Below are 72,089 nucleotides of genomic sequence, written 5' to 3' on the forward strand. Positions count from 1 at the left end.
CTCTTGACCCTCGCCAACACAACCAAACCACGACTCAATGTTGTCAACCTTGGATCAGCTTTAGTTTGTCTGTCTATGCTAACATGCTAGATTGACCTACTTCGGCTTAGTGTAATTATATCCGTTTACGCTACCATGTTGGACGAACTTTAGTTTATCTTAGTGTAATTCTATCTATTTATGCTACCAAAATCGATCGACTTTTTAGTTTAGTTTTAGTGTAATTCCCTTCATTTACACCACAATCCTTAGACGAGGGAAGATTGTAGTTTTAGGACCTTACCATCTACATCGCAGCTGCTAGATCGCATAGGATTTTCTTTTATTTTGTAAGTGATTATCTTTGCAAATATTTATAAATGTAATTTTGTTTCTTTTGATTGCTCTCACGTTGTGTTATTGTTGATTAACTGTTGATATCACGATGAAAAAAATCCTTTTAGTTGAAAGGTAAAAGAACTCGTTAGAAAGACAAACCCTCTAAACAAACATGTCGCTAAATAGACGATTAATTTCCAAGGTTCTCGATCTCTTGATCTATCTCATTGTATGGGTCAAAGGTGTTCAGTTTGGATTGAGTTGCATTAGGCTATGGCATACTCAACTTAACACACATATATTACACAACCGAGTTCAAACCAAACACTTTTCTCACATATTTCATTCATTTTATTTTATTTAATCGATCCAGATTTCATTATCAGTCCTCTAGAATGAGAACTCATTGAAGTTACGCTGAAATCCTACAAAGTAGTCTTCTATGCATACCTAAACCCATACATCTTCTCACTACTAATTAAATGGCACGTGACATAAATGTGGAGAGAATAGCCACAGAGGTATGGTGATTTGGTGGCCAAGGGTGGCAATAGGCCGGGTTTGGGTCAGTCGAACCTGGCCCATTTACTACATATTTCAAGAATTTTGAATCAAACCCAACAGGCGACCCATTACCTTATGGCTCGATGCCACATATCTATGAATTGAAAGGGCCAAATGATCAACACTGTAGTAAGTTGTCAGAAACAATAGGTGTTCAAATTGTCCATTTAAAAAAATTGAAACCTTATTGGATGCATGTTGAATATTGACCATTGGTACACTTTTGGCTTGATGGAACGTTTTTATCTTACATGTCTGATGTGATGAGTCGACTGACATGAATTTTGGGCCATGGCAAGTTCACGGTGGGCCCCACATGATAAATGGTCTGGATGTTGCACTGTGTGCCGCATTAACACTATTAGCTACGAAGATCCTCGGTCCTTTCCCCGCAGATTTCATTCATTTTATTTTAATTTATTTTATCGATCCAGAATTCATTAGCATTCCTCTCATACTGAAGCTCTTCCGTTACCAATGTTGTGTAGTTTGATTATGGGTCATACACAAAAATTAGTTGGGCCCACTCATCAGGGCAGACCACACATGTAAGTAGAATGTTGGTATGCTTTTAGACCATATACTCTTTTCACGTGTGGGTATCCCTCCACCAGCTTGATTTTTGCTTATGGTCTGTACTCGAGAATATGTACAGTTTGCTCGGGTTTTCAATTAGTACAATTTGGGGCAGATGTTTCGGTAATCTAGATCATTGATATGATGGGTCCCACCATGGATTCCCCATTTCCACAGTGGAAGGTCCTGGCCATCAAATCTTTGGCATCAGATGAGTGAGGACTGTTGACAACTTCTAATCTCAACCATCTTTGGGTTTGGATCTTCCTGCATGGGAAACTTTTGGTGCGTGGGCTATCTTTAGATGAAAACTCGATCAGACTCTGCATGTAGCACATCCAAGCAGCCAAATCAGGCAGATCTTACTTAGATGCCTTTCTCAAGAATCAGGCTGATCTGATCATCAGGTGGGCCACAATATAATTGATACTCTGCCAGAGTGTGATGGATGATACACAGGCACTTAGAAATTACTTAGAAATTACATGTGTCACATAGAAGTCCGGTTAAACTGTTCAAATCATGTTTCGATTTTTAGGCATATCATAAACTTAAATTTGGGCTTATAGTTGATCATCTGACAAATGGATTGGGGGACATTTATTGGATGGTTAAAAATGAAAAAGATAAGTTTACCAGTGTGCACCAAAAACCGATGGTAACACATGTTTCACAAAATTGTAGATGAGAACAATTCAAAATGGACATTTTAAAAATTCAAATTTCTGACCAACTTTAAATGGCGGGAATGGTGGAGTCCAAAAAAACACAACAATGGTAGCTGGGTCCCACACCAGTCTGGCCCAGCTTATCACTGGTCAGCTGGAGGCAGGCAGCTCTAACAGCAATGTCAAAATAATTTGCTTATTCAATTCAAAAACCCCAACAATAGATTGATATAGTCAGTGAAGGATCATCAAAGGCTCTCTTGGGGAAAGGAAGAAGAAGAAGAAGAAGAAGAGCATTTCTTATCTTTTTTGGAAGTTGAAGGTCCTAATCGAAATGGCAAAGATGAGCGCGAACACGACACTGAAGATGATGTGCATGGCGGCAACGGCTCCCAGGAAATCACGCTTGAATCCAAAGTAACTCCTCACGAATGCTTTTATCGTCTCACCTGTATCAAGAACATCATCTACGCTGCCGTACTGTGACACAACCAGTCCATACAATGTCCAGGCGATGGGGTCCAACCAGTAATTCCATCTCCACCATATAGGAATCCTCTGCAATAGATGCGAAGAACCTTTTTAGCATCTAAACTCTCTTACAAAGCTAGCAATGTACTGATGAGTAGAATTTACAACTTACCGTTCTCGGAATCAGAAAGCCTGTGAAGATATTCCATATCATGTAGAATGTAACTGAAATGATGGCTGCGATGTTGTGATTGGGGGTGATGCCAACCGTCATCATACCGAAGTAAGTGAAGGTTAGAAGTGTGAAGTACATGAAGAACAGGTACCAGAAAAACTTGGTAGCCTTCCATTCGTATCCGGTCATTGCATACACAATAGTCCCATACACCACGGCCTGCAGCAAGACATATGGAAGCTCGACTGTGACCTGCAAATTCAGTGAAAACATTAAAAAGAAATCCGATGAAAGATTACTGCATCAATTTGCGTGTTAGACAATGTAGAAAGAAGTTACCTGCCCGAATGCATACGGCAAAGCAGAATACATTCCGGCAGCTCTCTCTCTGTAAAAGACTGTCCGTTCGACGGCCACGACCGGCTGCGCAGATGATGCGTTTTGTACCCCGAGGAAGAGACCGGCACTATACATGGAAGCCATTGAATTAAGCAGATCCACTTGCCTTTTCCTGAAAATTTTCAACATCAAAATCATATTATCTTCAATTTCCATCTTAAAAGGGATTCGATGAATCTAGATATCCCAAGTGGCTTACGTTTTGGAGCCGAGATCCCAGAATATTGACCCGAATGACAAGCCTACGAAGATTGCGAACCAAAACCTCACTGCCGTGTACTGCGTGTTGCGCCAGTATGACCAGTGTTGTTTCCAGAGGCAGGCCATGCATTGTGTGAAGAAGGGCTGTGAGTACTTGGTTGGAAAGTGGAGATCTCTCGACCCAGAAGGAGGTTTACTCAGTTCCTTAATCAGAGCTTTGTTTCTCCTGCAACAATTGCCAAAGTAGGTAATAACTGGAGATACTCATGGTGTTCAGGTCCTGGACGCATTCGAAAGATGGTTTATTGCCTGACCTACCTATACAGTTCTGAGTTCTTGTATATCTCGGCGAAGTTAACCCCAAGAGCCTCTTCTTGTACTGATGAGGTCACATCCAACATCCACGTTGCAGGATTATAACCATCTTTTATCTTGTTAATTCCATCGATTCCCTTGATAAAACAAATCTTGAATCCATTAGCATTGAAACCAGGAGATCTAAGACTAGAGAGTAGAATTCATTACCTCAAAGTACTTTATCAGGTGGAAAGAATTGTGCCCAAGCGGACCCACGTATATTTCTTCACCCCCTCGCTTTAATAGGAGAAGCTACAGTTGGGCAAGAAGCAGATCTCCAGTGTATTAGCAGATCCAAAAAAAGAAAAGAAAACAAGAAAAAAAAAAGACAAGACAAAATCACCACTTGTTTCATTTCAATTGCCTCTTACCTCATCGAAAGCTTCGAATATATCGATGCTCGGCTGGTGAATTGTGCACACCACTGTCCTTCCCGTGTCGACTGTGTTCCTCACTGTTCTCATTACAATAGCTGCAGCCCTTGCATCAAGTCCGGACGTCGGTTCGTCCATGAATATTATGGAGGGGTTTGCGACAAGCTCGACAGCAATGGTCATCCTCTTACGCTGCTCGGTTGATAGCCCATTGATGCCGGGCAGCCCCACTAGCGAACCCTTCAAGGATGTCAGCTCTACAAGCTCCATGACTTCCTCTATGAACATCTGGGCCCACCAGTTTACCAGTTAGCTAACCACCCAAACAGACACCCAAAAAGAGATCATTAAGAAACAGATGAGTATTAACAACACTGACCATTCTTGTTGCGGAGTCGACTTCAGTGGGCAATCGAAGCCATGCAGAGTAGGTGAGAGATTCATGGACTGTGACATGAGGAGAGTGAATGTCATTCTGTTCACAGTATCCAGATATACGGGCAAATGTTTCCTGCTTCTTGGGATAGCCAGATATTGTGATGTTTCCCTCTATATATCCACTGGTCTTCCTTCCAGCCAACACATCCATTAGAGTAGTCTTACCGGCACCACTAACACCCATAAGAGCTGTAAGAACTCCTGGTCTGAAAGCTCCACTCACACCTTTTAGGAGCTCCAACTGATCTTCTGGAAAACCTTGAGATTTCATTTCCTGCGAATTCATGTTTAAAGAGAAAATTCACATGTTTATGTTGAAGACACAGAATTTAGCAGTTATATGAAGCTACCTCTGGCATGTCTACGGAGTATTGGATATTATCGAAGGTGATTGAAAGAGGTGTAAATGGAAGAACCATTCCCTTCTTTGTGTTCTGACTAGCACTGGAAATGGCTTCTGCTTGCGAAGAAAAAGACCCTTCCGAGAGAGTGTTGTTCCTTGTTTCATTGCGCCTTGCTGCAGTTACATGATCATGATGCATAAACTATAGCAGACAATAGACACAAGTTGAATCCTACCCGTCAACTCCTCAGATTTTTAATCTGTACAAGTGCGGCCAATGGGTCAATTATTCAGATTGATGATATGATGGGTCTCCTTTGCGAGAGGCCCATGCTCCAATGGTCTCCCAAGTTGGAATATCTTTGGCCTTTTCCAGTTGAATGTGATAGAACATTGGTATATTACTTTTCCTATATGCCGGTCAGCCAACAAATTGAAAGATTGGGATTGCCATTTGAGGAGATTTTTGGGGCATCAAAGGTTAGAAAGGTGTCTTCAAACTTATAAAAAGGTTGAGTCCATCCTTGATCTGAATCACTGACCCATGGGCCTCACTTGTAAAAACTAAAAATGTGAGGAGACTGTATTTGGGTTGAGAATCATATAATTCTTCATTGATAAATTTACTGAGTTTACATTCTGGTCTGATGTGGTCCACAGAGCTCTCTCTTCCGGTTGTTGGCCCCATAAATTCTCCTGTTCTGTTGGCATGTTTCTCCCTCAAGGCTTCTTCAGATAGAACTGTTTGCGCTCTCCCATATGCTGCAGCCATTTGAAACAAACAAGTTTAAGAAGCTGTGGAAATCTTTAAGGATCTTCTAGATAGGAGTGGTGCACACATGAGGGTAAAGCATACTCACGGTTAAGATAATGAAGAGCCAAGGGACAAATGGCATTGAATAATAATACATAACCAACCATTGCACCTACACCGAGCCAATACCAATATGCATGAACAAAGATTCGACGGGACGTTAGGACTTCCACTCCCAATGGTACCGTAGATCCTGGACGAAACTGTAAAATAGTGCAAAATACGAAATTTAAGCTGGTTTCCTGCTAAAATGAAATTCTTTCTAACTATGTAAAAAAGCACCTTACATGGTTCCAACTTTTCCCAAGGAATTCATTGACAGAGATCGCATTCTGCGCGTACATCAAGGGTGAGACCCAATAACCCCATTTCCACCATTTCTTCACATTATCTGTATACCCAAACAGAGAATGTTTAATAACATGTTGGGAAGTATGTCGGAGGCATATTTAGCACGACACATTGCAAGAAAAATGGTACAGTAAATGTTCAAATTTAATTTAGTCCTGAACATTAGAATTTCTCTGTCTGAAGAATAATGTATATAGATAGTCCAGTGATGTTCTTTGCCTCTCTCAAATCCTTCCTTTTCAAGTAATCCACTTATAAATCAGTTCATCTCTACAAAAAATTGTCACTTTCTTCTTAATTTTGGGTGATGACCACCAATCTCTATTTTTAAATCACCCCAAAAGTTTTTTTTTATTTTTTTTTTAAATTTTTATAGAATGTGTTTGATTGAAGAAAATTTTGCTTAATTCAGTTTGACAAAAAAGCGAGTTTTCCGCGTATTTTATGTAATATATGAAGTTTCAAATGTTTAATCAATTATACGATTTTTTTTTTTTTGCAAGCTAACATATAGTCATTTGAGGTAGTACTCGGAACAAATGAAATGCCTATTTTTGGTGTGGAATGGTAAAAAATGGATAGTCAAAACGATGTGGGTAAATTCAACATGAGCCACCCCACTAAAATATTCAATTGAAAATGTAGTTGGGATACTCCCTAATGATATATAAGCAAGATGTAGTTGGGCATTTCATAAGTTTTCAGGAAAGCAATTTTTATTTGTGCATCTTACCTCGAGACAAGAGGAACCCACCCAACGCTGCCACCAAAAGAAGTGTATAAGATCCGGATGTATTTGCAACGATCATGCTCCTCCCACAAGCAGCAACGACTCGAAAGAGTCCAGAGGCCATCTGGCTCGTGGCTAGAAGTATCAAACATTGTTTAAAAAATCTGCACCCAGCGTTTGCTATGATAGCTTAGTAGTGATGCAATCGTGGGAATTTGAAATCAATCTCTTTCTTTGATCTTACCTCTCGGCATTTGGATCAAAGCCAATCACATAATAAGTGAGGCTCACGTAGATAGCAACTTCCACAATCGATATAGGAATCCTGAGGATCCAGATAGGTAGGGAGTAGGCCCATGCAGGAAAGAAAAGGAGGTCTCTTTGCTTGTAGAAAACAGGAAGCTTATGAACGGCCATGGCAAGCTCTGCAAACCCGTTGAACATAGATACGAAAAGTGTAAAAAATAGAGCACCCATAAAGATCCCACCATCGTTTACTGTATCACGGTGCATCTTAGAACGCAGGAAGATAGTCATTGTGATAATCGAGATGAAGATGAGCTGAGATAGGAAAGAAAGCATGATTTAAGGTTGTCGCACCTGGAGAGAGAGAGAGAGAGAGAGAGAGAGAGAGAGAGAGAGAGAGAGAGAGAGAGAGAGCTGAATTCAACTAGTGAAGTTACTTGCGATATCCTGAAGATGAAGACGAACGAGTTCCTCTTCATTAGCAAATATTCTCTTGAGGTGCAGGCCTTCAGTAGTTCCTTCTTGCTAGCGCCGAATCTGGAAGTTGTTAGAGCAGCAGGATGGCTCTTGTTCTTATCAAACGGGATGGCAAGTTCGTCTCCTAATCTCTTGCCGACATGGAATGACCGGAACGCCTCTGCGAATGCCTTGACAGGAATGTAACTGTAAGGCTCATCTTGCTTTACCCAATACTGTTGCTGATCTTTCCTTGACGTAACCTGTTTACTCAAAGTAGGAGTCAGTATTTGGTACTCGATGTTATAACATTTTAGGTGCATTTGAAAGTAAGCCAGGACTCAATATTCGGTTTGATATTTGGGGTTGGGAAACTTACTTCTTGCAAAAAATCTGCAACTCCTTTTCTCTCAGGGCATTTGAAGCCCATGGATTCAAAGAACTCGAGCACATTCTCACGGGGCCCCTGATACACAATCTGCCCCTCTGATAGAAGAATAACGTCATCGAAGAGGTCATAAGTCTCTGGTGCTGGCTGGAGCAAAGAAATAATGGCCGTTAAATTGAGAATGTGAATGGATTGCCTCAGTGCATTCATAATCTGAAAAGTAGTGGAGCTATCTAGACCAGTGGATATCTCATCCATGAACAACGCCCTTGCAGGTCCAACAAGCATCTCCCCTTCACAGTAGAAAAGAAACAGTGTGTGCATAAGATGCTGAGGAAGAAAAAATTACACCCATTTTCATATTACAATCTCAACTATTCTTATGGTGTCTGTTCTACCTGTCGTTACACGCTTCCTTTGTCCCCCGGAGATTCCCCTCAACATTTCATCTCCTACCAGGGTATCAGCGCAAACTTCTAGTCCTAGAATCTGCAGTTTCGAGAGGAACAGGAAAGAGAGAGAATTCATCTCTAGGCTTCCGAAATCCTCCAAATGTTAGAGTTTTGTGAAAAAATGATGCTTTTCTTTATTCATAGTACATACCTTAATAATGTAATCTGTAACAACACTAGCCTCTTCTCCTGGTAGTGCTGCTGCCTACAGAAATAGGTAGAAAATGTAGAATGAAAATGGGGCATACAAAATCAGGACTCTATAATTATTGGAATTACATGGACTGGTCAGAAGCTACACAGAGCCTAGAAAAACAATTTCCCAAGGGTTATACCTTGTGCTTGGATCTGTTTAATTATATCTATAGCTCATTTAGAACAAGCTACTTACCTTGGATGAAGTGATGATGAAATGAACAGGGGATGTGGTAAAGACCATGAGATGCATTCATAATGTGGCCTAAAAGGCACTCGATAGATGCATTGGTGCTATCAAAATCGTTATTGTATTGCAAATCGTAATAGTGGTTGAATCATATCAAATCACAAATCTATCGTAAATCATAAGAATTTTTTTTAATAATTTTCTAAAAAATATGAAAAATATAAATAAATCAAAAAAATTTAAAACTTTACCACTATCATAGCGTGGTCTTACTTAAAAATTGAATGATTCTAATCTCTCCATTTTTTGTCTTTCAAAAAATTTTCCTTAAAAAAAATACAATTTACTTTAATAATTTATGTTCTTGTTAACCTTCTTGAAAGTAGAATCGCATTGGAAAAGTGGCATTTGATTCCGTAGACCAATGAAAAAAGATATTTGGATTTCCGACTATCATTCCACAATACATAAGTCAACATGATTGTAATCATCCATAAAAGATATTTGGCTTCTTCACGTCTCTTTCTTCCTCTTCAATATGGTATCAGAGGCAAAGTTTTCCTAGCCTAGTTTGTACCTTCCCTCTCTTCCCTCTTTTGTTCCTCATCTTTGTTGAGCGCAGCAGCCACTGGCGACACCAATAGAAGAATTGCCAAGAGGCACCAGTCGCTGCCAATAGTAACAGTGGTGACATTAGTGGTGGTACCCTTTGAGCCTCTTGTGGGTATGGTAGATATAGCCAAACCTCCTTGGAAGCCTCCTGTCACATCTCTTCTTTGTTGTGACATCCAACAATGAATCTTAAATCCGTATTTCACTAAGATCGAAATACATGTCACCTATGAGATCGTGGCTCCATTAGATGCTTGTATGTTGTGATTTGGTTTCCTTCCAGTATGTTGTGATTTGGTTTCCTTCCAGTTGTTTGTGGTTCAACCCTATTCACAGTATTCTTCTTGGTTATACATATGGGAGATAATATTGGAATGGTAATTAAAAAAGAACTAGAGTCACGGGGCTAGTTATCCAGATCAACACCTGGGATTTGTAATTACCACAATGAGGCATGATGGAGTCAACAGTTTGAACTGGTCGTAGTCGGCCAAGATGTTAATTGGTGGTTGGAAGAAAACGGGGTATATCATTGACAGCAAGAAGATGATCCATCCCATGAAGAATAAAAAAGCGAAAATCTTATTGTGATGTTCTAGTTGCTCCCCTCTATCCAACCTAGAATTAGTTGGAGGATTGATGCTATGTGCGATGACCAAAGAAATTTGAGACACTGTTGTGGACATTGTTATGATCTTCACCCTCAGCTTCTCCCAAAGCTCAAGAGTGGAGCTAACAATGTTAAGCCTGAGGTGGATCATGCTTTTGTTGGCTCAATGCCTAAAACTATTACAGAACTTCGACAAGAGGTGTCAATCTTCGTGTTTCACTTTCTGCTGCTAGTACATAAAGTGATCAATCAGGTATATTTGCAAACCACATGGCAAGATCCATATCTCGTCCTTCTACATTTTGGATCAGTAATTCCGATTGCATTGATCACACAACATGTTAAGAAGGTGACTTCTACTCGTGCTCACATTTTTCCCATCGTATTAAATTAGTTGATGGATCTCATTCTACAGTTTTTGAAAAAGAATCTCATCTAGTTCAGTTGTTCATTGTTGTTGCCTTCGGTTCTTCATGTTTCATAATTTTCTACTTTATTTTCTGTAAGTGCTCTTATAAAGCAATTGAATTATTGTGTTATATTTTTCCTTTCCATTTTGTTGTTTAGGATTTGCAAATCTAGAAGAGAATTAGTGGTCGATTTGAAGTTCAGGAGTTGTATCCACTTGATGTTGGTGAGTCTCCTATTGCTTGCATCTCTAAATCTAGTCTCAACAATAACATGATGTACAACATTGGCATATACATGTGGCTCATATGTCAGTTTGGTACCTTATGATTTTATTTCCAAGTAAATTTCATTAGAATGTTAGATTTCATGGTACGTGTCAAACTACATGTCAGGTTAGTGAAAATAAAAGTGTTGCTCCTTTTTACTTAGTTTCACTCTAATGTGTGGGGCCTGCCCCTGTTGTTTCCGCTTCTAGATTTAAATATTTTATCCCGTTTGTTGATGATTATTCTTGTTTTAGTATATCTTAAGAAAAATAGAAGCGTAGTGCTATTAATTGCAAAATTGTTTGATAAAATAGTCTATACTCACCTTGGCACCTGGATTAGAATCTCTAGTCTGACAATGCTACAGAATATACATGTCATAATCTGCAGAACTATTTCTTTAATCATGGCATTATATTTCAAACATCTTGTATATCCATACACACCTTAGTAGAATGGAATTGCTGAATGAAAGCACTGGCATCTTCTTGAGACAAATAAAAACCATGTTGATAGGAATGATACTTCTAAAGGTCTGTTAGGATGAGGCAGTTTTCACTTCTACCTATATGACTGACAAGATGCCTTCACTTTCACTTGGGAACAGTTACTGATTCAATTTTTAAAACCCAATTTGTTGTTTAATAAATTCCCCCAAGGTGTTTTGATATGTGTTTTATTCATGTTTTGGGCATTTTTGAGATAAGTCGGACGCCTAATTTGTTACATGAGGTTTTTAGGATATTTATCAACATAGAAAATGTATTAGTTTTATTGCTCCACAACTAGGAATAAATATATTTTGAGGAAAATCACATTCTCCAATAATATTCCCTACTTCCTCTATAAGGCAACTAATACTAACTTTTCATGTGCAGATGCACTTCCTCTTCTGGTTGTAATTGATAGTCTTGCTCAATTCTCTCCTATGCTCATTAAAAAACCTCTTTAGCTATACACTAACAAAAAGAAGAGGGAACAACCTTCTGAGATATGATCGACCGCCATCTCTCCCTTGACTCTGTTTCAACGCCTGACATTCACCAATCACCTGTTCAGAACCAATATCTCCATCCGTTCTTTCCTATTTCACTTCGTAAAGCTACATACATGCCTGTTGGTCTTGAAAGATACAAATTGAGTACCTTTCATCCTATAAGCAATTTTTTTCATATAGGAGATTTTTTATTTTTTTTTCTTCTTTCAAAGCTTTTCTTTCCTCTATTTCTACTGTGTATGTTACATCTAGAGTTAACAATGCTCTAACAAATCCTTGTTAGAAAGCAATTTTGATGGAAGAGATGGCAACTCTCAATAAATAGGGAACTTGGGTTCTCATTGACTTACTGGAAGGAAAACACGTTGTTGAGCGTAAATGGGTGTGCACATTGAAATATAACCCTGATGGTTATATTACTTCACACAAAATCCATCTTGTTGCCAAGGGGTTTAGAAAACAATTTGGCTTTGATTACCACAAGACATTTGCCATCACCACCAAGTTGAACTTGATGTGAGTTTTTTTTTTTTTTTTGCTATTGCTGCTCATCATTACTGGGCACTTCACCAGTTAGATGTAAAGAATGCATTTCTTTATAGTGGCTTATTGATTTGAAATGTTAAATTAGTTAATTAGACAAAGGATTTTTAAGTGGTCCTATTCACCCCCTTAGGATTTAGACATAATTCTGAGCTTTGCCAAGCTTCTGCGTGTTGTGATAGACAATCCACGCAATTTCAATTAGTATTAGAGCGGTTTGCTTGTCAAGGACTTAAACTGTATAGAATTAGATCTGTAGGAGCTTTAGAATTATGTATACCCACGAGGGGAATGTCATCACATGACTATCGTATTTTGATGGGTCTAACTACACCTATTGGAAGGTTTGAATGAGAGTATTCTTGAGATATCTTGACTTTATAGTTTGGGCTATTGTCGAACAAGAATGAACTTTGCCCGTAGAAGAAGTCATGGTTGATGGTAGAACCATTGGTACTCCCAAAGATCAATCCAAATAGGGTGCAAATGAGAGAGCTTGATATAACTATGATGCTAAAGCTCTCAATGCGATTTACTGTACGGTTTCTCTCGATAAATTTAAATGCATATATACATGTGAAATGGGCAAGGAAGCATGAGACATATTGAAAACTACCCACGAGGGAACTAGTAGAATAAAGCGATCGAAACTTCAGATATTGATCACACAATTTGAAAATATTAAAATGGAAGAGTGAAACTTTCATGGAGCTCTTTTCTAAATTGAACGATATTTATAACTCAAATGTGAGGTTTAGGAGAAAAGATTTCGGAAGACTGAATATGTAGAAAAATTCTTAAATCCCCTCCGGATAGGTTTACTCTCAAGATAACCTTAATAGAAGAATGTAAAAATATAGATGAAATGAAAGTAGAAGAACTTATAAGTTCCCTACAAATATATGAACTACATTTTATGACACCCTCTAGCAAAAAGAAACTCACTATTTTGAAAACTTCACATATGCACTCACATAGAAAAATTGAGTCAGAAGATGATAATGATGAGAATGATGAAGATGAGAAAGAAATGAAGATAATGACTAAAAACTTCATGAAAATCTTCAAAAAGAATAGAGTGAAAGATTATGACAAAAAGGAGGAATCTCTTGAACATAAGCGCTTAAGAAAACCCTTTAAAATGTCGAGAGAAATCCAATGTCACAAATATGAGGGTTATGAACATATTGCTTCCGAATGCACTAGTAAGGTAAGATACGAAGGCAAAACTATGCTGGCAACGTGAAATGATACGGAGGAGCCCAGATCCGATTTAGGAGACTCCCCTAACGATGAAGATCTTGGACACTTACATGTTCTAAGGGCCTCCACCACTACTTCCCTCTTCAGAGACTTGGGAGACCATAACACCTTGAATAGGTGGTGACCTTAGAAGATCCATGTGGGCTTAATAGGAAAAATTGAGTATTTAAGTCTCATGTGTGAGCTTGTAGGAAAACCTAAAGATTCTAGCCTCATTGAATGAGCTTATAGGTAAATCCGAGGATTAAGCTACTTTCTTTTAGATAGTTTAGCTTTAAAGTTGTTTAATTTTAATATTATATATTTATTGCTAGACTGTCATTGGTCATTGCTATTTAATAAGTATATATTTTAAATGACCATATATGTATGCTCCATGTTTTTCATATTTATCTGCACTCTGCATTCTCTAGCCAGTATGTGCTAATAGGAAAATGTATGACTTATATACCCTTCCATTTTCTGTACTTATAGTATAGTTATGAAATTAACTCTTTGTCAAATACTAACAAAAAGGAGGAGAAAGATTAAGTCTCACCAAAACAAGTTGAATTATGTTTTGCAGATTCTGTTTGTTGTTGCAGGAAATTAATGGAGATAGGGGAGCAATGCAAGAGTTTACATGTCTTCTTGTATCGAGTTGTAAATCATTTATAATTTGACATATAATAATTTTATTTGTTTTGGTTTATCATTGTTATGGACCATAACAATGTCTAGGTTAATTTTTTCGTCATGTAATTGACAAGGGGGGGGGGGGGGGGATGATTATTAATGCACTTATTTGTGCATCTATTTGCCAATTACGTAGGTCCATGTGTCAGTGAGTTGATTGAGCACTTGGAAGCTGAAGATCGAAGACATAAGAGGACATGAAGTATCAAGGAGTGAAGAATATGTAAAACATGAGGTACCTTTGTGACACTAACCTTAGACCCCAAACAACCTAACGTTTATATGATCCATTCTTAAATAGGTAAATGTTATTTTAATCATCACATGGCTTAAGATCTTAATTTGATCATGACTAGAAAAGGCTTTAGGTGTGAAAAGCCGTTGATAATCATTCAACACAAATTAGCAGCTTTGATCATGATTAGATAAGGCTTTAGGTGTGAAAAGCCGTTGATAATCATTCAACACAAATTAGCAGCTTTGATCATGATTAGATAAGGCTTTAGGTGTGCAAACCTTCGATCAGTCTTGATCGATCGAAGGGTTAGATGGAAAGTTGTCAGAATAATCTAGCAACCAAATTGCACATCTCTAAATTTTCTGAATCGAGTGATTGAACTTCGATTGGTCTTGATCGAATAGATGATTGATCGACAGAACTAGTTGATCGATCGAAGGTGCCATTTTCTACCCATTTTTTTACCGTTGCAAATCTGTTTCTCTATAAAGGGCATTTGAGCATTGGGCAATAGGATGGATTTTTGGTGCAAGTAGAGCTTAGGCGATTCCCCACTCATATCCCTCATCTTACACTCCAAATCAAAGAGATTCATTACATCCTTCTTATCATTAACAACTCTAATGAGCATTTTAAGCTCGATTATGAATGTGTTCATATTCTCTCCATTGTTATAGAGATTAGATGTAAATATATAGTAAATCTTTGTTTAAATCCTCTAGAACACCCATTAAGGTGAATCCCCCTTGGAAAATAACTATCTCTTTAGTTGTAGGAGATTCTCCAATCCTCCCACCATCTTGGTCACCTCATTAAAGAATTGCATGTAAGGTGTTTGATCATGGAGGCATTAATGAACGTAGGAGTAATTGAGAAGTTAATTCAAGTACGAGAGAGCTTTAAATAAAAATTTTAATCAAGGTGCTACAAATGAGCTCAATCTAACAAGTAAGGTTTTTATTTGTTAGAGTCCATTTCACACTCCTTTCTTGTGTGAGATTGAGTGTAGATTTTGTGACCCAAACTCAAATATGTTTTTGCATAGGATGTAGGCTCTTGTGTATGACCGAATTCACAGGAAACGGGTGTGTATGTGTTAGTCTTCATTAGAAGCCTTTGACGGGAGTGTACGTAGGCCCTTGGATTAGGACCTCATTCACCAGACATAGATGCGTACATGTTAGTATCCACAGGGAGCCTCTGACGGGAGTGTATATAGGGCCTTGGATTAGGACCATTAGTGGTTGGTTAGCTAATAAAAAATCAAGTTTCTGCGGGAGCCATCGATACGAGAGTGTACATGCATCAAGTCCTTATGCAGGCCTCCGGTGGGAGTGTACGCTTGTAAAGTTTAGAGGTAAATTTAAAACCTTCGATAGTGAAATTCTGGTACACTCGAGGAGAGTTTGTTCGTCGGGAGTGGAGTATGTAAGTAGTTGAACCACTATATATGCGTTTGTTTGTAATTGTCATTTGAGCACAATTCTATTCATACTTATGTGTTTGATTAATTACATTATATGAATGCTAGAATTGGATTATATGCTAGGCACTTGTAAGCACACACAAGCTCACTATCTCTATAGAATAGTTGTTTATTGTTGCATCATTTGTAATCTATGTGATTAGACCCACTTGGCTTAGAAGCCTAAGTGTTAATCGGTTTATTGATTTGAATTGATAAATTAGTTAATTAAGCAAATAATTTTTAATCGTCCTAATTATCCCCCTTTAGGACTTAGTCGTAATTTTAAGCTTTGTCAAGCTTCCGCTTGCCATGGTAGACAATTCACACAATTTCATATTCATGTCCCGCGGATACTTCAATAAATGTGAATCACCACCTACATTCTAAAGAGTAAGAAGGTTTTACAGACCGATGAATGTATCATTAATTTGTGGAAAAAGTCATTTATTTATCCATGATCCACCCATATTGTTAGTGTTGTGAGTCAATTTATACATGCTCGTGTTGAGGGTCGAATATTGCATATCAAACCCCAGTTGTTGCCAGGATTTACAAACATAGAACTGTTTAACGGCCTGATTTAATCATGTTTGTGATGCAGGGCGTATTCACGAGCTTGGACTGGAAAAGGGTACTAAAAGCATGGATTTAACAGTCTAAAGTCACCAAGGCAAGCGACGGACCCTAGGAGACCAAGATCGACAGATTTGCACGCCAGGGATTCAAGAAAATCGAGGAATTGAAGCTCAAGTGGCCTGAAAAGTGTCCAGAATGCAAGATCATAGGGTTCCCACCATCTGATCAGTTCGAAACTCCATACGCGGCCTGAGGACCAAAAAAATAACCGTACACGTCAAATTTTAGCCATTGGATCCCTCTGCAAGAGGCCCAACGCTCAGAGCAGCCCATAAACCATTGATTTTGGGCCCACCTGAGATCTGGATTTCTTCAAAATTGGTCTCGACATATTAAATAAGATGAAAAAAGGATGGACGGATCAGATCTCTCACAAGCAGTACAGTGAACTCCACCTAGTGTAGGATGTGCATAGTGCACGTGCACTAGTCGTGCATCGTAATTTCAAAGGCAGTTTGACTGGCAAGAATTCGAAAATAAAAACAAAAATAGAAACTTCTTTCTTTCGCCAGCATCCGCACCAACAAGTTCTCTGGCCCACCACCTTCGATCATGTGCTTAATCCGGACCATCCATTCGTTCTAGAAGGTCAAACCGACCGTACACAGGAAGTTTTTTTTCAAACTCATGCTAGCACACACTGGAAAATACCGTGCAAACGCAGGTTGGATGGTAAAATGGAAAATCAAGTGGGCCACATCAGCAGCAATCCAAAACCGACAATCTTAGAACGGTTTTCTGAGAATAAGTTGATGGACGGCGTGGATTTCTCAAATATTAGGGAGTGTGGGCCCCACGGGTTATGAACAGTGAATTTCCGCTGCGAACACAAAAACAGAGGTTGCGGACGGATGGCAGTGGGTCATCAAGATCAATTCAAACGAGAGATCCCGACCATCCAAGGGATTCGTGTGATGAAATGGGTCAAACCTATGTCAATTATGTGGACCCGTGCACATGTACGAACTCACGTTAGCAAAAGATGCGGCACCGGGTCTGTTCACGGCCGACACATGACAAGTCGATGTGGCCCACCATTTCTGATCGGACGGTCGACCTGGACCGTCCAGATGAAGCCCAAGTTGGGGCCGACCATCACCAAGGAGGGAGATCAGGTTGTGAGTTCTCCCACAGCCACTAACGCAGCTGTCTATTGCGCTTTCGCTGTGCGAGCTGTGATTGGAATGCGTAAGCTTCAGCCGGCTCCGCTGCGCACGGGATTTTCTTCACCGACTGTGCTGCGTAAGGAAGACTTCTGCATGAAGTTTCCCGACTCCAACCAACTACAGTTCTATAAAGAGAGAGAGAGAGAGAGAGAGAGAGAGAGAGAGAAAGTGTAGGGATATCATGAACAGGGGGAGAAACGTTTGCAAAGGAAAGAGGAAAACAGTGGAAGGGAGAGCGCTGGGGCAGGAGGGCTCGGTTTTGGCTGCTGTCAATGGGTGGCTTGGGCTGGACGTCTGGGTTGGCTTTAAAGAAAGGAAGAAACGTGAAGACGTGGCTGGAGAGAGAGCTGCTGGCATGTGAGGCTGGATCTTTCTTCTTTCCTTCTTGTGCTTTTCTGTTCCCTTTTATTTTTCTATTTGCTTTAGGTTTAGGCCAATCATGTGTGGCTAAACCTCTTAGCTAGGGCTAAGAGGTAAAGCCTGTAGCGAGATGGGAGATACTGTTTCATGCGTTTAAGTTAAAATTTCTGAATTGAACTTGGTTTTAAGTTGATTATTAAAGAATATTCTTTTCAGTCTTTAATGGTCTGTTGTGACTGAAATTACAATGGGTTTGCAATGGCTTTTGAATATTTCTTTTTCCTCTTTTTTTTGTGTTTATGAAGTCAGGAAGCTCTGTTGTTCATCATTGTTCCATGGGCATGGTAGGATGACAGTACCCTTCCTGATCTTCATACATTGTTGGTTGGTTGGTAATTAGTTTAATTCTGTTGTTTACTTTATCTCCTGGGCATGGTTTGGTGATGGAATCCATTCTAATTCATATACCTTTCATCTCTTGAAAACCAGATCAAGTAAGTTCAGTTTGAATTCCATAATCCTTGATGCAGGCATAAGATCTCCCTGATCTCTACAAGTGGATCCTCCGAAACCCTAGTTTCCTTCCTCTGAATTCCTTAAAGTTTTAAATAATTGTTCCACAATTATTTCTTAAATTCTACTTGGTTTAGATCACATCTTAGTCTAGTTCTAGTTCTACTTGGTTTCAGATAATGTACAGGTATCAGTCCCTGTGGATTCGACCTCGGTCTTACCGAGTTTATTACTACATCACAACCCTGCACTTGGGGTGTGAACACGCTGTACACATCATCTTAAGGTTGTCTATAAATACTTTGTTACTTGAAGCTTTCACCTACAAAGGGTCTTTTATAATTAGATCTGGGGGGGTGGGGTCGCTGCTGCTTGCTCATAAGTTGAAGAGTACTAGTCCATGGGTGATGCTGTATGTGAGGTCATTTGACTTTAGTTCGCTTGCTCATAAGTTGAAGAGTACTAGTCCATGGGTGATGCTGTATGTGAGGTCATTTGGCTTTAGTCTCTTCTTAGATATCTTGGAGTTAAGGCTTTTATGCCCATTTCATTCTATTGTGATAACCAAGTTGCGCTTCATATTGCGTCTAATACAAGAAAGCATATCAAGATGGATTGTTATTTCATCCGCGGAAAGATATCATCTAAGTTGATCTCTATGTTCCATGTTTATTTTAAGGATCAAATTGCTGGTATTCTTACCAAGGCTGTTCACTCTTCTCACCTTCTAGATCTTATGGGTAAGTTTGGCATGTTTGATATCTATGCTCCAGCTTGAAGGAGAGTGTTTATACTTTTACTTCGATGGCTCCTCAAGACACCATTTCATTTATATAATTATGCTAATTAAGTTAGGGAGATCATTTTTCTTCCCAACACATGATTTGCCCCAAATCTCCTCTCGCTTCTCTTCAATAGAAGTGAATGTTTGAAGAAGACACCTCACAAGAGCACCATGCTTCTAAATCGAGGTGAGGTTCCGCTGGGAAAAGATTGTTGTTAGTAGAATGTGGTAGTCATACAAGAGTAATGCTCTGGGATCATCATGACTGAAATAAACTAGTGGAAAGCTATAGTGAATTCCAAAGGTATAACATCATGTTCTAGTGGTGATGGAATGAATTATAATTCACACAACGGTTTTAAGGCCTAGTGGATCTAATTGTGTGCGTGTGTGTGTGTGCGTGCGTGCGTGCGTGCGTGCGTGTGTGTGTGTGTGTGTGTGTGTGTGTGTGTGTGATGAATATATTCATTTCGTAAATAAAAGGTACATGTTTCTCACCTTCATGAAGACGTCAATATCAGGATCTGGTTTAATACTTGCTTCCTTCTCTCTTCTCGACAGCTCTTGTAACATTTCTGTAGTTTGTTGTGAAAAAGGAAATAAATAATTAAAATTCTGTGAAATTATATTGACATGGTTTTGGGAAAAAAATCATGTTTCTCTTACCATAACTAGTTCCAACTCCTTGACACCTTGCAGAGAAAGCCAAGGTTTCTCTCACAGTCATTTCACCTATATGGATATCATATTGACTGATGTAGGTAGCAGTCCTCTCAGGTACAAACTCTCTCAGTTCATGACCATTGTAAGTCACACTCCCAGAAACCTAATATTTCAAAAAAGGAAGAACAAAAACGCCTCATATGTGCACATGAAATGATTCTCAAGAACTATCGAAAGCGAGGGATATTTGATAAGTAGGAGTCCATGGTGAAGGCAAGAATTTGTAATACGAGCAATTCATATAATTCCAACATGCGAGGTGTGATTGATTCACATGTGGAAATCCTAAATTCAATAGATAATTGTTATCTTGTATCTTATGCCTGCCAATTGCCATTGATGCTAAGCACTATGATTTTTGTTTGGGATCCAGGATGTTCCTTGTATATCAAACAACACAAAACATCCCATCAAGGGAAAATATTTTCTTTTCTCATAGATTCCTCTTAATCAAACAGGCCCATGAGAAATGCAATATTTCTACCTTTAAATCTGGATCAAGCTTCCCAGCCAAAGCTAACAACAATGTGGTCTTCCCTGCGCCCGGAGGGCCTAAAAGCAAAGTCAGTCTGTAAAATTACAACAACAAAACTGTCAATTGTTTGAGCACAAAATCTTTACATTATACCAAAACCAAAATCAATCAAAACCCAGTTTGTTATTTGGTGTATGTATGTGTGTGTACATTTTTTTTTAACGCACACACCCTCACACCCACACACACCATAATGGGTACTCGAACCCATGACCTTAGTGTTGTAACTCTTGTGAGTCAATCACTAAGCCATGAGCAAGGACACGTGTGTGTGGGTGTGTGCGTTTACAAAAAATGACATGTAATGTTGAATTTTTATAGGGCCCACCATGATGATTATATGAAATCCACGTGAACCATTATATGTTGACCCATGATTCAAGTGGGAAACACCAAGGGAAATAGTTAGAAGAATGACATATAATGTTGAGTTTTTTACAGGGCCCACCGTATGGATTATATGAAATCCACGTGAACCATTAGATGTAACACACTAATTTAGGCCTGAAGCAAAAATCAAGCCCATTTGTGGTTTAGGAGGGCCACAAAAAGGAACAAAAAAAAAATGGAGGGTGGGCATCATCCTATACATTGTTTCTAATCATGACATCCATGTAAATCATGGATATCACTGGTTTTTCTGCCCTATGCCTAAAATTAGGCTACTCCTCTTATGGCCGAGTGGATGTTTGAAATTCATGATGATGGGGTCCACCTGAGCCAGACCACCCCTCCACATAAATTGCTTTTACATCAGGGACGAGGATTGCATGCAGACCCTATTAGTAGGTGGGTGCTGGAAAAGTTATGTGGGCCTATCATGATGTATATGTTTTATCTATGCCCTCCATCCATTTTGCTAGCTTATTTTAGGGCATGAGTCCAAAAATGGGGGTAGGTCTATGTTGTCGGATGCCTTCAATCTGTACATGAAACAGGGGTCTTAATCGACCAACCAGCTGGTCGATTGAGTGAGCCCAGAATTATATAGATTAGTCTCTAGACAGTTTTGGATAAGTTCAGTTGATCGACGATATACAAGAACACTTGAAAAATCCTTGAACACTTCTGAGCATGTTCGAGCGATCTAATATGTGGGGCTCGATCGATCGATGTTGATCGATTGATGCTTAGATTGATGACACGCACAATTTTATGTAATTGCGCGATTAGTTTCCTATTCCAATATATATGGGTGTAATTGTGGGATTATGGTATGATTAAGAGACCCTACACGTTTCTAAAGGGATTTTGAAAGGAGGCTAGGGTTTTCTAAAAGGTTTCACATCTGTAAGTTTTTCATCTCTTGTAATTTGTTTATCATAATGGATTTTGTTGTTTCTTTATGACGTGGTTTTTTCCTGCTAAGGTTTTTCACGTAAAATCCGTTTGTTCATCTGCATGCTTTGTTGTATTTATCTTTTACTTATTTGATTTAAATTCAGGGTTTACTTCCACGGTCCCCCAATAAGTGGTATTAAAGATAACATTGAGATTCGAGTTTAAATATGAAACATGTCGAAGAAAGGTTCGAGTATTAAGTATGAAACTAAAAAGTTTACCAAAAAAAACAACTTCGAACTATAGAAGGTGAAGATGAGAGGCCTTCTAATTTAATAAGGATTGCAACATGCAGTCCTTTGTGTAGCGAGGAGTCTTGTGTCTATAAACAACGAAGAGTGGGAAGAACTATATGAAAGAACGAAAACCTCGATTCAATTGTGCCTATCAGACGAGGTCCTTTATAATGTCCTTGATCAAAAGACCACTTCAGGACTTTGGACAAAGTTAAAAAGCTTGTACATGACGAAATCACTGTCAAATCGTATAGATCTGAAGAAGCAATTCTATAATCTGCAAATGGCGGAGGGGTATGATCTTAATAATCACATCAGTGTATTTAATTAGATACTTTGCAAATTAATGAGTATGGGATAAAGATTGATGAGGAAGACCAATTTCTAATTATCTTGAACTCTCTTCCAGAATCTTATGATAACTTCGTGGATACTATGTACTAGGGTAAAGAGACCATAGACGTCGAAACTGTCATTTCATCTCTTCATTTAAAGCAATTGAGAAAGAAAGATAGTGGTGGTGGTTCCTCTACAAATGCGTTAGTAGCTAAGGAAAGAAATTCTTAGTGGGAGAAGGCGAATTTGTGTTTATGATCCAAGTCCAAGGGTAAGGGGAAGATTAGGTGCTGAATTATGGGAGATAGGGGCATTTGAAGAATGATTGTCAGAATTTTAAAGCCCAAAATGGATCAAAATAATATGAAACATCGAAGGAGGCCAATATGGTAAAATCTAATGAGGATGTGGATGGTGGTGAGATTCTGACCGCATGCAAATCTGGGTATTTCAACGATGAGTGGATTTTGGATTCGGGAGAATTATACCACATGGCTTTTCAGCGAGATTGATTCACAAGTTACCGCAAGTGTGATGGTGGACATGTATTTATGAGCAATGACATTGCATGTAATCAATGTGTGGAATGCGATGATAGAAAAATACATAATCAAGCACCCCTTTATACTCCATAAAGTAAACTACTTTATGAACGTGTAGGTTTACTTTATGGAGTATAAATTCGATGCTTTCATCACCTTCAACGTGTGGAATGCGATGATAGAAAAATAATTAGGGTGAAAATTGAAAGTGTTAATGACAGACAATGGTGGAGAATTCAATTCGAAGGAATTTAACAAGTTTTATAAAGATGAGGGGATCTACAACTTAACATAGTCAGACACACACCAAAGCAAAATGGTGTAACGAAATGAATGAATCAGATTCTCTTGGAGAGAGATTGAAGTATGTTGAGCAATGTTGGGTTAGGCAAGGAGTTATGGACTAATGTCGTTAACACGGCTTGTTACTTAGTGAATTGGTCTCCATCTATGCTGATTGATTGTAAAATTTCAAAAGAAGTGTGGAGTGGTCATGAAGTTTACTTAAGGTTACGAGTATTTGGTTGTGATGCTTGCTCTCATGTACCATCAATTAAGAGAGATAAGTTATATCAAAGGATAAAAACGTGTACTTTTGTTGGCTTTGGTGATGTTGTGAAGGGATACATGCTATATAACTAGGTCATACAGAAGATCACGATCAGCCATGACATTAGGTTTGATGAGGATTTCTTGTTCCATAAGGAAGAACACAAGGAAATGAAAAAAATCAGTGGTTATTGATATTAAAATAAAAAAAGGTGATACACAAGAAGAAGTTAAGTCACATGAAGAGGTGCAGGAGTAGGGGGAGCATCCACCTCTTAGGAAAATTCACTGAGAGATCGTAGATTATTAGCAAGATATATAGATGACTTGAACATGGCATTTGCCCTCATTATAGATGAGGGGGATTCGTCTACATTTTAAGAAGCACTAGATGATCCAGATATTGAGAAGTGGGTGACGGTAATGCAAGACGAGATAGACTATTTGTACAAGAATGAGATGCTGAAATTGGTGAAGTTTTCCATTGGCCGTAAAGTAATCGGGTCTAAGTGAATTTATAGGAAGAAACATGATAGATATAAGGCCAGATTGGTAGTGGAGGGATATGCTTAGAAAGAAAGTGTTGAATTTTATGAGATATTTGTGTCGGTTTTGTTAGTGATGGTTGCCCAATATAATCTAGAACTGGAATAAATTGATGTAAAGATTGCTTTCTTACATAGGGAATTAGAATGAGGCGACCAGATGGGTTTGAAATTCAAGGGGTAGAGAATAAGGTTTGCAGGTTGAGGAGTTCGTTGTATGGTCTGAAATAGTTACCTAGACAATGGTATATGAAGTTTGATACTTTCATGATGAGTCATTGATTTACTATGAGTGAATATGATCATTGTACTTACTTCAAGACAATGAGTAATGAAAAATTCATCTTAGTATTCTATGTTGATGACATGCTTATCACCAGCCGTAGTATATCTAAAATTAATATACTGAAAGACTTAATTATCAAGGATATTTGAAATGAAGATCTATGGGCTGCAAAGAAGATTCTTGGCATAGACATACACAAACATAGGGAGATGAATAGTTTGCAGTTGTCTCAGGCTGAATTCTTTGAGAATGTATTAGTGAAGTTTGGGATGGATAAGGCTAAACTAGTTAGCACATCGCATGCTGCTCACTTTAGGCTTTCTTCATAACAATGTCACATTACAGATGAAGAAAAACGGGTTATGTCTTCTGTGCTCTATTCTAACACAGATAGCAGTTTGATATATGCCATAGTCTCTATAAGACCGGATATTTCACATGTAGTCAATGTTGTGAGCAAATATATGTCAAACCCCAACAACCAACATTGAGAGGCAGTGAAATGAGTACTTTGTTATGTACGAGGTACAATAGACTATATCTTGACATTTGAAAAATCAGATGAAAAAATTGTAGGCTATGTGGATTCAGATTGCGCAGGGAATATGGATAGCAGAAGTCAAGTTAGAAGAACATTTATGATGCCTTGAGGTTGTCTGGTGAAACAGAACCAACCAGCTCGTCAACAACGAAGGATCAGAAATTTTGGGAGGGACCTGAGATGCCGAGAGTGTGGTCCCGCAGAGAAGGAGATAAAAGGAGAAGAAGCAGAGCATCGTCCCGTGGCTGGGACCTTCCTCGTTATGTCGATGTGTGCAGGGGCAGAGGATGCTCGCCAGCCCGAAGAGAGCCGAACCCCCAAATCCGAACAAGCAATCGAGGCATCTCTACCTTTTTTTGTGGGGAACCTCCCCTTCTCATGTTCCTCAGAGGACCTATTCAAGATCTTTCAGAGGTATGGTAGAGTAGTTGATGTTTTCATTCCTTATTTCCCTGGGATGATTCGACCCAGAGGTTTTGCGTTTGTGCGTTATCAGTATGAGGATGATGCCCGAAAGGCTATCGACGTTCTCTATGGCAAGAGGATTGACGGTAGAGTGGTGAATATCTAAGCTGCGAACCAGGACACCCGCCACCCTTGTTCAATCATTCCAAATCCGCCAGATGCCTGGAACTTTCCCAACCCTCCCGCTAACCCGCCTGAAAAATCGAGCATCCGCCAACCTTACTTAACCATTCCAACTCCACCTGATGCCCGGACCATTCCCGATCCTCCTGCGAATTCCCCTAATAGACCTCATATCCCCGTCCCTGGAAGATCTTCGTCTCACGATTTGGGCGCTCCAGCCCTAGTCATGCCCCCAACCCAGCGCCTGCCCTCCATCCAGGATGAGGGGTTTGTGCAGGTTGCCCCCCATTTGCTGGCCAAGAAAATGGCAGAGCTCAATCTGAGCCTGATTGGCAAAGTTGCAGATCCTACCACGTCTATCCACCAGCTTATGGAATTTATTAGGGATTCTCGATTTCAACCTCTAGTTGTTGATGTCACAAGGCTATCTGGTGACATTTTGCTCTTTGGTTTTAAATCGAAGGAGGATGCGGCGGAGTTTGCTAAAGACTCCCAAATCCACCAGAAGATGGGCCTAAGTTATGTAAATAAATGGACGCCAGATGCCTCCCTGACTTATGATGCCCCTTGGATTCGCCTCTTCAGAATACCAGTGCACGCATGGATAAAGCAGGTCCTTAGGGACCTTGGTAGTAGATATGGCAGGGTTACTCAGATTGACCCTAACAGCAAGTATGGTCTGTTTCAAGCATTTGCTAGGGTGAAGGTAATTTTGGAACCAGGAATACAAGTAAGATGGTCACAAAAGCTGTTGGTAGATGGCAAGGTATACTTTGTGGGAGTAGAACTGGAACCACTAAACACCATTCAGAGATCGATCCATTCAAGGAATGGCAATCCCTGGTCAGCTGAGAGAATAAGGAATGAGGCGGGCAGTCCCAGGGCTACAGATCGAGTCATGGACAAGCCTGCCAGAAGTCGCAGCCCGGCCCCATAACACAGATGTTTGTACTAATGCCCAGGTGAAGGAACTTGATCTTTCCATTGAGGAACAGGCGGGGCTCAAGATTTCGGAGGCTATCAGGGATGAGGGCGCATTGACTTCCTTTGTAGGTGACTGGGGAGCACAACACACTAATACTGGGGGAGGAGCTCCAACATCCCTTTGCCAACCAGTGTGATGACCCCAAATCGTCCCAACCTCCTATGGAGTTAGTGAATGACGTGCAGGAAGATAAAGTAGCCCAACCAAATGCTAGGTGCGCAACCGTCCCGCCGCCCCGCCCCCCCCCCCCCTGCCCTGAGGTCGAATGCAGTTATCCTTTGATGCCTTCTGCATATCTGCTACCCAAGGCACGTTCGAGGGGCAGGGCTAAATCAGTTGGTTGCTCCCCAACATCCTCTCTATATGACAGTGATGATGAGGTAACTAAACGTTTTTGGGAGTCTGATTCCCTTGTCCCTCAGTCTGTGGAGAACTGGGAGCCCCCATCCCCTGAACCTCCCCTTAAACAGGGTAGTGAGATCAACCTCATGGTCGACCTCTCCCTGTTTGCGGCCTCACTTTAGCAGGAAGGGGCGCAAATAGTTGTGAATCCGCAGCCCCCCACTCTCCAGTCTGGGAACCTGTCTCCTCAGACCAACCTGGGTGTTGATGAAGACATTTCAGATTTCCCCAATGCAGGGGAGATAGGCTACTTAAAGCACCAGCGTGATGCAGATGAAGCGGCCACCTGTGCAGAAGACATTACCACCAAAGCTCCAGTGTCCACAGACTGTGTAGAAGACAAACTGACCTTAACAAATGCTGTAGCTCCTGTTAATACAGGCCAGACCAAAAGAAAACACAAGTCCAGAGTTCTTCCTGCTAGAGATCCCTGCTAAGTGGAGTGGAAAGGAAGATTATGGAGATTGAGGAGACGGGCTGTATATTCAGGATGTATTGCTGATGGATAGCTGCCTTGTATGGAATGCCCGTGGTATTGGGAACGCCCCCACCATCAGAACTACGAGAAGAATTATCTCAGACCACAAGCCCCGGATATTTGCCATTCTTGAGCCGATGCTCCGAGAAGAGAGAAGAACTGCTACAGGTCTCAAACTTGGTTTTCATGTATCCGTATCTAATGGAGAGGCAGGAGGGAAAGTCTGGGTTTTCTTTCACTCCTCTATTAATGCTATGATGGAATTTTGTTCTGACCAAATGATCTCTATGCGAATATCTTTGCAAAACATGCAGGATCCTGTCTTGCTTTCTATTGTCTATGCGAAATGCTCTAGGAGTCGAAGGTGAAATCTTTAGGAGGAGATGGCTGTCCTCAGTAGGTCTGTCAGTGGCCCATGGGCTGTGTGCAGGGACTTCAACATTGTGGCTCTTAGATTAGAAAGACTGGGTAGCAGATCGCAGTTTAATGCAGGAGATGAGGATTTTGCTGCGACAATTGATAATGCAGGGCTTATCGACGCTGGTTTCTCTGGTAATAAATTCACGTGGAGTAATAACCAAGAAGGAAATGCCAGAGTATGGGCGAGATAGGATAGGGTTATTTGTAATAGTGATTGGATTAGGTTCTTTCCGTGTTTCCAGGTGCGTCACCTTCCTCTAGCTAGCTCGAATCATGCCCCGCTGATTTTGATCTTCCCTCCCGCGGCCCCGTTTACTGCGAGGCCTTTCCGTTTCCAATGGATGTGGTTCCTTCATGAAGGTTTCATGCGAATTGTTAAGGAGGCGTGGTGTAGTGAGTCTGCTAGCTCACTTATGATCGCTATTTTACTGAAGCTTAGAAAAGTGAAACAGTCAGTCAAAGCTTGGAACAGACAAGTCTTTGGTGATGTTTTCTCTAATCGCAAGCAGGCGGAGCGCTATCTGGATCAGATTGAAAACAATTTGCAAGATTCTACCGACTCTTACTCGGTGGAGGATCTGTTGGTTGCCAAGAAAAATCTTGCTCAGTGGGAGTTGGCAGAGGAGATATTCTGGAAATAGTAAGCGCGTAACAGTTGGCTGACAGAAGGGGACCGTAATACTAAGTTCTTTCACCTATCAGCCATGGAATGTGCAAGAAGAGCAGACATCAACGAAATCAGGATTAATGTAGACTCCATGATATTTGACCCTACATTGATCAAAGATGAGGCTGTCTGTTTCTTTTCTAACCTCCTATTAGGTAACTAGATTTCTAACGGCGGGTCTTTCATCAGCTCCACCATCCCTTCTTTGCTTTTGACTGAAGATAACGAGGCGCTGTTGCGCAGTCCATCCATGGAGGAGGTCAGGCAGGCGGTATTCTCTCTGCCTCCTGACGCTGCCCCTGGCCTAGACGATTTTGGGGGTTCCTTCTTCAGGGGCTGCTAGCAGATTGTTGCATCCAATATTCATGAAGCTGCGATTTTTCTGTTTAAAGGGGGAGATATCCCGAGAGCTTTTACTTCCACTCTGATTTGCCTCATCCCCAAGTCAGCTGCTCCTGCGTCCTTCGATCACTTCAGGCCAATAAGTCTTTGTAATTACATCTACAAAATTTTCTCTAAGGTTATCCGTAACGTCTCGGAAAAATCCGTACAAGGACCCGAGTACCACCTCAGGCAGAAATCCCCCAGGACCAAAACCTTTAGAAATTAGGTTAATATTAGCAAGTGTTAAACTAGAGTACTTGTGAAATTAGCACTAATCACTTTAAATATGATCTGCAAGACCCAAACCGTGTAGTATCATTGACGTTACATTACCCTGAAATCTAGAATCCATCCCTAAACCCGGTTGCTCTCGGGAGCACACCGAAACTCCGTATCGGACCTGGACCGCACGTCGAAAGTCCGATGACTGCAAAACTATACAGTTATGACCGCATTATTGGACTTGACAACCCTCTCGAAAATCAAGTTTTAATTATGTCTACAAATGCACAACTTGAGCTCGGAGCAAAGTGTGTGAGAAACGTGAATATCTTTAGAAATGAAATCCGAATTTAAGTAATTTGAGTCATGTCGCTTGCGGGCCAAATATAAGGATTCAGACCATCAGAATCTGACCCAAATACACCCTCGGATCAGGGGAAATGTCCCATATATGGCCATGTACTTGTGGCCCTGATCGAGTGACCGTGACCGTTGAACTGAAACTGGTCCACCACGGTCGATCTGCAAACCCGATGGGAGTGAAAACTCAGCCTGACCTAGATCCAATGTCAGGGAGCTTAAGTCCGACCGCACGTGGAAAAGGGGCCACCAGAAGTACTCCGATGGGCTGAAATAGACACCCTTTGATATAACCTAAGTATATGTTGGCCCTGGGGCCATTTCCATCAGTTCTGGGCTTATATAAGGGCCTTAAATTCTCTCTCTCTCTCTCTCATATTCCATATGAATTCTAAAATCCTAAGAAAGAGAGTAGAGGAAAGGGAAAGGAAAGAGAGAGAAAGTGAGAGAGTGAGTTGGAGATTCCTCCTGGGATTTGATCCCATTGCTCCTCGGGCTTAACTACTGCTTCCACATCACTATTCCGGCGATTCCGACTCCATACTTGGGTAAGAAAACTTAACCCTAACTTGTCTTAGGGTTTTCGACTAGCGTAATAGATGAATTAGCTAACCTATTCCTGTTATAGGTTATTGTGGTGCCGTAGACAAAGACTTAGCTTTTAAAACTGAGTTCGTTACGAGTCTACCGGCGAAAGTTGCGGACTATAAACATATAGGTTATGGTTTTCAAGGCTTTCAATGTCGGTTAATGGTTTATTACTGATGTGGGTGCTATTTCACATGCCAAATGAGATGTTTGTTTTGCATTTCAGATATATATGAACTATATAGAGTTTAGTGTATTCCATGTATTTGTAGAAAGGATCGTATATGTATGGAATTTGAAAGTATGTTTGTCATGATTAATTGTCGTATGTTTATACTAGTTGTATGTGTAACAACTCCTTGGCGAAAGGATTTGCCCCAGTATATGTTATGGCCAACGTACATTGTGTATGTTAAAAAGGTGTAGTCTAAGTGTTCGTAAAAATATCTGAATGAGCAAGTACTTGGCATCAGGTACTTTATATGAGTGTTGAGATAAGATTCTCAACTACCTTGACTATGTGTATGATTTCCTCCATACAACTTATATTATATTGTCTGTTTTACTTATGAAATGCGCATATGTGAAATCCTATGTATGTTGTACTTCATAACATGCTCAAATGGTTATAGGATTGGAATTATGTGTCTATTACTGCTTTGACTATTTCATACGAATACTTGTTGGAATTGGATATGTTTGGGGACTACGATATAGTCCAGGCAATAGGTAATAGGCTATGATTTGGTGGCTGAGGTCGTTTTCGCCCCACAGGACGTGTTTGATGAGTCCAAGCCGTACTTCTGTTGTCGACAGTGGTTAGGCCACACGGAGTGCTCATGCATTCCATGTCAGTCAATTCGATGTATGCTCATACCGGTTGAGCTCGTCAAGTAACCCGATTGACCCGATGTATGTTCACCATGTATGGATGCTATTACTTGAATCTAAGGTACCAAACTCACCAGTGAAAACCCCTTTAACGTTGGTACCTCGATCTGCTAAGACTCATGAACCGGGCATGGTGGTATGGGACACTGTGGTTGAGCTGTCGGCCTACGCTGGGGTGACGAGCCTCCCCTTAGTGTCCGGTGAGCAACAGAGCCTCTTGAGCTAAATACGGTGGTATGGGACACTGTATTTGAGCTATCGGCCTACACTAATAAGGTGACGAGCCCTTTGTAGTGACCTCAAGCGTACGCTAAGACTGCATAGAGGCGACGAGCCTTTCCGTAGTAACAAGAGTATAAACTAGGCCTACACTGATAAGGTGATGAGCCTTTTGTAGCGACATAGAACCGTAACATCGTATGAGATTTACTAGGATTGACGACCCTAGAATGGATCATCGTTTGAGAATTGATATAAGGGACGTACCTTAGCTCCCCAATCCTACTGTATGAGAAGGACTAATAAGAACTTGGTAATCACATTCATGCACCACACTGCATGTGCCGTTTGGCATTGGGTAGAGCACTGAGGAAGTGACTGACATGCGTGACCGTTAGATGAAGATTGCAGAGGGAGTGCAGGCGAGGGCATGCATCATTTATACATACCATTCTTGCATTAATCAGAGTACTTAGGGATGCTTGATTATATTGTTTTATCATTACTGTTTGACTGAATTAAGAACATGTTAACCTTTGCTTTATTCTTCCACTAAGTTGATCACTCACTCCCACATTACGGGACGGTGTTTTAAGCACCAACCAGACTTTCTTAGTTGTAGATGGAGACCCGACTGATGAGGCAGAGACGGACTTCGCAGACGATGAGAATGCTTTTTCATATATGCAGTATTCAGGCGGGTTTATATAGACCGCTCTGATCGGCGGGGCTTCAGGGTCATACTTGTGGACTATCACATTTTTAAAAAAAATTTATATTTTGAAACAGTACTTGTAATTATTGACCTGGCAACGCATACATACTTTCGGGACCTATACTGGTTTATAAAGTTATACATATTCATTTCAGTCTTCCGCTTGCATACTACAATTGTCGCTGGATTATGTTTTGTTATTTTGGCTTAATCTCATTCATGTTTTATACACTAATACAGACAACATACAACCATCATTAAATATGTTGCATAAGTGATGTGTTGGAACTCGGGAGTTGGGTTTCTACTCGACCCCCGATTTTCAGGGCGTTACAAGTTGGTATCAAAGCATGATTTGGATTAAATTGGACCTGGGTTATGGTCACATGACGTACGTTGATGCAAATTCAACGTAGGAGGGTGCGAGGAAACATAGAAACAGACTTAGGATTTTCCATTTCACCTAACAGAAAAATCGACCGAAACGGACTATAGTAATCGGACCCGTAGGCTTTCCCGACCGTGTGAAATTATCCCAACACCATTCTAAACCGTCAATGGACTGGTTTAGATGAAACTTTCGTAGGTCCCGCACTTAACAAATTGAAATTACGTGAATATACGCGAGTGGGAACCCGAGATGACTCAAAACAGAGTCAGGGCTAAATCGGCGCAATTCGGGGGGACCCACAGTGGACCCTGTACACCATCGGCACCCCAGGAGGGGGGTGGCCACCACCCCACCACAGCGACACCGCGCCTACCGCGATGGACCGCGGTTGGGTTCAGTCGGGCCTGTCGGGCCACTGCGGGCCGGCGTCGGGTCGACCCCTAGACATGTGTGGGGCCCACCAAATCACGTGGGAACCCCCATTTCCTGCCCATTTACCCCCCTTTTTCCTCACACACCCTTCCAAGCTCTCCTTTTCTCTCCAAAGACTCCATTTCTTCTCTCAAACTCCACTCCATTCTCTCATTTTCTCCCATTCCTTCAAGGCTTACACCCCTCCACCGTTTTCAGCAAACCCCATCTTATATCCCTCTCATTTCCTACAATTTGAGTGCACAAAACCTATTTTTCGTGGCTCAACATCTCACGACTCAACAATCCGCCTTAATCCCACACTTTACTCCACTCCAATGGCCCTTTTCGAACTTGTGGCAGCCATCTTCTCCATTTTCACCTTTCTTTCTCTCATGGGAAGGAAGCGGGCTCCTACAGATGAAGCCGGGCCTAGTCGCCCAACCCGTCCAAGGAGGAGAGCAGGCGCAGAGGTAAGCACAAGCGCCGCTTGTGAGCACAAGTCGAAGCATGACCTAGATCCCCAAACCCCAATCGAGAGAGCGCTACCGATAGGCTTCGAATACGGTCGGTTTGGTGGCCGTAGGGTTGTACTTGAAGTTCACGTAAATGAGAGGTTGTTTGGGCTACACCTGATCATGGACCGCTTGGTGGACGTTGAGTGGGGTCCCATGTTTGAAGGTAAGTCTCACGCATGTGAGAATACGGTTCGTGCTTTCTACGCCCATATCCGAGACCTATCACTGGAGCCTCTCCAGTTCACTGTTTATATAGGGAGGCGGGAGCACACAATCAATGTGGATCTGGTAGCCCGGATTATGGGGATTCCACGGTGTGAGGTACACGCCAATGGGAATTGTTTTAAGAGTGCGCGAGAAAGAGATCACTGGACGCCATACCTTTGTGGTTGACTGGCTCCCTGGACGCGAGGAAATTGCCTCCCATCGACGAGATTGACAGATGACTTTCGTTTGCTTCACCACATTTTCACGTACAATGTATATCCACGGTGGGGCAACCGCATTGAATGTACTCGTTTGATGGTAGACTTCTTATACAGGGTTGGACATGGGGACAAGTTGTGCCTGCCCATGTTCGCCCTACTCCAGATAATTCAGACCGTATGCTCTGTCAGGAACGACATCTCACTCCCGTTTGGCTGGCTGGTATGTAAGATTGCTCGAGAGGTCGGCTATAGACTTAACATGGATGCTATTGCGCTGATTCGGTTCATAAACGACGCTATGCTTAACAACATAGGGATCGGCCCCCGACAACGTCAAGCCCAACTCAACGAGTATGGGGAGGAATTCGATAGTGAGGGGGAGGAAAGTATTGATCTAAAGGAAGAAAGTGAGGGAGGAAGTGGTGAAGAGATAGAGGAAGAACAAGAAAAAGAAGAGGAGGCTCAGGACACGGAGGAGAGCTCCCCTCCTACGGCATCGGGGCATAACACTGATCGGGTTGCTAGGGAAGCCCGCTTAGCTCGACTTAAGGAGGGCTAGGCTGCCCTACGACAGGAGATTATCGATATCCGGGCCATTGTGAAGCACAAGTTTAAGAAGGTGACCCACACCTTGAAAACTATCCTGTATTGCCTGCAGGATAAGGGCGCCCCTCCTCCGTCGCCAAACTCGGATGTTTAGTCATCCATGCCATTGCCCAGTAGATTATTTTGTTGCTGTCTTAGAATGTCTATGTTTTAATGTTGGTGAGCTTAGGAGTATTGTAGGTGGAAAGTATGTTGTGCTTGCTAGCTTGTTTAACGTTTGTAGTCTTGCTTGTAATAGCTCATATGCATTTCCTATCATGATTCATGTAATGTCGTATCTTATGTAATTGTGACAATTTTGGTAAGTGAAATGCATGAAGTTTCTTTAAACTATGTGTGTATGCTGTGTGGTTGAGTAGTGGGCATGCTGAATCTGACCTGGATTGCACCCTATGTTGTATATAGGGAATGCCACCTAAGGCCGCATGGAGTACAGCGCGTCTCACTATTGGCGAGTCGTTTGATGGGGCACTTCCCCTGAGCGATAGCCATACAGACCCCAGTTAGGGCCCATCTCCCTCTGACACCATGTCAGACTCTCAGCCGGCCACTGGCCCCACCAATGGGCCTACACCTGTTGTGTCACCGGTTACTAGAGCAGAACCGTGCATCCTCTTCGACGCCATATGTACCTCAGTCGGCTCCCCCCTACTGATAGGTTAGAGCAGATGATGTTGTTGATGCAGCAGTAGCAGGTACAACAGCAGTAACATCAGACTCAGCAGCAGCAGCAGCAGTTTTTGACCACCATGGCAGAGATTTTTACCTAGAGCATGGGTGTGGCTCCGCCTACTCCATTTACACCCCCTGCTGGGAATGCAGGTGCCAGCGGCCACTTTGAGCGATTCTAGGGCTTACGGCCCCCTACCTTTGTGGGTACTCACAAACCCGAGGAGGCCGAGTATTGGCTTGATCGCATCTCTAAGATGCTAAAGCCGTTGCACTGCATATAGCCCGAGCAGGTGGAGTTGGTCACCTTCATGTTCGAGAAGGAGGCCAGCTTATGGTGGGATGGTGTCCTCTGTACTATTGCGGTCGGACACATATGGATGTGGACAGATTTTGAGACCCATTTTCACAAGAAATACTATCCCATCACCTATCGCCACGAGAAGGAGAGTGAGTTCCTTTGCCTCCGACAAGGAGGGATGACAGTGGCAGAGTATGAGAACAGATTTACGGAATTGGGCAGGTACGCCCCGTTGATTCTGGCAGATGAGCCGATGCGTATGCGGCGTTTTTCTAAGGGCCTGTGACCAGATATTCGCTCGAAGATGTGCTGCGCTAGTATACCTAGCTATACTGAGCTAATGAGCATGAGAGCTGAGCAGGACGGGGACAGGCAGTCCCGTATGTGAGCACTGATGGCTCCTAGGCCGCCACTAGAGATTCTGAGCAGACCATTCCTCGGGAAGAGGCTGCGGGCAGATTCACCGCCGAGGCCGATGGCTTCACCTGCCCCTGTGAGGCGACTTGATGTGTGGTGTACCTACTGTAAGAGGCCAGGCCACACGGAGGTGAACTGCTTCACCAGGATGAGGGATAACGGCTTCTCACCGCCCCAAAGGGTCAACTGCCAACTTCCCTAGGTTATATCGGCACCACCTCTACGCTCGGCACCAGCTCATTCATCATTCCGGCCACCCGTACCTCGATCTAGGCCTCCTCAACGGCCTATGGTACCTCAGCCCAACCATTTTCGGCAGGCTCGAGTGCACTCACTTACAGCTGAAGCGTCAGAGGCAGCACCTACGCCACCTATGGCTTTTAATGTTACGACACATATCCAAGGTACTCTAGTCTTTTTATTAATGGACATCGGGTCCACTGTCTCTATCATATCATGCGCAGTAGTCAAGTAACTGGGGTTGGAAACTATCCCTATGGTTGAGGTGAGAATCCTTACTGCCACAGGGACTTTCTCGGACGCTACCAAGATCTGTAAGGGGTGTTCGATAGATGTAGGGAGTGGGACAGCGCTCCTCAACTTGATTGTCACCCCATTACATCATTATGATGTCATTCTCAGTATGGATTGACTCACAGAGATGAAGGCAGAGATCGACTGCGATACTAGAGTGGTGACAGCCTATGGACTAGAGGGTATGACCTTTACATTCCCAGTGCAGGTCAGTTGGCCCTATCGCATTGATTGTTATGCTTCTATGCTGGAGGACGCTCATGGTCCAGCGCTTAAGGACACTCTTGTGGTCCAAGAGTTCTTAGACGTGTTCAGGAAGATACTTGGACTACCCCCTCAGCGCAAAATCAATTTTACAATCGATCTAGTGCCTGGTATGACACCTGTGTCTCTTCCGACCTATCGCATGGCTCTGTGTGAGATGGAGGAGCTGAGGAAATAAATCGATGATCTGTTGGATGCAGGCTTTATACGACCCAGCGTGTCCCCATGGGGAGTACCCGTGTTGTTCGTAAAGAAGAATGATGGATCACTACGATTATGTATTGATTTCGCAGATTGAACCAAGTGACGGTAAAGAACAAGTATCCTTTGCCCAGGATAGATGACCTGTTTCATCAGTTGAAGGGGGCAAAGTATTTCTCGAAGATTGACTTGCAGTCGGGGTATCACCAGTTGCACGTCAGGGATGAGGACGTGCAGAAGACGGCCTTCAGGACCAGTTTTAGACACTATGAGTTTCTCATAATATTGTTCGGCCTTCCGAACGCACCGGTTATGTTCATGGACCTGATGAATAGGGTATTTCAGCCATTTCTATTCCGATTCATCATCGTGTTTATTGATGATATCTTGATATACTTTAAGAGTCGGGAAGAGCACGAGGAACACCTGAGAGCAGTCTTGAATACTCTGAGGAAGAACTAGTTGTTCGCCCAGTACAAGAAGTGCGACTTCTGGAAAGAGGAAGTCAAGTTCCTGGGACATGTGGTGTCCAAGGAAGGGATAGCTGTGGACCTTGCCAAGGTAGTGTTGAGGGTCAAATATTGCATATCAGACCCAGTTGCTGCATAGTTTTACAAGCATGATACCGTTTAATGGCCTGATTTAATTGTGTTTGTGATGCAGAGTGTATTTACGAGCATGGACTGAAAAAGGGTGGTAAATGCATGGATTTGACGCTCCAGGAGCACCAAGGCAAGGAACGGACTCTAGAAGACCAAGAGCGACGGAAATATACACCAGGGATCCGCGAAAATTGAGGAATTGAAGCTCAAGTGGCCTAAAAAGTGTTCAGAATGCAAGATCATAGGGTTCCCACCATTTGATCAATTCGAAACTTCATACGTGGCTTGAGGACCATAAATAAACCGTACACGTAAAATTTCAGCCCCTGGATCACTGTGAAAGTGGCCCAACGGACAGATCAGCCCCTTAAATCCCTAAGTGGGGCCCACCTGATATCTGGATATTCTCCATTTTTGGTCTCAACAGTTTAAATGAGCTGACAAAACTGATGGACGGAACGGATTTCTCATTAACATCTCTGTGGGGCCCCGCCGGTGATGAATGTGCATAGCAATCAAGTGCACCAGCCGTGCACCCGTGCATTCAAAGTCGGTCAGCAGGCGCTGACCGACTCAAACTCAGATTTTTTTTTAAATTACGCAGCAACGTAACGCTGCCGACCGTCGGTTCTGCTTGTGGGCCCCACACATCATGTATAGCACCAATCGGGACCGTCCATTGTGTGCGTAGGTGGGGTATTTACCTCACCAAGGCGGCCTTTTGAGACCATGTAAAATGTTACAGAATCCTAACCGTTAAAGACATGATGAACGGCGGAGTAGAAGGTATTGTGGGCCACATGGAATTTGGTCCAAAAGTAGTGCTTCCTACCTGATTTTTCGAGTAGAACGCAGTAGACGGCTCAGATTTTCCAAAAAGACCGTGAAGTGGGGCCCACTATCGTCACAGCGTCAATGACGCTACCCTGTTTTCGCGTCCGGGAAATCCAGAATTTTCGGCCGATTGTGGGCCACTGCCGGTGATCGGATTGGTGATCCAAACCGTCCAGATGATGACCAAGCCAGGAATGACCCTAGCCATGAAGTCGGTTTTGAGATTACTGGACGGAGAGACACCCAACCTGAGGCCAAACGCAACTCCTCTTGCGTTGCTACGCACGCTGCTGCATCGCTGGCTGCGAAGCTTTCCGCAGCCGAATCCCTTCAGGACTCCACATCAGCAAACGTGAGGAGTTTTCTTGGGCTCCGACGAGAGTGCTATAAAAAGGAGAGAGGGAGAAAGAGTAAGGACCAGAAAACGAAGGAAGAAAGGAGAGAAGAAAGGAGCTGGGCTGGGTTGCTGCTGCACGTCTGGAAGCTCGTCTTTAGTGGAGGATTGAAGAAAAAAGAGGAAGGTTTTGGAGGGCTGGCACGTGAGGAGGCTGGGTTTTCTTCTCTTTCCTTCTTGTTCTTTTCTACTTTTTTTCTGTTTATTTACTTTGTCTAAGGGGTTCTAGCATGATCATGCTAGGCTAAACCTCTTAGCTAGGGCTAAGAGGTGAAGCTTGTAGTGAGATGGGGGATTTTATTCATTGCCTTTAATTGGATTTCAATTCATGAACTGAATTTGATTTTCGTTTAATTAAAGAAATACTTTCAGTTTTTTTTTATGGTGTGTTGTGACTGAAATTACAATAAATCTGCAATGGCTTTGAGTATTTCCTCCCCTTTTTATGTTTATGAAGTCAGGAAGCCCTGTTGTTCACCATCGTCTCCTGGGCATGGTTGGATGATCGTACCCTTCCTAACTTTCATGATTGGTTGGTAATTAGTTTAATCCTGTTATTTGCTTTGTCTCCTGGGCATGGTTAGATGATGGAATCCATTCTAATTCATATACCTTTCATCTCTTGAAAACCAGATCAAGTAAGTTCAGTTTGAATTCCATAATCCTTGATGCAGGCATAAGATCTCCCTGATCTCTACAAGTGGATCCTCTGAATCCCTAGTTTCCCTTCCTCTGAATTCCTTAAAGTTTTAGATAATTACTCCACAATTATTCCTTAAAATTCTATTTGGTTAGATCGCATCTTAGTCTAGTTCTAGTTCTACTTAGTTTCAGACAACGTACAGGTATCAGTCCCTGTGGATTCGACCTCGGTCTTACCGAGTTTATTACTACATCACAACCCTACACTTGGGGAGTGAACAGGTAGCCACAGTTCAAGACTGAGAGTAGCTCGGTTCGGTTACTGAGGTGAGGAGTTTTCTTGGGCTGGTAGGTTATTATCGATGATTCATTCAGGACTTCTCCAAGATAACCAGACCTTTGTCTCAGTTGACTCGGAAAGTTCTTAAGTTCGCCTGGAATGAAAAGGTAGAGGCAGCTTTTCAGGAGTTGAAAGACAAGTTGACGTCCGCCCCTGTGCTAGTATTACTAGAGCAAGGGGTCAAGTATACGATATACACGAACGGGTCTCGCGTCAGTTTAAGCGGTGTTTTGATGCAGAAGGACAGGGTTATTGCCTACCTATCTCGACAGTTGAGGAAACATGAGGAAAACTACCCTACACACGACCTGGAGTTAGCTGCCGTCATCTTTGCTTTGAAGATCTGGAGACATTATCTCTCTGGAGAGGAGTTCGAGCTCTTTTGCGACCACAAGAACCTCAGATACATATTCACTCAGCGGGACCTGAATATGAGGCAGCGGCGATGGATGGAAACCTTGAAGGACTTCAAGTTCGAGGTTTCTTTCCATCCTGGTAAGGCCAACCTTGTGGCTGACGCGTTGAGCCGCAAGAAGACCATAGCGTTTACAGTTCCGCTAATGGTGGCAGAGTAGGACATGGTAGAGTTTTTGCGAGACTTTGAGCAAAAACTCATGGTGGAGGAGCCATATGAGGGTATCGCACATATTAGGGTACGACCCCTCATTGGTGATAGGATTATCGTGGCTCAGGCAGACGATGAGCTATTGGCGAAGATGAGAGAACAGACTGTAGCGATGAGGACGCCGAATGGAGAGTTGGTACAGATCGAGGCTTACGTTACCATGGCCGTCTATGCGTCCCGAACCTCCCTGACTTGAGAAAGGAAGTTCTTAAAGCTGCTCATAATTCAAGGATGACAATGCATCCAAGTAGTACGAAGATGTATCGCGATGTAAAAAGGTCGTACTGGTGGGACAACATGAAGGCCCACATAGCAGATTATGTATCACGTTGCCTCACGTGCCAGCAGGTCAAGGCAGAACATCGCTGACCTCCCGATTTGCTTCAGCCCATGCCCATAGCTGAATGAAGTGGGACTTCATCTCTATGGATTTCATCTCGGAGCTACCGAAGACGAGGAAGGGTTATGACTCTATTTGGGCGATCATGGACCGGTTGACGAAATCAGCCCATTTCCTCCCGATTAAAGTCTCGAACTCCACAGATGAGTTGGCTAGGCTGTACATCAAGGAGATCATACGCCTGCGTGGGGTTCCTTTGGAGATCATATCGGACCTGGACACGCGATTTACATCCATTTTTTGGACTCGCATCTAGGAAGTGATGGGTGTAAAGTTGAAGTTCAGTACCGCGTTCCACCCACAAACTGACGGGCAGACGGAACGGGTGAATCAGATTCTGGAAGATATGTTGCGAGCTTGTGTGCTAGATTTCAAGGATAGTTGGGATGACTGTCTTCCTTATGCAGAGTTTACCTATAATAACAGCTTCCAGGCAAGCATTAGCATGGCTCCCTATGAGGCACTGTATGGGCGCCCGTGTAGAGCGCCACATTGCTGGGCAAATGTTGGCGAGAAGAGCTTGATTGGCCCAGAGTTAGTTCAGGCGACTTCAGAGAAGATCGACATTATCAGGCGCCGACTTTTGACAGCGCAGAGCAAACAGAAGAGCTACGCCGATACGAGGCGGCGACCGCTAGAGTTCGAGGTCGGAGACCATATGTTCCTCAGAGTTTTCCCTATGAAGGGAGTCCTTCGATTTGGCAAGAAGGGGAAGCTTACGCATCATTCATTGGCCCATTCCAGATACTTGATCGAGTGGGGGCGATAGTGTACTGCCTTGCTTTGCCCACTCCACTCGCGGGTGTGCATAACGTGTTTTATATATCTATGTTGAAGAAATACGTTCCCGATTCTTTCCACATTATCAGATGGGAGCAGGTACAGTTGAGCGAGGATGCTACTTATGTACTGCGACCGATGCGTGTCTTAGATAGGAAGGAACAGGTGCTGCGTAGCAAGGTTATCCCACTTGTGAAAGTGTTGTGGACGCACCACACCGAAGAAGAGGCTACTTGCGAAACAGAAGCCGAGATTCGAAAGAACTACCCTCAGATTCTCGAGGATTACGAAAATGTACTAATTTCTAGGATAAAATTTTTCTTTAAGGGGGGTAGATTGTAACGTCTCGAAAAAATTCGTACAAGGACCCGAATACCACCTCAGGCAGAAATCACCCAGGAGCAAAACCTTTAGAAATTAGGTTAATATTAGCAAGTGCTAAACTAGAGTACTTGTGAAATTAGTACTAATCACTTTAAATATGATCTGCAAGACCCAAACCGTGTAGTATCATTGATGCTACATTACCCTGAAATCTAGAATCCATCCCTAAACTCGGTTGCTCTCGGGAGCACACCGAAACTCTGTATCGGACCTGGACCGCACGTCGAAAGTCTGATGACCGCAAAACTATACAGTCATGACCGCATTACTGGACTTGACAACCTCCTTAGAAATCAAGTCTTAATTGTGTCTATAAATGCACAACTTGAGCCCGGAGCAAAGTGTATGAGAAACATGAATATCTTTAGAAATGAAATCCGAATTTAAGTAATCTGAGTCGTGTCGCTTGCAGGCCAAATATAAGGATTCAAACCATTAGAATCTGACCCAAATACACCCTCGGATCAGGAGAAATGTCCCATACGTGGCCATGTACTTGTGGCCTTAATGAGTGACCGTGACCGTTGAACTGAAACTGGTCCGCCACGGTCGATCTGCAAACCCGATTAGAGCGAAAACTCAACCTGACTTAGATCCAATGTCAAGGAGCTTAAGTCCGACCACACATGGAAAAGGGGCCACCAGAAGTGCTCCGATGGGCTGAAACAGACGCCCTTTGGATATAACCTAAGTATATCTTGGCCCTAGGGCCATTTCCATCAGTTCTTGGCCTATATAAGGGCCTTAAACTCTCTCTCTCATATTCCATACGAATTCTAAAATCCTAAGAAATAGAGTAAAGGAAAGGGAAAGGAAAGAGAGAAAGTGAGAGAATGAGTTGGAGATTCCTCCTGGGATTTGATCCCATTGCTCATCGGGCTTAACTACTACTTCCACATCACTATTCTGGTGATTCCGATTCCGTACTTGGGTAAGAAAACCTAACCCTAACTTGTCTTAGGGTTTTCGACTAGCGTAATAGATGAATTATCTAACCTATTCCCGATTATAGGTTATTGTGGTGCTGTAGACAAAGACTTAGCTTTTAAAACTGAGTTAGTTATGAGTCTACCGGCGAAAGGTGCGGACTATAAACATATAAGTTATGGTTTTCAAGGCTTTCAATGTCGGTTAATGGTTTATTACTGATGTGGGTGCTATTTCACATGCCAAATGCGTTGTTTGTTTCGCGTTTCAGATATATATGAACTATATGGAGTTTAGTGTATTCCATGTATTTGTAGAAAGGATCATATACGTATGGAATTTGAAAGTTGTTTGCCATGATTAATTGTCGTGTGTTTATACTAGTTGTATGTGTAACAAATCCTTGGCAAAAGGATTTGCTCCAGTATATGTTATGGCCAACATACGTTGTGTATGTTAAAAAGGTGTAGTCTGTTCGTAAAAATGTCTGAATGAGCAAGTACTTGGCATCAAGTACTTTATATGAGTGTTGAGATAAGATTCTCAACTACCTTGACTATGTGTATGATTTCCTCTATGCAACTTATATTATATTGTCTATTTTACTTATGAAATGCGCATATGTGAAATTATGTGTATGTTGTACTTCATAACATGCTCAAATGGTTGTAGGATTGGAATTATGTGTTTATTACTGCTTTAACTATTCCATACGAATACTTGTTGGAATTGGATATATTTAGGACTACGATATAGTTCAGGCAATTGGTGTAAGACCCGTATCCTAGTCCGTACTGTTCCGTCGAATCCCGCGATCCTTTTTGTCGAATTTCGGTAACCTGTGACGTATAATCAACGTTGCGATCGACCCTAAGCCATATGCTGTAGATTTGAGTCGGCTTAAATCAAGACTTGTACCATTGCGACCGCATCGTCGCCGCGGTTCCGACGCCGCATCTCTCGCACCGATCTGATACCCTGGCAGGAAGATGTGAGCCAGCGTTTATTTCGAAGAAAATGCCGCGCGTTTGCAATCCCAAGAGAATCTCTATAATATGTCAAATCAATCCCATCCATCACCTCATGTCAAGTACAAAGCAACCCATGCTTTCTCTCTCCAAAGTCAACCCTTTCTCACCCTCTCTCTTACACACCCATGCTAGTCAAGTACACATCACCTCACCCATCACTCACATCCATCACTCTCTCTCTTTTCATCCCATCTCTCCTTCTCTCTCTCTCTCTCATTTCTCAACTCAATCCCAAGCAACAAGAGAGCTCACGTCCAAGCTCTCTTCCATGTGAGAGAGTGCATGTGTGTGGCCCACTTCCCATCCCAAATCCTCCATCCTAGCCTTTCACTTCTCATCTTCCACCATCAAAGTGAAGCTTAAGGAGATCGGCATTTCAACGGACCGAGAAGATCGACCGGTGGATGCTTCTATAGGCTAGATTTTCATGTTCTTATGATGGGCCAAGTGAGGCCTACCGATCAATGGTATAGATCTCACTTTGGACCCTTGATGTAGCTAATGGCCCACCTTGATGCTTAAGATCATTCCATGATGGGGCCATTCTCCATGGACCCCATCATGATGTTTATTTTCTTGCATGAATATGGTCATTTAGACCTTCTAGTTTGGTGGAGAAAGGATCTCCACCGTTGATTTTCAATTTGGTGGGCCCATATGCAATGGGACCCACTTGATGTATGATTAGATGCTTGAAACGGAGGGCCCATAGTGCCGGGGTCCCTCCATCACACATGTATATCTCTCTCTCTCTCCCTCCCTTTCTTTTATTCTTCTTTTCATGTGATGTTGGTGTGATTGTGTGGCCCGCCCGAATAGACCCCACCATAAGGCTTGTATTTTATCCTAAACCATCTATAGGTGGGACCCACCTTATATGTATTATATCCACAACACTCATCATTTAGTGGCCCACCTAAACAGGGCCCACCTTATGCGTATGATAGGCCCAGACTGTTCAGCGTCCAGGGACGCTGGACGTCCATGGAAAACACAAATATAAGCTTGGTTCACAAGCTTCTTGGTGGCCAACTCATATAGGCCTCATCTTGATGTATGCTTCAAATCTAAGCCGTCCATCTCATTTTCCAGATTATTTTAGGCGTTAAGCCGAAAAATGGGACTGATCTAACTTTCTGGCGGGCCACACCTTTGAATATAGTAATTTCCACCGTTGAAACTCACCTTAATTTTTCTACATGCCCAAAAATGCCCAATATTGGACTTGATGGATTTGTTATACATGGTAGAATCCATCGGTAGACCCGGATTCAGCAGATGTGGGCCCTACCTCTGAAAAACCACAAAATTAAGGGTTTTCAAAAAAAAATAAAAAAAATAATATCAACAGTAGCATTGCTGCTGTTGCCGGTGTCAGGCGGTGACACTGCGCCAGGCGGGCGAGCGGACTGCAGGGTCCCACGGCTCCAGCCGTGGGCCCCACCTTGATGTTTATATGTCATCTAAGCCGTTCATATGGTGGGCCCTTAGGGCAGAGAGCCGTCCTCCAAATTTCAACCTCACCCAAAGCTCAGGTGGCCCACATCGTAGGAAACAATGGGACTGAACGTCTGCCTTTGAAAACTTCTTCTGGGTCATAGAAGTTTTGGATCAATCTAAAATTTATTTTTACCCTTCATCCAGGTCCATGCGACCTTATCAACGGTCTGGATGGAAAATAAATGTTATGATGGGCCCCACGTGGGACCCACAGTGATTTATCTATTTACTCACTGGACGGTGGAGCCCAATGTGGCGTACATGTTTCATTTCCACCGTCCAGCAGACGGTGGGGCGCACCATGATTTATGTGTTTATCCACACTGTACGCTGTCTGGACAATGGACCCCACCATGATGCTTGTGCTGCACCCCAACCGTCAATCCATTTTGCAAGCTCATTTTAAGGCATGAGCTAAAGAATGAGTCAGATATGTGGTTCAAGTGGGTCCTACCACTATTATTTGAAGTGAGGATCGGTTGATCCTTGGACATGATATATATATATATATATATATATATATATGTATTTGTGGCCTTTTTTAAGGCCCACCTTGGCATTTATAAGGCCCGTGTTATGAGGCCCATTTGATGTACATATGGGGCCCAATTAGTGTAGTCCATTTGAGATACATAAAGCCCATGTGATTAGGCCCATTTTGATATATTCTAAGGCCCATGGGTTATGGCCCATTGCAATGTACATAAGGCCTGTTGGTGAGGCCCATTAATGCGGCTCATTTGATGAATGTAAAGCCCATGTGATTAGGCCCATTTTGATATATTCTAAGGCCCATGGGTTATGGCCCATTGCAATGTACATAAGGCCTGTTGGTGAGGCCCATTAATGCGGCTCATTTGATGAATGTAAAGCCCATGTGATTAGGCCCATTTTGATGTACCTAAGGCCCACGGGTCGAGGCCCAATGGGTTGTCCTTAGGGTCCATTGCAATGCGTGATTTCTCCATGGTCTGTGGCAGGCTATGCCTTGGGAGCAATGTTGGTTTGACGTCCACATTGCAAGTATAATGTTGGTTAAATGTCCGCATTACGACTCTCCCTAGGGCCCATTGATAGGCCGTACTTGTGGTGTGTGGGCCTTTTAGGCCCATCTGCATTGTAGGGATAATTCATTACTTTATAACATGCTTAGTATAGCTCCATGATACATGTCCATACACATCATATGTATGCTTGATATGAGGAATGTTTGATCATAGCATAAGCCATTAGGCTGTGGCATTTACGGGACTCCTTATGAGATGGAGTGCCCCCACATGAGTGTGTGGTACACACCGAATTATTGCATGATTTGATGATGTGACTCATGCATTCCGCATATGTGTGACTTGATCTCTATACGCCCTAGCGACATCAGGGCCGTAGCCTCCACAGGCACATCGTGGATGGTCGTATCGGATACCGAAAATATTGACTCTAGCATTGTGGGCACTTAGGATGTCCTTGGGTGAAAGTCCCAGAACCTTTTTGGTACCAGGAGATGCTCCAACGTCTAGACCGAGTGGATACATGAGCGCCCGAGTGCCGAATACCAGTAGGCCACGTCTCCCACTGTGTCGTGGTCAGTTGGAAGGGGGTGTGGCCTTATCTGCCCGAGTGAGGGGGCTATAGGCTAGACTGAGTTTGACCAGCTCGTAAATGAGTCCGCTATTGACGAGCCGGGTAGATATTGGCAAACTACTGGTCAGGCGGCTAGTGAGGTCTATTCCACTTACTCGACTGTGTGGCTAGGGAGGAGGCAGTCTGTGTGGAGTGTGTTAGACCCCGGTGATATCCAAAGAGGAACTGTACTGATATGTGTACTTGATGAGGACTGACATGCTTGCTTTGCATCTCGCATATGACATTTGGCTACATAGGCCTCGCATCGCATGGCTTTGGTATGGTCGATAGCATTCATGCCTTGCATCACATAGCTTTGGTATAGTTGATAGCATTCATGGACTTACCGCATATTTCTGCATTACTCTGATATTGGACACTTGGCACTCGCCTTACACACACCTTCATCACCATCTAAGCTTTTGTAAGCTTATGCACGACCGTTGCGTGCAGGTAGTGTTGGACAGCAGCAGCGCTGAGGCAGGAGTGCGCATCAGTTTATTTTGAAGCTTTTTGATCACCCTGTATTTCCCTTTCCGCATTGTACTTAAAGATTTTGATTTAGTGGATATGTGGTGATGTTGTTTTGTGACTTGGTTATACTTGTGGTTATGCTCCATTACAAAAAAAATATACTGAAAATCCTCCTTGTAGGATCTCAGGATCGGAATCTGGCATGAGAGTGCCGGAATCCGAGAATGGGGCACTACGGAGGCTGTCAGCACCGGATTCGGCGATCGAAAATTTTGTGAGCCCGTTTTCTGAGTTTGGGGCGTGACAATTGGTAACAGGCCTTGATTTGGTGGTTGAGGTCGTTTTCGCCCCACAGGACGTGTTCGATGAGTCCAAGCCGTACTTCTGTTGTCAACAGTGGTTAGGCCACACGAAGTGCTCATGCACTCCATGTCGGTCAATTCAATGTACGCTCGTACTAGTCGAGCTCGTCAAGTAACCCGATTGACCCGATGTATGTTCACCATGTATGGACGCTACTGCTTGAATCTAAGGTACTAAACTCACCAGTGAAAATCCCTTTAACCTTGGTACCTCGATCCGCTAAGACTTATAGCCGGGTATGGTGGTATGGGACACCGTGGTCGAGCTGTCGGCCTACGCTGGGGTGACGAGCCTCCCCATAGTGTCCAGTGAGCAAAACAACCTCGTGAGCCAAATACGGTGGTATGGGACACTGTATTCGAGCTGTCAACCTACACTGATAAGATGACGAGCCCTTTGTAGTGACCTCGAGCGTACGCTAAGACTGCATAGAGGCGACGAGCCTTTTCATAGTAAGAAGAGTATAAACTAGGCCTACACTGATAAGGTGACGAGCCCTTTGTAGCGACATAGAACCGTAACATCACATGAGATTTACTAGGATTGACGACCCTAGAATGGATTATCGTTTGAGAATTGATATAAGGGAGGTACCTTAGCTTCCCAATCCTATTGTATGAAAAGGACTAATAAGAACTTGGTAATCACGTTCATGCACCACACTGCATGTGCCGTTTGGTGTTGGGTAGAGTACTGAGGAAGTGACTGACATATGCGACCGTTAGATGAAGATCGCAGAAGGAGTGCAGGCGAGGGCATGCATCATTTATACATACCATTCTTGCATTAATCAGAGTACTTAGGAATGTTTGATTATATTGTTTTATCATTACTGCTTGACTGAATTGAGAACATGTTAACCTTTGCTTTATTCTTCCACTGAGTTGATCACTCACTCCCACGTTACGGGACGGTGTTTTAAACACCAATCAGACTCTGTCTTAGTAGCAGATGGAGACCCGACTGATGAGGCAGAGACGGACTTCGCAGACGATGAGGATGCTTTTTAATATATACAGTATTCAGGCGGGTTTATATATACCGCTCTGATCGGCGGGGCTTCAGGGTCATACTTGTGGACTATCACATTTTTTTTTGGAAATTTGTATTTTAAAATAGTACTTGTAATTATTGACCTAGCAACGCATACATACTTTGGGGACCTATACTGGTTTATAAAGTTATACATATTCGTTTCAGTCTTCCGCTTGCGTACTACAATTTTCCCTGGATTATGTTTTACTGTTTTGGCTTAATCTCATTCATGTTTTATACACTAATATAGGCAACATACAACCATCATTAAATATGCTGCATAAGTGATGTGTTGGAACTCGGGAGTTGGGTTTCTACTCGACCCCCGATTTTCAGGGCATTACATTATCACAGCCAGGTTAGACACAGTCCTCCATAAGCTAATCTCCGCAGAACAGGGTGCATTCATTCAAGACCGGAATATCGCAGAAAATATTGCGTTGGCCCAGGAGGTCTTCAGGGATTTAAACAGGAAGGTGCGTGGTAGCAATATTACCATCAATCTAGACATGGAGAAAGCGTACGACAGGGTCAATTGGTCCTTCCTCAAACAGGTTCTCTTCCGCTTTGGCTTCAGTAGGAGATGGGTTGACCTGTTGGAGAAATGTTGGAATAATTGTTAGTTCTCCGTTCTTGTCAATGGGGAGGTGAAAGGGTATTTCAAGTCTTTGCATGGCCTTAGGCAAGGAGACCCGCTGTCCCCAAGTCTATTCATTTTAGCAGCGGACTTTTTTAGCTGGGACATTAAATCCTTATAAAGCCAGGGTCTCTGTTAGCCCTTTAAACTCAAATCAAGCTGCCCACTCATCTCCTATCTGCTATATGCGAATGACACTTTACTCTTCAGCAACGGCAGTGTGGCTTCCCTTGCAGCGATCAACGACTTCCTCAACACGTACCAACAAGTTTCAGGCTAGAGAATCAACCTTGCGAAGAGTCATTTCTTCTGTTCCTCTAAGTTACCCCTTGGCAGAGTCATACAGATTGCAAGCAGACTGAATATGCCAAAAGCTCCACCTGGAGCCCTCTACCTGGGTATCCCCATCTCGATTGGTGGACCAGCCAAGGGCATTTTCAAATCGCTCATTGAGAGAATTGTTGCATGGGTTAACGGCTGGAATGCTAGAATCCTTTTGCAGGCTGGACGCATGACGCTTATTAAGCACGTTTTAGGGAGTATCCCAGTCCACACGATGGCGGCCACGCCCATTCTTCTCAAGTATCTGTCAGAGATGGAGAAGTGCTTCGCTGATTTTTTCTAAGGCTGGGCTAATGACAAAAAGAAGCTCCACTGGATTAGTTGGAGGAAGATTGCCTCTTCGACTGATGAAGGAGGGATAGGGATAAGAAGGCTTCGGGATATGATGGTGGCATTACGTCTGAAGATGGCTTGGGCTCTCTCCTACGACAAGAGCAAAGAGTCTCTGGGCGACCTTCATGAGGGCGAAATTTAGGGATCCGCTTGCTTTGCTTCAGACTTTCTGCCTTGGACCACGCCTTCCTCTTCCACGTCCTCCCCGATTTGGAGAAGTATTCAGACGTTGCTTCCTCTCCTGGCTGAGACTGCTCGGTGCCTCATTAGAAGTTGTGACTGTAACATTTGGGATGTTGATTGGATAGGGATGGGTCCCCTGCTCAATAAAGCCCCTGCCTAGCTCCTTGTCCAAGTCCGAAACATGAAGGTTGGTGATTTTCTTGGCAGACAAGGCCCGTTGCCCCCCTCCTCCATCCTCACCTTTATGCTGCAGGATGTTCTCCTCCACATCTTCCAGAGCGGTTTGTGCACGACAAACAACGCGGATGTGTGGTATTGGCCGTTGACCTTTTCCAGGAATTTCTCTGTTAAGTCAGCTTGGGACACAATCCGATTGTGTGGGCTGAGACGAAGCTGGTCGAGGTGGCGACATATGCAGACGAGATGGTGGCAATTTCATCTTTGCCTTTTCGCATGGATACGGGTTAGGCACAAATAACAATGCGGAATTCGCGGCGGTCTATGATGGTCTTTCCATTTGCGTTCAAAAGGGCCTGTCGAAGGTTATGGTGGAATCAAATTCCAAGATGGTCATAGATGCACTTAATCGTGTTTCTCAGGTGGGATGGCGGTGGGTCCACTGGATGGCCCGGATCACTAGCCTTAACTGCAAGGGGTCTTTTCACTTCACTCACACCCTTAGAGAAGGTAACGGTCCAGCTGATAGCCTTGCTCGTCTAGGCAGCAGTTCTCAAGAAAACAGGTTGTTCCACTCCTTAAGGGATCTTCCTTGTGATATCAGAGGGCGGGTGGTGTTAGATAGCGCAGGGTTGGGTGCCGTCAGGGTGACAAATCATATATAGTATTTCTTATACTCTCACGTCGGGTAGCCCTAGTGCCCTTTTTGTGCCATTGAGGTGGCCCGTTATACATGTACAATCCGGTGTTGAAATGAAACTTTCTTTTCCTTAAAAAAAATAAAAAAAATATGGATAGCAAAAGTCAACTTTTGGTTATTCGTTTATACTAGCGGGTGGAGCAATCAATTGGATGTTAAAGCTTCAGTCTGTGGTTGCTCTTTCCACAACTGAAGTTGAGTATATAGCAGTGACGGAGGCATTTAAGGAAGGTGTTTGGTTGCATGGAATAATGAACGAACTCAGGCTTCGATAGGAGGCCATGCCGGTTAATTGAGATAGCCAAAACGTAATTAATTTGGTAAAGAATTTGGTTTATTATTTTAAAACTAAACATATTGATGTTTGTCATCATTTTATCCGACATGTGCTTAAGGAATGTAGTGTTACTATCTAGAAGATCCACATAAGCGTGAATTCGGCGTATGTACTTATGAAGGTATTTTCCACTGAAAAGTTATGATTATGTTTGACGTCTTTGGGTTTGGCGAAGGTCTGATGAAGACAGAGTGTGGACGAGAAGCGATGATGGTGAAACTATGATGGAGGCAATTAGAGATGAAACTTGTAGTTGTGGTTCATGCGGATTGAAGCCATGGTGGAGATTGTTGTCTAATGTCTTCAATATATACATGAAACAAGGGTCTCGATCGACTGACTAGCATTGTCGATTGATCAAGTGTGCCCAAATTATACAGATTGGTCTTTAGATAATTTTGGATAAGTACAGTCGATCGACCTAGAAGCTTGAGCGATCAACACTATTCGAAAATACTTGAAAACTCCATGGATACTTTTGAGCATGTTCGAGCGATCGAATATGTGGGGCTCGATCAATGCTTAAATCAACAGCGGAGACAGTTTTGTATTATTACACGATTATTTTCCTATTCCGGGTGTTATAGTATATATGTGTGTAATTGCAGGATTAGGGTATGATTAAGAGAGCCTAAATATTATCAAATGGGTTTTGAAGGGAGGTTAGTGTTTTTTGAAGGGTCTCGCATATGTAATTTTTCATCTCTTGTAATTTGTTTATCATAGTGGATTTTGTTGTCGCTTTGTGTAGTTGTTTTTTCTTGCAAAAATTTTTGACGTAAAATTCGTGTGTTTATGTGCATGCTTTATTGCGTTTATTTTTTGCTTGTTTGATTCGAATTCAGAGTTTATTTTCGTGGTCCTCAATAGCCTAAACCTCAAATAGACCATATAACAATAGGCGGCAATGATTTCGCGCCTACCATTGACGTTGGACTTAAAGCCAGAGTGTGTGTATGCTCACACACAAGTAGCTGTGTGAATTAAGTGCTAATTAATGTTAATAAATAATGGAATGGAAAAGATAATTTAAAGAGGAAAAGGTGTTGCTGGTTTGGGATGGCCCCACCGCATGGTGTTAATGTAAAATCCACCACCCAATCATTATCATTAGATAAGTCACTCGATATCACGCCCAGACCCAAAAATCAGCCCCATCCCGCTCAGATGGATCACGTGATTGGGAAAAAAAAAAGTGCACATGGAAAGCTCACCCTCAAAGGTGGGCCCCACGGTCAGGGCTGCACCATGTTAGGTGAGGCAGGGGTACACCTAATCCTCTCCCATAAATATCAATATTCTCGGACACCCCGTCTATATTTTACCATAATGAGGCGGTAAAATTTTGTGGTCCTCGGGGTGATGTATTTATCGTATCCACACTGTTCATCCACGTTACAAGATCAATTTATGACATGATTAAAAAAGCGAGGCAGCTTCAAGGCTCAAGTGGACCACATCGTAAAAAGTAGTAGAGATTGAACGCCTACCACCGGAAATTTATTGGGGGCCATATAAGTTTTGGATCAAGATGATATTTGTTTTTTTCCTTCATCCAGTCCCGCGTGATCTTATGAATGGGTTAGATGACAAATAAACATTATGATAAGCTCTAAGAAGTTTTAAATAATGGGTGCCCAATGTCCAGTGTTTCCATGAGGTGGTCCACTTGAGATTTAGATTTGTTTTATTATAATGACAATGAACTAAAGTGATCTATAAAAATAAATGGACTGTATTGATATACAGAACATACATTCACTCCCACACACGGTTTACAGTGTTACCCGGTAACACCTATCCACTCCCACACATGGATCAATATCACAAGTGCTAGGTTGAACAAAGATAACCGTTTTGACACTACTACGCCTTTCTCGAAACTACCATATCCAGCTATTAATGCCACACTAAAACATTGACATGAGGCTGAAAAGGTATGTTGGTGACTCACTTAATAGTTGCGTGGATTTCACATTAGAATCAAGGCGGGCCCACCTAAGCTGAATATATAAAGAGCAATAAAAATAAAAATAAAAATTTCTCTGATTAAAAAAAAGGGGGGGCCCACCCAAGCTGACAAATCTGTTCCCCTCGTGAAATACTAAAATATTTACTAACATTAATTTCTGTTTAAATGTGACAAGTGGTTGGACGGTCACACAAGCTGTGTGAGTGAGAGGTTGACCTCTTGGGAGCTTCCCATGATGTCTGAGTTTTGTAGGCCCTACCATGATGTGTGGTGGACATTCATGCCATGTATTTGGTAGGCCCCCTGTAGGTTATGGGATGTGCAGAAAATCAGCCGCATCTGGAAGTTAGGTGGGCCAAACCATCTGAAAAGATGGGAAATCATGTCTAAAACATTTAAAAGTACTGGAATACATAAACTTTGGCATGATCCCTCGTTCAAGTGGGACACACAATGGATGGGCTGGATGTCTAAACTACATCTCACATGGTCCTATATACAATTAGGAAGGTTTCATTGGGTGGACGTCTACTCTCAACAGTTGTATGTGGTGTGGCCCGCCTAAGTAATGAATTGGCCTGATTTTAAGCCCATGGCTCACCATGGAAGGTTACATCTGATTAATGGGATGGATGTCCATAAGACATCAAGCTCAGCCTCATAGGAAGCTTCCCATGAGGTCGACCTTACCTCTTCCCACAAACGCGTATAAACTTCATCTCTCACCTTGAAGGCTTGATGATTCCACTGACATCATGAAGGATTGATAATGGTCTCTTTCTGCTAGGAAGAATATGGATGCAGTTCAAGAACCCCTACAAAAATCCAAATAACAACTTAAGAAATTAGTACAATTTATGAACACCTAAATCTACATGTTTCTGTAGAATTGGATGGATTAAATGATCCTCGAATCAACCATATGCACTATTTCCTTGAGCCTTGAGTTATCTGGACTGTTGATCTGCCGGATCCAAAGTGGGTAAACCATGCCCCTAAAATCTCCCAGGTCGGAGGCATGAATTCTTTGAATCTAACGGTTTTCTTTACCTTATTGAATGTGGGTTATTGCTGAATTATCCTCAATGATGGTGCTAGGATTGTTCAATCAGGAGTGGTTTTGAGGCTGTTTAGATTGACGAAAAAACCACGGAAAGAGGAAATTGATTGCCTCATATGTGATGGTTTCATAATTTGTAAAAGACATGAAGACCAGGGATTCCCAGCAGATCAACAGGCTGGACCCACACTGTCATGGGCCCCACTTGTCCAAATTTAAGGTTTGAATATTCTTCTCATATCCTTGTTCTCCAGGTGCAGATAGGTCTTTGTGTGAATTACCTCTACAATATTAGTAATGAAGTTGAGGAATGTAGGTAAAGCTCGGCTGCCGATGTAAGCTTCTGCGTCAATATTTAAATGCTCGAACCGAACTTCAATTGTTGGAAGTTCAATTCCAACTCTAAGAGGAAAATCAAGAAACAGAAGTTACAAACTTTGATAGAAGAACTTAAGAAGTCTAAAAACCAAGATAGATTGAGAATAGAAAATCAGGAAAAAAAAAAAAAACATGTAAATAATTCAATGGTTCTTACTGATCAATGCGGTTCCTCAGCTTCAACAGGAACTTCTCATTGTCTTCCTCTGCAACTTTAATCAATCTATCCATCAAAATCTTCCTCTCCTGAGTTCCGAGACTCTGAATGTCGACTTCCCTGAGGTCCCCCGGTGCAACTGTCAGTATTCCTTTCCTCAAACGATCGTACGTCGGCAGTTTCTCGAGAGCGGCCCATTTAAGAGCTTCTTCATCGTCCTCTTCATGATGTGATCTCGAGAAAACATTAGTTGTTGCGTTCCTCCATATTGAGGAACTGTTTCGACGCATACTACTGACACTCTGCAGATCAGCACTATCCATTTAGACCAACTTAAAACCCCGACAACAGCAAAACTAACGAAAATTCTTTTGAGTTTGAAGCAATGAAACTCAACAACTTGAAGTCAATGGATCGAACAAGCCGTGAGAAAGTGATGGGTTTCTTTTCATTTTTCCAATTTATTTTGTGACAGAGAAATGCAATTCTCTTTCTTGATGAATTGGAGCAAAATATCAAAAAGGAGAAAAAAAAATCTCTTTGATTTTCAGGTGAAGATGGTTGAAATGAGAGAGAATTATATATAGAAATGGAGAGTGGTTGTTGGTTGGTTTTTATTTTTCCTTTTCTTTTGTGACAGAAATGCAATTATCTTGCTTGATGAATTGGAGCAAAATATCAAAAAGGAGAAAAAAAAATCTCTTTGATTTTCAGGGAAAGACGGTTGAAATCCGGATGTCCGGAGCTCGAATAAAGGGTCTTGATGGATTGAAATGAGAGAGAGAATTATATATAGAATTGGAGAGTGGTTGGTGGTTGGTTTACATTCTAACGAAATGGACTAACAGTGACGGTTGGAATTTTGAATTCCCAGTGCTGTTTTTTAAATTCTCATGGAGGAGAGAGCTTGCTGTCATAGACTCCTGTGCGTTCACCACTATTTAAAAAATGGTGGTGATTCTTGGACCGTACATATCGGTAGTTGGTCCACAATCCAGACCGTCCAAATCGACTAACCCAGTTCTGGATGATCAAGATGCAAAAAATTACACGAAAAATGATAGTAATTACCATCTAATTTTGCCATAAGAATTTGGACGATTTAATATTTTACTTTTAACCATCCATTCAATAGCCACCAATTGAACGAATAGTATTGCTTGATGAATGTGATTTTAGAGATATATTCCATCCAGGATGTACCCCAAAATTTGGCTGGCCTTGATCACTAGGTAGCCTTGTTTTTTTTTCATACTGTTTAATTTGCATTTAAGGGGTGCGTTTGGATGCGAAAGTTCACTTCAGACAAATATGTTCAGCGGTTTCCTTTGAGAATTTGCATTCGGACAGTACCTGTGTAAATCCTTTTTCTTAGGGCCTGTTGGATTCGTGGAAAGGAAAGATAATCTTCCATCAAACTATCTTCTCATGGTTTGTGATGCCTCTCTTCGTGGGAATACGAGAGACAATGTTTAATTACTTTTTTTTTTTTTTTTTGAGAAATCAAATCTATTTTTTCCCTCCACCTTAAAAAAAAAAAAAACGCAATTTCCTTTTATATAAAGAAAATGAGATTTTCAAGAGTTAAACCCACGTGTGTCACCATTCACCTTTAATAACCTCATGTGTTCACCTTTGATAGCCTTAAATATTCACCCCCATTTGTCTATAATATAGACTCATACATGCTACACTTGCCAATATAACCACTAATTTGATTTGGTATTATGTTTGGATAATGCCATTATAATACTGAATGGGGGCAGCGTGTCATTTTTGTAACCCCCTGCATTTTGTAGTTCTTATAATGGTGCGAAGGTGGATATTGCCATTATAAGTCTAGTGATTTGGACAATATCATTACAACGTCACATAGGCACATCAAATGCAAGCCCCATGATGAAAAGTGCAATATTGTGATGTAGAGCGGGTTGTAGACACTTTCATGGCAAAGATTGACAAGAGAAGACCTGATCGGAGGCCGAAATGATCTGGATCGTCAAAACCTTAAAACAGTGTATCTTGTAAACCAGGATGAGTTTTTTGACTTATTATATATGATTTTAGGGTTTGCTCAAAGCCTTAAAACAGTCCTATCTCATTTATTTTCATTTCTACTATAAATAGTACGTTTTAGTTCTACTACAACTTTTGATAGAAGTTATAACGAACATGAAAATAGCTAAGAAAAGTTAGGAGAATAACATGGTTGGGCCAAATTAGACACTTACTATTTTTAGCCAAAAACCATGAAGCCTAGTAGGAATTGAGGTTGTCTATAAATAGTAAGTCATGTTTTTAGGGTGTTTGAGTTGGGTTCTAAGTCTAAAACTACTCCGTCCTAGGTTTGAGTTCCTTATTTAAGGAGTTGTAATTTCATTTTTTTAATCATTAATCAAGTTATTTTAAATTTATTAGAAATTAAATTTACTTTTATCCCGTGTGGATTCGAGAAAGCTCTATGAGTCCAGAGAGAGCTCCGTGCATTTAGAGTAGATATCCCCCAAGGAAGATAGTGATTGACCTCATTATGTCCTTCCCGGCATTACCATTTCACATAAGGAATCTTCACTACCGTGCATGGTGCCTTTTTATTTGGCTATATTTAGGCTACAAGGGATTCTTTAACCAAGGGTTACTGGTAATTTTTGTCCCTTGCACCTCATATGTGTAAATCAACCCACATGTGCGGATGCAACATATAACTTTATCCATCTTCAATTACTTTATACATGCCATAACAATGTGCCCACATGTCAAATATTTCAAATGTGTTGGTTAGCTTCAAGCACCTCAACATGTGCCATAGTATAGCTTCAAGTGTCCCTCGTATCTTGTGTATGCCACATGTGCAGCTGTTCATGTTCTAATATCTCGTACATACCAAATTTGTTAATCTAATTTTTATTTTCAAGAAATTTTATTTTACCAAACAACACATTTAAAAATATGTTCAAAAAAACAAAAAACCAATGAAAAAATAAACAAAGGAAACTATGTTTTCTTTCGCACAATTTGCTAGAAGTAAGATTTTCCAAGAAATGCTATTTATTTTCCCGTGCATTTTATAAATCCAAACAAATTAAATGTACCGTGAGAATATATATTAAGGTAGTGAGCTGGGGCACATGTGTCAACATGGCACAACGTGTGTAACATTAGGCATGTAACAAGTATTGTATTTTAAATGATTTTTAAAATAAAATTTTGTTTCAAATTAAAAAATTTCTGCTTATTTTCTTTTTAGAAAAGGTGTTTTGTTTTTGATTTCTCTTCCTACATCGAAAAGGATCAAGACAAATCTCATGTGTGTGTGTGTGTGTGTGTGTGTGTGTGTGTATATATATATATATGAGATGTGGATTGTATAAGGCTTGAGCCGCCGATGAGAAATAGCCATTTGTGTTGAACCATCTCTTTACAACGCACACACACGGTTGCACCGAGTCTATGTGTGGACTGATAGTACACTCGCGCTAACGGTATTGTTCCATGCTCTGCGAGTATACTCTTACATGTTAGTTTTGTGTGAATTTTCAAATGAGAGACACGTTTGTTCAGGTGGTCACATCACACTAGTTGGGTTTAAATCTAATAGACCTATCAAAAGAAGTCTTTGGTTCAATGTTTTGCAATTGAGTTCATTGCTGAGTCAACTTACTTTGGTTTAAGTCTGTACATTAGTTCGAGCCTTTGTATAGTGAGTGCACCGTTGGGACTGGGTCATAGTCAGTGTATCCTAGATGCCAATTATCCAAGATTTCTGTTGTGATTGGGACAGGGTCCAAGGGGAGTAGATTTAGTTTCAAGCCTTGGGTCCTTATTCTTACTCCAGTGGTAGAGTCTTAGGAATTTCAACACCGGGTCAAGGGTTCGAGTACCCATAGGTGGTGAAATTCCACTAGCGTGAGTGTGTGTTGGGGTGTGTGCATGTGTAAAATAATAATTAAAAAAAGATTTAGTTTTAAGCCAAGTGACTTAGTCACGCCTCGACTCAAATCATAATGACCCTGAATTTTTGAACCATATAAAACTAGATTAATTAGGATTAAAATATTATTTTTTGGGATTAATAACAAAACAAGACACTTAACACATTGGTGGAGGTACTCTCAGTGGAGGGTAAGGTTAGAGGATCGATTCTCATCATTGTGATATATAATTTTTTGCACAAAATTATAAAACCCTGGAGGAACCTTTTAGATCCAGGGCTTCTCTCCCTATAAAAAGAGGAATCGTAGAGAATTCTCTTATGAAAACCCTAAGGAAAAGAGTAAAAGAGCTTCCGCTAGTAAGTTTTTATTCTTTTTTTTTCTTCTAAAATTCTCTATATTTTGATTATAATCCCTAGATTTACACAATAGACAGGGCAGGTTGGTTCTATGTTCATTGTTTTGATCTATGGGAAGGTTTGAACAAAGAAGAAGGCCTTGCACGAAATCTTATGCCGCAAAGATCAACTTTAAACCATCTAACCGTGACAATCTAGATCAGATCGGATCATAGTTTTCTTGAGGCCAAAGCATGCCATGGCCTAATGTTCACTCCCCAAGTATAGGGTTGTGATGTAGTAATAAACTTGGTGAGACCGAGGTCGAATCCCAAAGGACTGGAACCTGTACGTAATCTGAAACTAAATAGAACTAGAACTAGACTAAGATGAAATCTAAATTGAATGTAATTGAGGGAATAATGATGAAATATTTATCTAAAACTTAGAGAATTCAGAGGAAAGAAACTAAGGATTTAGAGGATCCACTTGTAGAGATCAGGGAGATCTTATGCTTGCTTCAAGAACTCAACTAGACTTAGAGTCTCATCTTCATCTAGTTGAAGGGTGTAACTATGAAAATCAAATTGAACTTCCTTTGATATAGTTTTCAAGAGATGAAAGGTATATGAATTAGAATGGATTCCATCACCAAACCATGCCCAGGAGACAAAGTAAACAACAGAATTAAACTAATTAACAACCAATCATAAGGTATATGAGGGTCAGGAAGGGTACCGTCATCCAACCACGCCCAGGAGACAATGGTGAACAACAGGACTTCCTGACATCATAATCATCAAAGGAAATGAACATACTCAAAGCTATCGCAGACCCATTGTAATTTTATTCACAACGGACCATTAAAAACTGAAAACATTCCCTTGATTATACTAACATCAACATCAGTTCAGTCTAAACAAAAGACACAAGCAAAAAGTCTCTCATCACGCTACAAGCTTCACCTCTTAGCCCTATCTAAGAGGTTTAGCCACTCATGAACATGATGAGGCTAAACATCTCAAATAAACATAAGCAGAAATTAAGAAAAGAGAAGAAAAAGAACTCTTTGAAGCTTACCCGTGCTCCACCCTTTCTTGGCTCCACGTTCACGTTCCAGATATCCTTTTGTGCTCAACTCTCTCTTCTCTTTATAGCTGTCAAAGACGGTGGCAGAGGTCTACTGGGGCTGGCGTATCAATCTTTACGCAGCTGCGAACTCCCCTGCGTAAGTCAGTTTATGAGCCAAGAAGCCAGCGCACGCAACTCCTTTCTTACCTTGCCGATCAGCGAAACAATGCCCATGTCTTGATCAGATTTTTCATCCCTACAAGATGCACGGTGCAGATTTCGAATCACCTTCAAGACAGGGGCCCACAGAGATCCGCAATCACCAACACCCGAACATAGTGCGAATTGCGCAAACAGAGTGCATGGGATTTGCGGTGCGGATAGATTTCTATCCCTGTTGATACAGATGGTGGGAAGGGCCAGTCTGGTTGGTTTTTCATCCTGATCAAGATGGATGGACCGGATCATCCTGTAAGACCTTGTGATTGGCCCACAAGGACCGTCCTCAAGCTCTGTTTGCGCAACAGAGCCTGCGTATCTCGCTGTGCATAACCCGTGGGGCCCACACTCCATGATGTCTGAGAAATCCACACCGTCCATCAGCTTAGTCTCAAAAAACTATTATGATATGGTCAGTTTTGTATTGCTTCTGACGTGGCTCACTTGATTTTCCATTTTTCCGTCCAACCTACGTTTGAATAGTATTTTCCCGTGTATGCGAGCATGGGGTTGGAAGAACTTCCTTTGTACAGTTTTTTTGACCTTCTGGAACTAATGGACGGTCCAGATTGACCTCGTGATTGAAGGTGGTGGTCCACTTATCACCCCAACTGCAAGCTCTGTTTCAAACAGAGAATGACAACTGCCATTTTTTGAATTGTAGTCGGTCAACACCGTGTTGACCGACTTCACTGGCTTGGTGCACAACGGTTGTGCACCGACTGTGCACTCACACCCATGAACATGGGATCCATCTTGATGTAAATGAGAGATCTGATACGTCCATCCTTTTTCTCCTCTCATTTAAACTGTCAAGAAAAATTTTGAAGCATATCCAGATAGCAGGTGGCCCAAATCAGGGTTTGAGGGGCTGATGTGTCCGTTGGGCTACTTTCACAAGGATCTAATGGTTCAAATTTGACGTGTATGGTTCATTTATGGTCATCAGGCCACATATGGAGTTTTGAGCTGAACAGATGGTGAGAACCCTATGATCTTGCATTCTAGACTTCTTTTGGGCTACTTGAGCTTCAATTTCTCGATTTTCTTGGATCTCTGCCATGCAAATCTGTCGATCTTGGTCTCCTGGGGTCCGTCTCATGCTTTGGTGAATTCTAATTATTAAATCTTAGCTTTTAGCACCTTGCTTCGGTCCAAGCTCGCAAATGTACCTTGCATCACAAACACGATTAAATCGGACTGTTAAACAGTACCATGTTCGTAAATCCAGGCAATAACTGGGGTTTGATATGCAATATTTGACCCTCAACACCTAAATTCTAGGGTAATATGGCTATTGATTGTCCATAACGAGCTATTGAAAGTATCAATAATAAATTGTGTTATAGAACAATTTAAGTTGGCGATTGTAGATCTCAGATAGTTTAGATCTGAGTAATCTTGTGGTTTTCCAAACTTGGTGATGGAAATCATAGGATGGTCTGGACCTACTCTATAAATTTGATAAATATATGAAATTTAAGAAGATTGAGGGAAAAAACTCTAAAAATTTAGAAAATTAGATCGTGTATTAGAACCCGACCGACTTCGATCAATCGATCGAAGTTACGCTTTCGATCGATCAAACGGGTCGATTTTTGTCTAGCAACAAAAAGTTAAAATTCATAATGTTGTTTGATCAATGTCCATTTTTGATCGATCGAGGGTTTCCTTGAGCGGTCTCGATCGATCGAAGGTATTGACCAAGGATGATGAAAATTGTCCAACGAACAAAATGAAGTAAATCTAGTCTTTCTCGATCGATTAATAATGAGTGGGTTCGATCTATCAAAAATGACTAAAAGTGTGTAGATACTTAAATTGTAAAATTCAAATTCCCCCAATCTCTGATCGATTGATCGAAGGGATCGATCAAGGGACTTCGAGCTGGTTCAATCGATTGATTGGATTGATCGATAGTCCTTTGTATTAATTTTTATATTTCTAAACTGAGATAATGGGATTAATACGACCATAATACATGTAATTTCCCCAACATAAATACTACTTAATGAACTAATAATAGTGGGTCACCTTTAAAAATGGGTATCACTAGATGGAATAGTTAAATTAAATTCATAATTTGTTTAAACTATCTGAATAGGGATTCAGAATCTAATTCCAAAGCATACAATTGTTCAATAGATTTAGCTTTACCAAGAACAGGTGACTGAATCCCAACATGTCTCATATATGTACGGATAAGATGGATTGATTATTGCTATGATTGTTTTTATTGCCCTCTTATGATGGATTGTTGATCTACGATAATTATGATGAATGATTATGATTATGAATTGCACACATGAAAATATACATGATTACATCCATGAATTCATTGTTTCCTCTCATATGGAAGTGTGCACTTAATGATTATGTATGTTGATGCATAGAGCATTGAGCATGCATTACATGCATCCATAATGTTCTTGTACTGATTCCTAGAGACCCGCTCCAAATGAGAGCATGCACACCTCATGCCTGGGTTCCTGGAGGATCTCCCTAGATAGTTTCGTGGTAGATTCATTGTTGAATGCCCATATTTAGCGGAAGCCTACTCAAGGAGTAGATGTAGGCATTGCCCATGCCTACTTAGAGTAGAAGCCTACCAGGTGAAGATGATAGTTATCGAATATCCAACCCAAGTAAGTGGACAATCATCCCACTTGATATGCATTTCATGGCATCTTTGCATAGATACTCTTGTCTGTATGCATATATTTGGATGTTGCTTGTGCCGTTTTATTTGTGCTGTGTATGAACCATGATGAGTTTGCTTACTATCCTAGCCAGCTAATGTTGTGGGATGACAACCGTACAAAGGTGCTAGAGATAAGGAATGCAAATCAGATGCTGGAGAATGAGGCCCAGTTGGCTGATGAATATCAGGATCAAGGGTCGTACTTGGCGAAAGATGAGCTAGTTGTGTTGGATTGATAGATTGTACATATAATTTACTATTTAGGAGTTTTGGTTTCTTCATTATGGTTATTGATATTTAGGTTTGATTTAACATTGTTATAGACATGTTATGCCAAACAGAAATTGAAATTATGGTTGAAGTCACAAATGGGTGGACTCAGTTTATTATTGAATGAGGTGGTTTGAATGTGTTGGTAGTAAAAATGAATTGTGTTAGAATGTATGACGTGCATGGATGTATGATTGTAAATTGGATGTGAACGTAAAAGACGTTAAACTATGCCTCCAAATAACTGTATGATAAGTTAGTTTGCGTACACTTGGTATATAAGTCATGGATTGCAACTCAGGTCTGAGGGTGCACACTCTATATCTGAATTGCGGACCGCGATACAAATAAATAAATCATCTTTTCTTACTTTATTTTCATTATTTAAATTGTCTATTTCTTTGAATATTATCTATTGTTTTCAACACATATTTTTCAATAATCTTGAAACCAAATCTTGATTTGTTAGAAATAGTAGACCACTGATTCTTTACATATTCAAAAAAATAAAAATCTTTTTTGTTCCTTTTCTTTTAACCTTTTCTGTAACTAGTGTTCAAACTACATCTTGGAATTGGTTATAAACTATATTACAACCAGAATTAGATTATCAAAAATTGTAAACCATGACCACCATCACAGTTAACTCTACGACTGAATTGTCCAAAATTGAACCATTCGCTGGACAAAATTTCAAACAATGGAAATAGAAATTAGTTTTGCATTGGAAACTTAAAGGTCTTTTACATTCTTTTGAATTTTTTTATAGTTAATCCAACCAACGAAAATGAATTTAGAGATGCCAACAACTATAGACATTATATTCTCAATACATTGTCGAATGAGTTATACAACATCTATGTTTCTTATGAATCTACTAATGATATTTGGATCGTACTAGAAAAGAAATATGTCCTTAAAGATGCAGGATCTAAGAAACACACTATAACAAACTTCCATCATTATGAAATGATGGATGATAAACCTATCACGAACTAGATTTACAATTATCAAAATATGGTACATGAACTATAGGTTGAAGGAATGAAAATGGACGAGGTATTCCTATTAGAAGTGCTGATTAAAAAGCTACTTCCTTCCTAGAAAGATTACAAAAACGAAACGAAACATAAGAAAATGTCATTTCTTTTAAAAAATATAATCATACATATAATGATAGAGGAGGTTAACAGAAGCAAACACTAAATTGAAAATGCAAACAGGTTAGTATCAAAGTTTAACCTAGTGGAAACAAGCAGGCACAAAAGGGGAAAAAAATAATTAAATTCTTACAACTGTGGAAAGTTTGGACATCACTCTAAGGAGTGCATTCTTAAAAAGAAAGCAAATGGCCAATTCAAAAAAAAAAAAAAAAGGCCCTGTAACTACTGTAAGAAGCCTGGACATTATAAAAATAAATGTAGGCTTAAGAAAAAGAATATTAAATCTCAAGTCAATCTTGCTGAAACTAAAACAAAATCCAGACATGGTTATTGTTGTAGTGTCTAAAGTGTTCCCAATAAACAACATGGAATGAGTATTAGAAACAAGGGCAACTCCATATGTATGTAAGAATTGGAGCATATTTCTCTCCTATCAGATGACAAGGGATGAAGAACAAGTATTCATGAGAAATGCTCGATCCTCTCCAGTTGTTTGTAAAGGAAATGTTGTTCTAAAACTCACATCGAGAAAGACTTTAATGCTAAAGAATATGTTGTATGTGTCTGGCATTCGTTGCAACTTAGTCTCTAATTTTCTTCTCAATAAGACTAGAGTTAAACTAGTATTTGATTTTGATAAGCTTGTAATAACTAAGAACGAAACCTTCCTTAGAAAGGCTTATTGTAGTAATAGTATGTTCGTTGTAAATGTTTCATATGATAATAATAAGGTGTCATCTAGTTTTGCGTATATTGTTGAATCTATTTCATTATGGTATAGTAAATTAGGACACGTGAACGTAAAATCCTTGAAAAGAATGAAATGAATAGGATTACTATCTAACATCTCATTAGAAAACTTCAAAAAATATGAAACTTGTATAGAATTAATTCATAATGACTTAGATGATTTCAGAAATCACATGTTTAGAGGCGGAAAAATGTAATATGTAACATTCGTAGACGATTATTCTAGATGCACTATTGTAACATCCCGACTTTTCAGGACCCAAGTATATGACCCGTGTCCCAAAAACCCGAATGTTAATCTTAAAGGATGGTCAAATTCGATTGTACATTTTTTTCTTCATTCAAAGTAAGCAGATGAGCGTAGTATGAACAAATCGACATAAAGGAAAATTTCATTTATATTTGGAATATACAAGAAGATGCCCATAATGACTTATACAAATAAATGTCCCAAACTTACAATTTCAAGTGAAATGATGTTACATGTAACCAAAGCAAAATATAACAAATCTAGAACTATAAACCATGTAGCAACTCTAGACAATACAATCATGCATCTTCAATAGTGATACTCTGCTCCTCATCAGTCTGAACCTGAAACTCAATTAAGCCACTTGTGCTACCTGTACGGTTATATATTTGATGGATGAGTGACCAACTCAGTGTGAATTTCCCTCAAGATTACACACCGCCGTATTAGGTAAGCATAGTTATAAAGCAAAGCATACAAAATAATACATGATGCATGTCTTATTATGTGCATGGATGCGTGAATGCAATCATCGCCCTGGGGATGCTCATCTGTGCGGACAGTGAGCTTGTCACTCATGCAATCATCAACCTAGGAAAAACATCCAGTCGGATATCATCGACCCGGGAAAAATATCCAGTCGGACAAATACGTACATCACGTACGATAGTAATAGATGCTGGTCTATGCCATGTATGCATAATTAGCTAACCCGTTATTAGTCCAATTACAACCAGTCATTTTAAATAAGCTCAAAGGTCACTATGGGGGCTCGTCACCAGCTTAGGCCGACAACTTGGGCATAAGTCTCATACCACCATCCCCAGCTCATGAGACTACCATCTTAGGATGTTTAATGAAAACTTGTCGACTAGTGGCCAATCATATTACGGTATATGGGGCTTACCATCGCATGGTTGTACAGTATAAAACCTCGAACCCATATAGAAAAAATATCAAAACAAAGCCACGTAGGGCCAATATAAAAAATAAGCCACATAGAGCGATTCTCAAAATAGGCCACATAAGGCGAGTATCGAAACCATGCGATAAAAGACCATCCTTGAAAACCATTGGATACAACAACCCTGGATGGTAGGCATACATCATTGATCAATTTAAACCACCATTCAATAACCACTAATCCGAATGTCCATTACGATCACAACCAGTTAGGTTACATCCCAAATATGGGTGTATATTTATAAGTAGGGGTTTCCCACTGATGTACCAGTTTTAGTTCCATAAGCAATCTACAACTAATTCACAATGAATAAATATGCAAGATAAACATTTAGCATGTAATGTAGCAATTCAATTCTAACAATTAACACATGTGACTATAAAATAGAGATCAATTATAACTTAAAATAAAAACTATAACTTAAGCTAATAGGAAAATGAAAAGCTCAAGGGGAAGAATCATTACCTTATAGTTTGCATCGCCTACCAGCACCGTTAGGGAATGCATGTTCCCTTAAAATCAAATCCTACCATAAATCAGGATGTACAATTAGATTCAAGTTCTACAAACCACCTAGGGTTTAAGATCATAGTCTAGGGTTATCTTTTAGGATTTTAGTGTAGAATTAGAGTTTTATTCTAAGGTTTAGTTAAACACTTAGTTTCTAGAATTTGAGTCCTAGATCATTGTTAATGTCATCATTATTATTATCATTGTACCATGGACCAAGTAATATTCGTGATAGGAGTATTAATCCATCCGTATTAATGATGAGGGTGCACAAGTCCATATCTAAATATACCGATATTATCCATTATTCTTATAATGACTAACGGTGCAAGTACTAATAATAAGATTTCTTTACTAACACTAATATAATAAGGATTTACGCTTATAATCACATTAACAAGGATTATACTAATCCCACAAGGAGAACGATAAATATTTTCTAATGATAATAATAATAATAGCTATCCATAGTGGATTTAGTCATGATGATAGGTATTATGACCTACCATTATTATGAATTTCTACAATTAGACTTTAACATACCATTTATGTCTTAAATATAGGCCTAGGGTTTAAGTTACTGTTGAGGGTCAAATATTGCATATCAAACCCTGTTATTGCCTGGATTTTCAAACATAGTATTGTTTAAAGGCCTGATTTAATCATGTTTGTGATGCAGGGCGTATTCACGAGCTTGAACTGGAAAAGGGTACTAAAAGCATGGATTTAACAGTCTGAAGTCACCAAGGCAAGCGACAGACCCTAGGAGACCAAGATCGACAGATTTGCACGCCAGGGATCCAAGAAAATCGAGGAATTGAAGCTCAAGTGGCCTGAAAAGTGTCCAGAATGCAAGATCATAGGGTTCCCACCATCTGATTAGTTTGAAACTCCATACGTGGCCTGATGACCAAAAAATAACCGTACACGTCAAATTTTAGCCATTGGATCCCTCTGAAAGTGGCCCAACGCTCAGAGCAGCCCATAAACCATTGATTTTGGGCCCACCTGAGATCTGGATATGCCTAAAATTTGGTCTCAACCCATTATCTGAGGAGACAAAACGGATGAACGGAGCGAATTTCCGGGATTCATCATCATGGACCCCAAACGAGTTGGACGTGCGTATAGTGTACAAGCACGTGAGCTGCACCGGACCAGCCAGTTTGGTCAAACCGACTGCGACCCGTCTCCCTCTCTCTTCTACGAAAAAAATGGATAGCGTCTTTACACTGTCCGTCCGTTTTTTGTTAGTGGGCCCCACAAAGCAGTTCTTCGAAGGATCCGAGCCGTTCATGAGACACACCGTCCATGTTACCATGGCCTAGGTGGAAAAAAAATTGAGATTCATCAGAGATCGATTTTCAATCGTTCAAACGGAAGACAGACGGCTGGTTTAAAGTTCAATGGGCCACGATCAACCCAATCCCAAACCGCCCATCTCAAAACGGTTTTTCGAGCTGAGACCAGTGGACAGACTGGATTTCACCACTGATGCAGATCATGGGCCCACCGATCTTCCCAGCGAAGGATCGTGCGTAGACTCTGCGTCAGCAAAAATCGACCGCAGTGGGCCACTGAGCGATCAAGGGGATGATCGGTTTGATGATCTGATCCGTCCAGAGGATGCCAAGGGGGGTCCTGATCCCGTTCATGAAGCCAAATCAGAAATCTGGGCCATCATTCCGCCACAATTCCGAGCCGACGCAAGTCGGTTTTTAAGTGTTGCTACACCATAACAGGGACGTGCGTTCCTGGCTGCGGAAGGACTATTTCCGCAACCTATTTCTGGGGGGACTCCACAGCACCAGGAGGGAGCTTTTCATCTTTAAAAAGGAAGAAAAAAAAATGAGAAGACAGGGCGGGGGCTTTCTGCTAGACGTGGCTGGAGAGAGAGAGCACGGGAACAGGGGAGTTCTTTTTTGGCTGCTAGACGTGGCTGGAGAGAGAGTTGCTGGCAGCGTGTGGAGGATTGGAAAGGGCGGCTGGAATGTGAGAGAGCTTGGCTTGGGTAAACGAGAAGACTGGAAGAGGAAAGGGAAGTTTTGCCTTATTTTCTTTTTCTTTTTCTTATTTTTTTTGGGCTGTTATTCTCTTCTTTCCTTATGAACCCTACGGATTTTAGCCTAATCATGGTTGGCTAAACCTCTTCGATAGGGCCAAGAGGTGAAGCCTGTAGCGAGATGGGAGACTACTTTATGCTTTTAATGTGAATGCATGAACTGAATTTGTTCTTTGATGATTATGAAAGGACTGTTTTTAGTCTTTAATGGTCTGTTGTGACTGAAATTACAATGGGTCTGCAATGGCTTTGAATATTTCCTTTTTTCCCCTTTTTATGTTTATGAAGTCAGGAAGCCCTGTTGTTCATCATTGTTCCATGGGTATGGTAGGATGACAGTACCCTTCCTTACCTTCATAGCATGTTGATGGTTGGTAATTAGTTTAATTCTTTTGTTAACTTTGTCTCTTGGGCATGGTTTGGTGATGGAATCTATTCTAATTCATATACCTTTCATCTCTTGAAAACTATATCAAAGGAAGTCTAGTTGATTTCCATGATTTTCGAAGCAGGCATAAGATCTCCCTGATCTCTACAAGTGGATCCTCTGAATCCCTAGTTTCCTTCCTCTGAATTCCTTAAAGTTTTAGATAATTATTCCACAATTATTCCTTAAAATTCTATTTGGTTAGATCGCATCTTAGTCTAGTTCTAGTTCTACTTGGTTTCAGATAACGTACAGGTATCAGTCCCTGTGGATTCGACCTCGGTCTTACTGAGTTTATTACTACATCACAACCCTATACTTGGAGAGTGAACAAGTTTTTGGCGCCGTTGCCGGGGATTGACGGCTACGTTTTTCTGAAATTAATTAGTTTTAGAATTAGGTTAGGATTAAGATTTTACTTACTTTAGGATAAAAGTTTTTATTTTATTTTATTCTATTTTTAGAACTTAACCTGTTTTCCTGTTTTGTAGGATCCTGACATAAGTTCTTAAATTGGTAATTCCTTCCTAATTTCTCTACTTTTTCTATTTTTAGAATTAAGGTTTAAATCTTAGAAATTTTCTAACTCTAGTATAGAAACTTTCCTCTTTTGTTTTTAGGAACTAGGTTAGTTATTTTCCTTTTTAGAGATTAACCTTCTATTTTTGTTCTCTAGTAACTTTCTAATTTTAACTCTTTTAGAATCTAATTTGTTTCCTCATTTATTTTTAGAATTTTTTTTTAGAAACTAACCTTCCTATTTTGTAGGCCTTTAAAATAGAAATTTCTAATTCGGTAAGTTCCTTCCCTACTTTCTATTTTTTCAGTTCTCTTTTAATAATTTACTTTCTAGTTTAGGTCTTTCCTAATTTATTTTAGAAATTTTTACTTTCTTTTAAGAATTCCTTCTTTTAGAAATTAATTTACTGCTATTTTTCTTTTAAAGGATCGTTCTTCTCTTTTTAGAATCTAACTTATTTTTGTTTTATTTTACAGGTTTTTAACTTAGGACTCCAATTTAGTAATTTCTTTCCAACTCTCCCTCTCTTTCTTTTTTCTTTTCCTTTCTTAGTATTAGGCTTTGACTTTGATTGAGGGCTGCGAGTGTTTCATGCCCAAGTGGGCCCGTGACGACACTCGACGTCTCTTGACTGAAGGAGGATTGGTTGAGGGGTTGACTATCCATCGCAGGACTAGACACCGCTCGAAATTCCCTGAGTTAACTGAAGTTATGGCTGAAGACCAACCTCCTCTACTTCCACCTAGGGTGAAGGATAACCAAGATGAAAATGAGGTGCAACAGGCACCCCCGCCTCGTACTTTACGAGATTATCTACAATCAGTGGGAGTGAGTACGCCCTCATGCATGATTTTTCCTGAAAACACAAGACAAATGGACATCAAGCCAGGAGTTATCCAACTCCTTCCCAAATTCCATGGACTTGAATCAGAGAGTCCATATTTACATTTGAAAGAGTTCGATGAGATTATAGCTACATTATGTTTTCCTAATGTATCTGAGGATACAATTAGGCTGAAACTCTTTCCTTTTTCCTTAAAAGAGAAAGCTAAGACGTGGTTACATTCACTGTGTCCTAGATCAATTGGCACATGGAACGACATGCAGAGGGAATTCATAAAAAAATTCTTCCCACATCATAAAACGATTATCCTCAGAAAAGCAATCATGAACTTTGCTCAAAAGGAAGATGAAACATTCTTCCAATGTTGGGAAAGGTTCAAAGATTTGGTCAGTTCATGCCCACAACACGGATTTGAAACGTGGCGCATTACAAATTTTTTCTATGATGGACTGACATCTTCCATGCTCCAAATGCTCGAGACAATGTGTAATGGAGAGTTCATTAATAAAGATGTCGACGAGGTATGGGACTACCTCGACAGTCTGGCTGAAAAAACACAATCTTGGGACTATTACCCAAAGTCGAACACCACGTCTAGGCCAACTCAATTAAAGGAAAAAGGTGGATTATATCTCTTGAAAGAAGAGGATGATCTCAAGTGTAAAGTGACTACACTCATAAGGAAAGTTGAGGCCATGGAAGGAAAGAAGGATAAGGTTAATGAAATTGTTTGCGGCATCTGTGATTGCAACATTCACACAACTGAAAACTGTCCTACAATACCCGCCTTTCGAGGACTGTTGAATGAACAAGCCAATGCCGTAAACAACTATCAAAGACCTTTTACTGGACCTAACTCTAATACATACAATCCTGGCTGGAAAAATCATCCAAACTTTAGTTGGAGGAATGGACAAACGGCGACCCCTCCAGGTTTCTTCAATCAAAATCCAAATTAAGTGAAACCTCAAGAGGAACCGGTTCAAAATCCCATATAAGAGCTGGCTCAGGCAATGCGGGGAATTACAGATTTTATGCAAAAGATAGATTCTCGTATGACGGTTATAGAAAAGGGGATGCTTCCTGCACAACCTCTCCCCAATCCTAAACCGCAGTACGAGATTAATGATCCCAGTTCTTCAAATCAGATGGGGCATGCTAAATCCATCACCACTCTTAGGAGTGGGAAGATCATTGATAAAACTCTTCCGGTTAGACCCGAAAAACCTCAAGAACCAGAAGAGGACAACAATGATGGAGCTAGTGATGCCCCACAAAAATTAGAACCGGAACTTCT

General features: G+C 41.2%; 1 protein-coding gene and 1 non-coding gene across 3 annotated transcripts; both read right to left on the reverse strand.

Annotated features, from left to right (window-relative positions):
* Positions 1-2,308: 2,308 nt before the first annotated feature.
* On the reverse strand, positions 2,309-55,333 carry LOC131255548 (pleiotropic drug resistance protein 1-like). Of its 2 annotated transcripts, XM_058256288.1 has the most exons (24): positions 54,772-55,333; positions 54,518-54,638; positions 53,903-53,991; positions 20,456-20,540; positions 19,915-20,074; positions 19,747-19,823; positions 8,473-8,526; positions 8,268-8,358; positions 7,861-8,162; positions 7,463-7,744; positions 7,024-7,340; positions 6,783-6,943; positions 5,986-6,089; positions 5,745-5,901; positions 5,521-5,646; positions 4,892-5,058; positions 4,483-4,815; positions 4,101-4,391; positions 3,898-3,981; positions 3,691-3,824; positions 3,371-3,598; positions 3,112-3,283; positions 2,770-3,024; positions 2,309-2,684 (listed from the first exon to the last, which is right to left on the reverse strand). In XM_058256288.1, the coding sequence occupies exons 1-24, from the start codon at positions 55,092-55,094 to the stop codon at positions 2,427-2,429; spliced, it is 4,371 nt and encodes a 1,456-aa protein (XP_058112271.1). In that variant the 5' UTR covers positions 55,095-55,333; the 3' UTR covers positions 2,309-2,426. The 2 variants fall into 2 exon arrangements, with proteins under 2 accessions (XP_058112271.1, XP_058112277.1); XM_058256294.1 differs by lacking the exons at positions 19,747-19,823; positions 19,915-20,074.
* A 15,764-nt stretch (positions 55,334-71,097) lies between these two features.
* Positions 71,098-71,204, reverse strand: LOC131223792 (small nucleolar RNA R71). The gene has a single exon (XR_009160697.1). It is a non-coding gene; the product is annotated as a small nucleolar RNA R71 (small nucleolar RNA).
* Between the last annotated feature and the right edge of the window lie 885 nt (positions 71,205-72,089).

The sequence above is a fragment of the Magnolia sinica genome, chromosome 1, assembly GCF_029962835.1.
Source record: "Magnolia sinica isolate HGM2019 chromosome 1, MsV1, whole genome shotgun sequence".
NCBI lineage: Eukaryota > Viridiplantae > Streptophyta > Magnoliopsida > Magnoliales > Magnoliaceae > Magnolia > Magnolia sinica.

Bases quoted from the DNA above. Each gene is read 5' to 3' on its own strand.
- LOC131255548 (XM_058256288.1), bottom strand. From the start codon at position 55,094: ATGGATAGTGCTGATCTGCAGAGTGTCAGTAGTATGCGTCGAAACAGT. The intron at 20,541-53,902 runs GTGAGAGATGAA...GTAATTTTACAG, and splicing joins GGAATCATCAAGCCTTCAAG to ACTGACTTTGCTTTTAGGCC. The intron at 3,825-3,897 runs GTAATGAATTCT...TGTTTTATCAAG, and splicing joins ACCTGATAAAGTACTTTGAG to GGAATCGATGGAATTAACAA.